This window comes from Urtica dioica, chromosome 6 (assembly GCF_054948205.1).
Source record: "Urtica dioica subsp. dioica isolate 48M chromosome 6, U.dioica_male_clone48M_v1_H2, whole genome shotgun sequence".
Lineage (NCBI taxonomy): Eukaryota > Viridiplantae > Streptophyta > Magnoliopsida > Rosales > Urticaceae > Urtica > Urtica dioica.
The window spans coordinates 5,126,674-5,197,974 of record NC_142761.1 but is presented as its reverse complement, the minus strand read 5'-3'; the positions used below and the strand labels follow the sequence as shown (position 1 = coordinate 5,197,974).

The 71,301-nt window shown below is 38.3% G+C and overlaps 5 protein-coding genes and 1 long non-coding RNA gene across 16 annotated transcripts; 3 read left to right on the top strand and 3 right to left on the bottom strand.

The window, feature by feature from the left end:
* Positions 1–5,628: 5,628 nt before the first annotated feature.
* Positions 5,629–6,162, bottom strand: LOC149393089 (Pre-rRNA-processing protein TSR2, conserved region). Its single transcript, XM_089617898.1, has 3 exons — positions 5,937–6,162; positions 5,760–5,851; positions 5,629–5,679 (listed from the first exon to the last, which is right to left on the bottom strand). Exons 1-3 carry the CDS (start codon positions 6,160–6,162, stop codon positions 5,629–5,631), a joined length of 369 nt encoding a protein of 122 aa, XP_089474024.1.
* Positions 6,163–8,893: 2,731 nt separating this feature from the next.
* Positions 8,894–12,371, top strand: LOI1 (Pentatricopeptide repeat (PPR) superfamily protein). Its single transcript, XM_089616314.1, has 2 exons — positions 8,894–10,656; positions 11,374–12,371. Exons 1-2 carry the CDS (start codon positions 9,083–9,085, stop codon positions 11,837–11,839), a joined length of 2,040 nt encoding a protein of 679 aa, XP_089472440.1. The 5' UTR covers positions 8,894–9,082; the 3' UTR covers positions 11,840–12,371.
* Positions 12,372–16,622: 4,251 nt separating this feature from the next.
* LOC149393087 (Lactoylglutathione lyase / glyoxalase I family protein) lies at positions 16,623–24,268 on the top strand. The gene is made up of 4 exons (XM_089616414.1): positions 16,623–16,758; positions 16,856–17,092; positions 23,711–23,792; positions 23,904–24,268. Exons 1-4 carry the CDS (start codon positions 16,675–16,677, stop codon positions 23,942–23,944), a joined length of 444 nt encoding a protein of 147 aa, XP_089472540.1. The 5' UTR covers positions 16,623–16,674; the 3' UTR covers positions 23,945–24,268.
* Positions 24,269–34,506: 10,238 nt separating this feature from the next.
* LOC149393086 (uncharacterized) lies at positions 34,507–35,617 on the bottom strand. Of its 2 annotated transcripts, XR_016299900.1 has the most exons (5): positions 35,550–35,617; positions 35,296–35,340; positions 34,935–35,006; positions 34,713–34,797; positions 34,507–34,645 (listed from the first exon to the last, which is right to left on the bottom strand). It is a non-coding gene; the product is annotated as an uncharacterized LOC149393086 (long non-coding RNA). The 2 variants fall into 2 exon arrangements; XR_016299899.1 differs by lacking the exon at positions 34,713–34,797.
* A 10,593-nt stretch (positions 35,618–46,210) lies between these two features.
* LOC149393085 (transcription initiation factor TFIID subunit 6-like) lies at positions 46,211–51,751 on the bottom strand. 10 transcript variants are annotated; one of them, XM_089617852.1, is made up of 10 exons: positions 51,527–51,751; positions 51,266–51,413; positions 49,168–49,300; positions 48,482–48,600; positions 48,292–48,388; positions 47,912–47,994; positions 47,492–47,752; positions 46,870–47,056; positions 46,634–46,783; positions 46,211–46,563 (listed from the first exon to the last, which is right to left on the bottom strand). In XM_089617852.1, the coding sequence occupies exons 2-6, from the start codon at positions 51,376–51,378 to the stop codon at positions 47,914–47,916; spliced, it is 543 nt and encodes a 180-aa protein (XP_089473978.1). In that variant the 5' UTR covers positions 51,379–51,413; positions 51,527–51,751; the 3' UTR covers positions 46,211–46,563; positions 46,634–46,783; positions 46,870–47,056; positions 47,492–47,752; positions 47,912–47,913. The 10 variants fall into 10 exon arrangements, 8 of the variants coding, with proteins under 8 accessions (XP_089473978.1, XP_089473976.1, XP_089473973.1 ...); XR_016299922.1 differs by having other exon boundaries at positions 48,292–48,393; positions 48,482–48,605; positions 48,822–49,300; positions 51,266–51,751; XR_016299923.1 differs by having other exon boundaries at positions 48,967–49,300; positions 51,266–51,751.
* A 4,105-nt stretch (positions 51,752–55,856) lies between these two features.
* Positions 55,857–63,368, top strand: LOC149393084 (glyoxylase I 4-like). The gene is made up of 4 exons (XM_089618446.1): positions 55,857–56,045; positions 56,935–57,168; positions 62,759–62,846; positions 63,177–63,368. The coding sequence occupies exons 1-4, from the start codon at positions 55,962–55,964 to the stop codon at positions 63,236–63,238; spliced, it is 468 nt and encodes a 155-aa protein (XP_089474572.1). The 5' UTR covers positions 55,857–55,961; the 3' UTR covers positions 63,239–63,368.
* Positions 63,369–71,301: the final 7,933 nt, after the last annotated feature.

The following is a 71,301-nucleotide window of genomic DNA, read 5'->3' as shown; positions in this document are numbered from 1 at the left end:
GACTACCGATTTAGGAGTTCGGGTCGTGTCGTATTTCTGGGATTGGAATCACGAATTCCAAGGGAGAGGGACAGAGAGAAGAATCGGCCACAGAGAGAGAATGGTCAAAAAATTTCTCTTGTTTTTCGTGTATCACACGTGTGTCTTTTTGTGTTCTCCATGACTCCTATTTATAATGGTAGGATGGAGATATTTTAGGAAGCCATTAGGGTTTCCTTATTCTCCTATATTCTTTCGTATTTTGTAGTTAAGCATGAACCATTGGATATTGACTACAAATTCTTATTTTTCTCTCATCCATCAGATCAGAATCTAAGATATTATATTTTCTTATTTTTCTCCTATATTTAAGGAATCTATATATTTGAGAATAATAAGGACAATATCTTATTTCCTTATTTAATGGAGAGAATATCTAAAAAATTATTATTCTCCTAAATATTAGGAAATTATCCATGAGAGAAAATAAATGACAATTTCTTATTTCCTTATTTAATTGAGAGAAAATATATCAATCATTATTCTCTTCTAGATATTAGGAAATTAATTATGGCAGAGAATAAATGACAATATATTATTTTCTTATTTAATGGAGAGAGAATATCTCAACCATTATTATTCTATTTTTTATTTATTTAGTTACCTGATTTCTTTTCTATAAATCTAGCAACTACTCAAAAAGACAATATTTGGTATTTAAACTCTATAGTAGGTGGCCAACATAGGTGTATAGGGCCTAGGAATTTTTCGAATTTTATAGTGTGAGGCCCAACTTAAAATTCAATTAAATATTTGTTCCAACAATAAATAATTAATTCCACAATTCATATTTAATTCGGCAAATAGACAAATTTTTGAATGAATGCTGCTAAGACAGTTTACAGTTGTGAGATTGTAAACAATAAATCTTATTATTACTTGAGAGTTTTTATTCATTTTTATCAGAGCCGACTCGGAGACTATGGACCTAGTAACAGAAGCTCCTACAAATCTGATTAAAAATAGACAAAAAAAGTCATTTCTCTTATTTAATCGATTCGTCAATCGTTGTGACACTCCACAAAATGAGCCAAGACTGCACTCTTCTTATTACTAGAATTATATTTTATTCATCGTAAAAATTTCAATTGATATAGTCAGTTCATGAGCTTAATTCTCCAGGTTCAACTCGTACCGAGAAAAAGGTCAATTATTCTGTTATACATTTCTTGATACATATGAGCCCTAAGCATCGTTGCTTCCCCATCGAAAGATTCTTTCGTACGTACTTACAATGAAAATGTGCACAGTCAATCGATTCTGTAATCAACCCTTAGTTGAGTGAGCATTGACCTTCTTTCAAGAAGGCTGAATTTCGTATCTGTGAATCACTTTCCGCTCAGTTCATATCATGAATTCCCAAGACATAAGTATTTTTGCATGATAGTAGCAATTAACGAATGAGTCAAAGAACCAGTAATATAACATAGAAGTCCGTGATCACTTCAAGATTTAGATTAAGTCTCGTTGTGACCATCATAGCAACCCTGGTTAGTGTGTCGTAATAGTACTTAAACGACACATCAACAACCAAAGTCTGTCCAGGTCGTACACTTACAAAAAATGTAGAATGCTCCAACCAAGTGATCAACCTTCACTTGTGTTCCACATAAATGATTTTAGATACAACTATCTAGACATTTTTTAATCATCGACCAAGTTTTAGTTCACCGCCCGAACTTAGATGTCCAGCATGTAATTCAGTTTAATACGGAGACTAAGGACGATAGTTATTGATTCTAACTAGAAAACAACTCACCAATCAATAATGCTAATAAAGTAAAATTCTTATTAAATTTAGAAATCATTCATGTTTAACAGCTGTGTCGAGGGAGTTGGCTGTGACGGTCTTGTGGTGGGGAAGAGGGTTGTGACGCCAACGCACGCGGCTGTTCAAATGTGTATTCTTCCAATCCAATAGTGGAAAGAGATGCAAAATCTTCAAATCTAGACTCCCTCTTTATTGCACTTTATTCGACATGAAATGATCTCGGCTCCTCAAATACAAGTAACTTTTGAGGTGGCTATCGTTTGTAATCTTTATTAGCAATGATGAAAAGAGTGTCTCTTATTTGACCACAATTGAATGAGTGGACGGTAAGTGCCCCATCTCCGCGTACAATGCCTCAATGAGATGGTGGTGGCCAAAACCATCTGGAAGCATAAGTACAAACGATGCACCCTTCTTGTATACACATGGTTTAACGCATGTACCACTTTGCTTGATATATATTGAAATTTCACTCATTACCGCATAAAAAGAGTGTAATCGGGATGTTAATTTTCTATTTTAAACATCATGGTCTATTCAGAACCGAAATTTCAATTCGATTTTCGTACCGACAGAATGCCTAGATGTCGGTCGTATATTTTGAATCTACACAGGCCTTTGATACATTATTCACTCATAGTGGGCTTTGTAGAGTTGTGATACGTATGTTTGTGAACAAGCTGCCTATTTTTAATGGATAGTATTTGTCACATATCTTGAATCTATACGAACCTTTAAAACATTATCCATCACGAGTGAGATTTACTAGTTAATTACAAGGATGATTAGCTCTTTTCTTATTTAGTACGTTTTTTAAACTTATCATAAGAATAACGTGTCTAAAATTCTTATCGCGAAAATAATGTTTTTCGAGTTGTAAATAATTAATTTTATTGATATTCAACTTTGTTCCCATCACAATTATCACGTAAAATGCCCGGGTTGGAATGGCCATGGTTATGTTTCATTTAGACTGGTTCGAGATTGGTCCGACCCATTTCGCAATTCGGAACTAAAATGATATGTTGATATTTAATATATTTTTATTATAAATGTTATGTGAAAAAAAATTGTAATAAGAAGACACAAAATATAAATTGGTTTAAACATTAATAAAACCTCAAACACAATATATAAGATCTCGCTTCCATGCTAATCGCCATTAGACCCGTTAACTAATAACTACCGTTAAAGTAAAAACATAGCGCTCGTAAATATAAAATCTCTTGAAACAAAAGATAGACTCAATTAAGGGGATTAACAAAACCCACAAAATTAAAAAAAAAAAAAAAAAAATTAGGTAACTAGTCAATTAAAACGTTTGAAATTGTTATATAGCAAACGGTTCGTAAATCTTAAGTAAATGGCCAAAAAATAACGTAGCCTTATTAGGGTATTTTATGCATTCCTTATTTGCCCCTTACTTTAAATTCGGAATTTCATATTAAAATTTGATTTTTTTTTTCTGTTGAATTTCAAATTTTAATACACGATATTCGATTTTAATTTTTCAAATTAATCCCTACTTTTTGGCAACAAATTTGGGGATTACATGGGATATATTGTTCAGTATCCATATTAAGCTTTCCTATCTTTATCGGTCGGTTATTTTCTCTATCCACATTCGAATTTCAAAACCGTTGTGGTGGTATGGTTTTTTTTTTTTTTTTTTTACCGCAATTGTTGGATTTCAATGGTTTTTATATCTCTGACATTTCGTTGTTGCAAGCTCACAATGGATGGGTTTTCTCTTATGGAATTAGATGTGTTCTTTTTGTTCTTTCTTCTTCGTTTTGCCTTTGTTTTATTATCTTCGGGTTTTTTTTTCCGCCATGGTTGGATTTCAATGGTTTTTATAGCTCTGACATTTCGTTGTTGCAAGCTCACAATGGATGGGTTTTCTCTTATGGAATTAGGTGTGTTCTTTTTGTTATTTCTTCTTCGTTATGCCATTGTTTTATTATCGTCGGTTTTTTTTTTCTTTTTTTTTTTTACCGCCATAGTTGGATTTCAGTGGTTTTTATAGCTCTGACATTTCGTTGTTGCAAGCTCACAATTGATGGATTTTCACTCATGGAATTAGGTGTGTTCTTTTTGTTCTTTCTTCTTCGTTTTGCCTCTGTTTTATTATCTTCTTTTTTTTTTTTTGCAGATTTACAATGGATGTTTCTTTTCTTATGGCGACAATTGTGAGGTTGTACCAGTTGTCGACGCCGATGAGGACTGCTGAATCTGGCGAGGCCGAGGTGGAAGGCTGAGGTGGAGGGCGAAGACTGGCGGATCCGACGATGCCGCCTATGGTCTACCCGGCATATGATTGAGGTAAAGACTGCGGGATCTAATGTGGCAAAGGCAGATGGCTAAGGTGGAGGACTGCGGGATCCTTCAAGACCGAGATAGAGGGCAAGGATTACGAGATCCGACGAGGTCAAGGTCGGATACGGTTTTCCTGGCATAGGTCCATTGAGGAGAGGCACGCCTCCATCGAACGAATGGCGGAGATCGATTACAGATCTTCCCGACATAGGCATATTGAGTCTCTCTAGAGAATTTTGCGTCCTCTGTTTGTAGCTGTAAATGTAAGTAAATAGTTGTAATAAATTGTAAATTGTTGTAAATAATAGTGTAAAAATATCAAATGCAAAAAAATATTCGTAAATTACAAGTTAATAATTGTAAATATATGCAATAATAAAACTCAATAACTATAAATAGTCGTTAATATGCAATGTCAAATTGTCTCAAAATGTTATAAAATCCTTTAAATAATTATATAAAAATAATTACCCTAAATAAAAATAATAATTGAATAGTCGACTGATTCTTTAAATTATGAAAAAAATATTCTTCGGATAACGTGTGTGGTGGATTTTGTTTCCATGTTTATCACAATTACAGAATAAATTTTATTTAATTTTAAATCTGGAGAATTTTTAAGCGGGAATTTTAAGAGGGTATTTTAGTCATATTACGAGTGTAAATACATGGGTGCGACCATTTACCTAAGATTTACGAAACGTTAGCTATAATAATCTGAAATTGAAAATATACTTATATACCTAATGTACCCTTTAAAAATGGTGTGAAATAAATTATGTCTTACCTAGTAAGATGAATCACTCATCAAAATATATAATGTCTTAAAATGAAATATGGTCCAAATTAAGGGATTTAATAGAACCTGCAAAATTTAAAATTTTGCGTGAGACAAATTGTGCCATTACTGCAAAAGTACGTCGTTCATCAAATGTAAAATGATTTAAAACGCAACAACATTTAAAAAAATCGCGCGAAATAAATTGATACGTTACAAAAAAAAATGCATCTCTCATCAAAATAGAAATTTTCTTAATATCAAATATAGTCTTCAATAAAGGGTTTATCAAAACCCTAAAAAATTTAATGTTTACGCGAAATAAGTTGCGCCATTATTGCAAAAATGCATTGCACATCATATATTATTTTCTTAAAATGAAGCATAGTGTCGAGTAAGGGATTTAACAAGACCCTCAAAATTTAGAAATCGTGTGAAATAATTTGTGCCGTTATCCAAAATAAAAATGCATCACTCATCAAAATAGAAAATTTCATAAAATGAAATGTAATCTTAAATAAGGGGTTTAGCAAAACCCCCGCAAAATTTTAAGAAATCGCGCGAAACGAAAATCACGCTCGAAGAAAAGAATTACATAGAAAAACATCAATGAATTCAAATTACAAATCCAAGAAATTGGATTGCAGGGTAACACAAACAACTTTATTTTCACATCTGCTTCACGCTCACGACGAGAGAGAGACTCTGAGGGAGAATTAACTGTCTAATATTTGTGCAAGAACTCATCGTGCAAAATCATCAACTCCTCTGCAACCTGCTTGGATTAATAAATCAATTAATATATAACACATATCTATAATAAATACATAATAATTAAATAAATAAAGTAAATACCTCCTCAATGCTACCATCTTCTATTTCTGTGTTGAAAGTGAGAAGCATACTCTCATGGAGCAAGCTTTCCACGTCTTCGGCGTAAAGCGACGCTGTAGATCAATAATAATAATAATAATAATAATAATTAATGTCACGACCAACAAAACATGTTATAAATAAATAAAGAACACGTACAATGGGATTTAGAGAACCAAGAGAAGATATCATCGGCGAGCTGTTGGGATTTCTGGAGGGAATCTTGGCCGCCCCAGAGATTCTCCACCGCCATTTGGAGGCCTCTCCACCGAGACAGAATCTCAGAGATGTCGTTTTCAAGGGTCTTGATAGAAGTATCAGATTCAGGGGTACTAGTTTTTGTCGTTGCACTAGAGGCAACACCATTATTGTTTTTGGACTCCATGGAATTGAAAACTTCAAAAAAAAAAAAAAAAAAAATCTAATTTCAAGAGGTTGTTGTGAACATATACGAAGAAGAAGAGAGGGGTCAGAAATGTTAGAGAGAGAGAGAGAGAGAGAGAGAGAGAGAGACTAAAAAAATGTGGGTGAGTTGGCTTAAAGGGTCTAATTACTTGGTAAGAACTGTTTTTCACGTTCATTATAACCGTCCGAATTTGGCTTGATCTTAACTTGGAAAATGATTACGTAATTTTGAAAATTTTATTTTGAGCAAGTCCTATCTCGAGTCTCGACCCGCTCAAAAAGCAGAGAGAATGTAATTAAGACATTGTTAATACATTCTAAGTTCGGTTGGTGTTATTCTAGAAGAGATTCCGACATTTTTCCTATATATACGTATATATTATACTGTAATGGAATTTATACTGGAGATATTAATTATTTATTTTTTGTTTCTTTTTGTCAACTATCATGTTTGAAATTATCTTTGGGAAATACGCATATTATTAATATACCCGCGCAGCCGTACCTTTCTAAACCTAAGTACTTTAATTTAATTCATTTTCAAAATAAAATACTTCATAATCACTATTTTGTACCGGATGTCTTGAATAAGTTGTTACGGAAAGCTTAAACAACTTGCTGAATAAAATTTTAACAACTTAAAATATTTTTCCAAACAAAAATATGCTACATATGATCCAACAATAAATAAATAAAAATATAAAGATTAATAGAGGGAGAGGTCCAATCCACCATCCTCCTTTTTAAAGTTTAGCCCAAATTTTATTTTATTAATAAAATAGCTTACAAATTTGGCTAAAAACACTATTCCAAAAATACCCTTCAATATTCACTATATAGTAAATTAAATTAACACTTCTGATAAATAATTTGTTTTACAAATCTATAAATTTTTAGACTTGTTTACGAGAATAAAAAAAAATCAAGACACAAAACTATTCGAACCGAGTTTCTAATAAACGTGCAAAAGAAATTTTTCGATTAAACAATATAAATCGAAAGAATATACGGAATTGGTAACAAAACCAAAATCTGAATAGTAAATTAAATTAACTCTCTGATAAATTAATTTACTATACAAACCTGGAAGTTTTTAGACATAATTACGTGAATCAGAATAAAAATCTAGGGCCAAAACGTTTCGAACTAAGTTTGTAATGGACCTGAAAAAGGAATTTTTTGTTAAGACAATATAAATGTAAAGCAGTATATCAATTTCGTAACAACACTAAAATCGGAATAGTAAATTAAATAAACTCTTATAGTAAATTAATCTATTATGCAAAGCTGAAAATTATCATACTTAATTACGAAAATCAGAAGAAAAAATCCGAAATAGAACATCTCAAAATGATGATGTAATAAGCCTGCAAGAGAAATTTTTTGTTTATGTAGTCTAAATCAAAAGAATTCATGAATTCGGAAATTAAAAGAAAAACGAAAATAAGAAAACAAAGAGATGATGATTTGAAATAATAATGACTGGAGAAAATTGAAAATCAAGTGCATACGGATTTGTTTTAATTGTTGTTTAACCGCGAGAAAAAAATGCAAAACATGGTAAAAAAAATTTAATTTTTACGAACATGAGCATAACGGTATTTATAAAAATATAGAGCTATTTGTTTAATTAATTGAAACTTTGGGAGATGAGCTAGTTGCAATAGTTTAATAATATTATAATTGATAATTTAGTTGTTCACATTAGATTATTTTGGAAAAATATTTCTCATTAATGACATATAAGTGATATTTAATAAAACAATAATGGTAGTCAACCATTTCGATACCTTTTTTTTCTAGTCAAAATGGAGTATCAATGTAAGACACAATCAGCAGTTTACAATAGTATTTTTACTAACATTTGCATTAAAATTTAAAAGGAGCAACTTCACAAGCATAGGTGTAACCTTTCGCTCAATACTTATAATCAACAATTAAAGCATTTGAGGTTGCATTAATCGGGGTATCAGCGGTGACGTGACAGCTTCTTTTTTACTATGAAAAATGTGGGATTTATTGTTTATTACACATCGTTGACGCGCTGATAACACTGTTGATTATTTGTGCTATTAATAAAACATATTACTTTTTATGATTTGTTATTATACCTTATATGTGACTTGTTCTAAACTCATCCTGGCTATCGGACGGTATCGGCACAACCGTGTCCAACAGCGAGCCTTTCCGAGGCAAAACGGCCGGAAAATTTCTGAGCCTTCAAGACGGTACTTCCGTGCTCACGGAACTCGGATTTCCGTCATCCGAGGTTGAGCTTATCGGAAGGACGAGCTTCCAACCTCTGAACCAGGATCGTTAATGGCAGACCAAGTCTTGGCCGTTGGATTTTACATCCAACGGCCCAGACTTAAAAAAAAAAAAAAAAAAAAAATTAACAAACCTGTGCAGGCAAAAAAAAAAAATAATAATAACAAACCTGTGCAGGCGGCTGCAGTCCCAGCCTTCCGTCCTCTTCCTTCGATCCCCTACCATCACTTCCGTCGCTCCACGGAAATCAAGTTGCCATTTCCGTGCCACACGGAACTCGGAATTTCCGTAGACGCCCAGACAGTCTCGGAAGCCCGTCCTTCCGTGTGCTTCCGTACCGAGAAGCCAGGATGATTCTAAACTAGACTAAGTTCCTGTCCAACTAGAACTTAAGTTTGAGTAAAAGATAACAGAAAAAAATAGCAAAAAGAAAAAATAAAGCATAAAAAAAGAAGTTTTTGTAATGTTGCATACACGTATAGAACTCACCATGACCGCGGAGAAATAAAACCCAATCTGAAGTCCGACATTATCTGATTCCTTAGTCCGATCGAAAAACTACAAATTCATGCTTCTTAAACATCAGAATCGCTTTCCCTGAGCCATGACTCAACTCAACCCGGCTCGCTCCAATGCCGTTCCTAACCACGAACTCGCTCGCTCACCTGGTCGACTCAGCCGTGTCAGCCCGCTCGCCACGACTCGGCCGAGTCATCCACGCCCACATCGTCAAAGCCTTCGAGTTCCCTCTCCCGGATTTCCTCTCCAACCACCTAATCAACATGTACGCCAAGCTCGACAGGCCCGACTCGGCCCGACTCGTCCTCTCACTCGCCCCGACTCGCTCCGTGGTGACGTGGACCTCCCTCATCGCTGGGTCCGTACAAAACGGCCGTTTCTCCGCCGCGCTGGCAGACTTCGCCGAAATGCTCCGAGAAAACGTCGTTCCAAACGACTTCACTCTCCCGTGCGCGTTCAAAGCCACGGCCTCCGTTAACTCCCCGTTCGCCGGACGGCAAATCCACGCCGTCGCCGTCAAGCTCGGAGAGATTCACAGCGTCTTCGTCGGTTGCGGAGCGTTTGACATGTACGCGAAGACCGACCTGTGGGACGACGCACGTAAGCTGTTCGACGAAATGCCCGTCAGAAATAACTGTTCCTGGAACGCGTACATATCGAACTCCGTACTTAGAGCGCGTCCCAAGGACGCGCTCTCGAAGTTCGTCGAGTTCGTCTCCACCGGCGGCGAGCCCGACCGGATCGGAATCTGCGCGTTTCTCAACGCCTGTTCCGACACGTCGGACTCGATCCTCGGCCGGCAATGCCACAGCTTCGCGATCATCTCCGGCCTCGGCTTCGACACTGCTGTCTGCAACGGCCTCGTCGACTTCTACGGGAAATGCAACGACGCCGAGTCTTCCGAGAAAGTCTTCGACCGAACCCCATTTCGGAACGACGTGTCGTGGTGCTCGATGATCGCCGCACTGGTCCGAACCGACCGCGACGAGAGGGCTTGCGAAATATTCCTCCGGGCAAGGAGAGAAGGGTTTAAGCCAAACGGGTTCATGATCTCGGCGGTTCTCAGCGCCATCGCGGGCCTATCGGGCCTCGATCTGGGCCGGTCCGTCCACGCCCTCGCGGCCCGTTCCGGCTCCGCCTCGAACGTCTTCGTCGCCGGTTCTCTCGTCGACATGTACGGGAAATGCGGGAACGTCGCAGAAGCCGAGCGAGTCTTCGCTGAAACTCCCGAGAAAAACCCGATCATAACGAACGCGATTCTGAGCGCCCACGCCCACCTCGGCAGCGCCGAGAAAGCCCTCGAGATCTTCGAGTCGATGAAAGACCCGAATCACGTGACTTTCGTGTCCCTTCTCTCGGCCCTTGGCAGAGCCGGGGCGGTGGAAAAAGGGGTCGAGATTTTCGAGTCGATGGAGCGTAAGTATGGGATCGAGCCGGGGCCGGAGCACTATGCGTGTGTGGTCGATCTCATGGGCCGGGCCGGGTTTGTGGGCCGGGCTTACGAGTTTGCTAAGAAGATGCCGTTTCCGGGGACGATCTCGATTTGGGGAGCTCTTCTCGGGGCGTGTAAAATGCATCGGAAGTGCCCGGAGATCGGGAAGATCGCGGCGGAGAATCTCTTCAGGCTTGACCCCAAAGACTCTGGCAATCACGTTCTGCTCTCCAATATGCTTGCTTCTTCCGGCAGGTATAACATTGTCAATTATCTAATTTTGGAGGACAAAGGGAAATAATACTATTGAATTAGCTATGTATATAAATAGAATTATGGAAAGGAAAAAAAAATCATTTAGGGAGAATTTTTATTCAGGAGGGGTATATATTACATAAAATTGATGGGGGGGTATTTGATAAAAATATATAAAATTTTAAACGTAATTTAGGAGTGTGTAAGAATTTTTTTTTTTTTTACAAATAAGGTGAATATAAAAAATCATATCATTTTAGGCTAAAAAACAAAAAAATTTAAAATTCAGGGGCATATACTCCATGGTCTCAACCTGCCTCTAATAAAACAAAATATGAAAAATAGTAAATTCAATTTAACAATTCGTAAGAAGGATGAAAGAAAAAACATCATCTAAGTTGGCGAATAGGAAAAATCCATATACATTTTAGACAAGAAAAAAAAAAATAATAATACTACATTCAGTGGCTCTCATAGAGCCCAGTCCTTGAGGAGGAACGAATTAGCATAGTGTAACACTTAGTTTCCAAGTCTCTTGAAATCCTAAATTATGTTACATTTCCTATAGTTTAATCTACAAACTATTGTCACATAATATAATTTTTTATTTTTAAATTGATCCATAACCTGCTGTGTCTCTTGAACATAGTTACTCTTTAACTCACAACAAATCAACCAAATACAAAACACTGAAAATGTTCAATCAATGAATCACAGATGGGAAGAGGCTAATGTAGTGAGGAAGGGAATGAAAGAGGTCGGGATAAAGAAAAACGCGGGGTACAGCTGGATATCGGTGAAGAACACGGTCCACGCTTTCCAGGCCAAAGACGGGTCCCACGAGAGGAACGCGGAGATCCGAGCGAAGCTGTCGGAGCTGCGGAGGGCCGCGGAGGGGGCGGGCCACGTCCCCGACACGGGCTTCGCTCTGTTTGACGTGTCGGAGGAAGAAAAGGCGTCGGAGCTTTGGGAGCATAGCGAGAAGATCGCTCTCGCTTTTGGCCTCGTTTCGCTCCCTCCCTCGGCCCCCGTTCGCATCACCAAGAACCTCCGAATCTGCGGGGATTGCCACGTCGTCATGAAGCTCGTCTCGGGAATCCTTCAGAGGGAAATCGTCGTCAGGGATAACAATAGGTTTCACCGGTTTAAAGATGGTGTTTGCTCTTGCAATGATTATTGGTGACGAAACAATCGAAACTTGGGGGTTTTTAAGCTCTAATTTGTTTTGTCAATCCAATTATTCAATACTAAATAGTTCAAGGATCAATTAGGAAAATAACAAACTTAAACGTTTGATATTGCTAAATAGCCAAAGTTTGGTAAATCTTAGGTAAATAGCCATTTTCATGTATTTACGGACGTAAACCTTAGATAAATAGTCACCCCCATATATTAGGTCACGTCATTATTTACGGTTATTTACCTAAGATTTATCAAACGTTGGCTATTTAGCAATGTCAAACGTTTAAGTTGGTTATTTTCCTAATTTTCTGATAGTTTAATTTGATTTGTTGTATAGCAAGGAATAATTAATTCAAAGCAAGGAAGTTTGTGGAGGTAGGATTGAATTAGTTCAAACTTGTTTAGCGTCAAGCGTTGCAGAAGAAAAGTTCTCGATTACGAAAGGCTATTCTTGGCATTTATTATTTTGACGTAAATATTTTTTATTATTCGAGAATGAAACGGTTTGGAAAATTTCAATTATCCGAAATGAATTTCTAGACATGCAGATTTACAAACTAATATATAGAAAGTTTTTTGCAATAGAACTCACGGAGTGAATGTGAGGATACTTTGGTTTTCCTCTTTGGGGTGAACGAACTAGTTAACTTCAAATAAATGCCACTTTTGAACTCGTCAACAATAGGCAACTTATACGTTATAGGGGGAATAAATGAGGATATTTTCAACTGATTACACTGGAAAAGACAGAATAAATATACACAACTTTCGATAATAAAGTCTCAATGTTGGTGGTGATTTCAAAGTCGTACCAGCTTGAACTAACAGGCGAGAATGACGAACTGAAGAGAAGACGAACTGAAACGACGAGCTGAACTTCGACAATAACTTTTTTTTCTTAAGGACTGAAGTAAGATTAGTTGATTTTTAGTGTCTGGATGTAGTTGTACTATTAGAGTTTTGTCGAGAGACCAAATAAGGAGTTTAGTTTCAATGAATAAATTTCGATTGTACAGATTCGTCCGTAATTTTTTATGCTAATGTTGAGGAGCCGTTAATCTGTTCGAGTTTTAACGTGCTCAACTTTTTTCTCCAAAATGTGTACAAGTATATTATCATTTTTGCTTCTACTGTGATTAAGAAGTTAATTACTGGGTAGTCCGTAGACCTTAAACGAAACTTTTATTCGATGATAGTTGTTGAAAAAACCCCTAAGATTCAAGCCAGGAAACCAAAAATTGACTTAAGGCACACACGCATAATTAGCGTGTGACACAAGAAATGATGAACAAACGAATAAACGAGAAGAACAAAACTAATTTTATCCTAGTTCAGATTCAAATTGAATCCTAATCCAGTTAGGGATGAGATTCCCTATTTTTGCTTCCACTATACTCGATCGAAGATTACACGAAGAACACTCGAACAAACCGTCAAGACTTTCCGAGAACAAACACTCTAGATCACCAAACTCTTGCTTGTGATTCTCAGTGTCTCTCTCTCTCTCTCTCTCTCTCTCTCCACTCTAATCTCATGAACATACAGTTGAAAATGAATTACCTTGACTAACGCAAGCGATTACAAGATATTTAAAGACAATCCGGTGCTGACGTGTCGCGCAAACTTCCCCTCGGCAGTTATAACTAACTTCTGCAGACGATGCTAATGCAGACATGTCGATGCTGATGTGGCATTGCACCATTCTTCACAATAGTGACGAATTATTACTACCTCCGGTCTTAATTAGGGATGGCAATTTGACCCGTTACCCGCGTTCCGGCCCGTTACCCGATTTATTTGGGTCGGGTAATACCCATTCTTTTTGGGTAAACGGGTAATACCCGTTAAGGTTTTAACGGGTCAGGGGACGGGTAACAGAATAGTCATCCCGTACCCGGTTACCCGGGACCCGACCCGTTAACTTTTAAATATTTAAAAAGATAATAAATTTTTATAAGTTGCAATGAAGATGATAGCGTTGCAATGAAGATGACCAAATTTACAATGAAGATGATCAATTTGCAATGAAGACTTCTTTTGTATTTTGTATTTCTTTATTTTGAATTTTAATGTTCTTTATATTGTAATAGATCTTTGATATTTTTCATTTAAATTTTATTATTTTTAAACTTTATATTGTTGATGAATTTTTATTTTATAAACGGGTAAGCGGGTCTACCCGACCCGCTACTTTTTTTTTTAACCGGGTAAACGGGTAACGGGTCCAATATTTTTAACCCGCTTACCCGGCGGGTATCCCCGTTACCCGGCCCGTCTCAAAATCCGGGTAAACGGGTCCGGGTAACGGGTAAAAAATTATAACGGGTACGGGTAACGGAATAGGTGTACCCGGCTTTACCCGTACCCGTTGCCATCCCTAGTCTTAATGTGCCTTATTCTTATTCCTACCTATAAGAAATTTGTATCAATAATTCAATATATGTTAGATATTCAATCTCTTATCAGAATTTGCCTAAAATAATAATAAAGAACATTATCCTATATAACTAATTGGGGGTGCATTATTACTGTAGTTTCTACAGTATTTATATTGTCCACTAAAAAAATCTTAAACTTCGTGTAAGCTCATTATTACATTATTGCCATTATTTCTTTCGTCCACCTACGCATGTTGTTTTTTTTATTTTTTTATTATTATTTTTTTTTGTCTTATGCATTTTTATTATTTTTATTTTGTTCCTTTTTAAATATATTATTTTGTGGTATTTTCTTTCACAAGACATAAATTACCAATATTAAACAAAAAAAAATTATTTTACAATCAAACTTTGAAAATCGACGATGAGTAAAGAATTTACATACTTTTGCAAACAAAATACATAAAAGTAAGTACTGTTATGTTTTTACTGAAAGACACTTAATTAGAGATGAAAACTTTAGTTAAATGCATAATAAATTTATTATTTAATCAAAATTAGTCAATTAAATTCAGCCGAGTATGATACCAGATTTTTTTTAAAGGTAATAATGTGATATAGGTGATTTTAATATTAAGTTGACCAAAATTATTTCCATCTAATAATTGTGTTCATAGCTACATATAAATATTTGTTATAAGCTTATTAATTTATTAACAAGTCACTAACTAATTTAAAACATACTCAGTAGTTAAGATTAATTTGAGTTCAAAAATATATGCAATAATAATTTTTTTTGCTTGAATATTAAAAAATCGGTTTATCTAAGTTAACCTTCCAAAATGATTATCGAAATCGTTAGCTAATTTTTTTTAATTAAAAAATTCAAATTAACAAAACTGGCACCTATACACATAATAGTATAATCGCTACCAAAAAAACAAAAAAAAAAACTAAGTACGCTACTAATATTTATACTGAGATACCAACTACCAAATGAGTAGTTTTACCTACAAATATTTACGAAGATAATGTTTACCGAAGACTATTTTATAAAATAATACAATTGAAAATAATATTTATCAGTTTTTCAAATAGTAAGTATTTATAAATAATGACCCTAGACATTAGACAAGATCCAAATAAACAATATGCAAATAGAAATATTGAAGAGTTTATCAATAGACATATTTTTAATTAAATAAATACTAAATTGTGACGACATGTCTGTGATTTTTTTAGACTAAAAAAGCTATATACTGTCTACATACTCTTTTGGTACCGGGAAGCGGTTTATAAGTAGATACGATATATACCAACTATATATTCATCATTTGTCATTATGGAGCGTAATAACAACTCCTATCTAATTTAATAAAAAAATTTAAGCGCCGGAAAATTTGAAATTTTAACGTTTCAATGATTTGACTATTTTGATAGTGTCTATATTTATAATTGAACAATTATAATATCCTTTTTGAGAAATATACACACAAATCATTATATCATAAATAGTGACTAAGAGTTTTATTTTTTGGTAGAGTGTCTATATTTATAATTGAACAATTATAATATATTTTTTCAGAAATATACACACAAATCATTATATCATAAATAGTGACTAAGAGTTTTATTTTGTTTATATAAAGGTCAATGTCTGTAGGTTGCCCTTAATCCAATTTGATGAACATGTTTAGGCTATACTCCAAGATAATCCTATCTTAATACCTTATAGTGTGTTATATAATTTTATTTTTCTGTCTTAACTGAATGTCTACCCATTGCCAAAAATTTCATATAAATTATGTATGTAATTGTATTTTTCCTTTGACATGTTGTTTGAATGGATTAATTTATCATATCGAGTTACTGATGGTATTATATGTTAAAACAAATATATTTAGATATATGATAAATAAATAAATAAAAAGGTATTGTATTAGTTCGGACACTAAATTTTAATATTTTTGGAAATTCAAATCGTCATTTATCATACTAATGCTAGCTATATTGATTCAATTTACGATATAAAAGTTTAGACAATTTAACTATCAAAAGTAAAACTCTTCTCAAGGCAATTTAGCTAAATTTTTTTGTTGCCTTGACATGTGTATATGTATTAATATCGTAATGTTTTTATTGTAAACCTCTTTTATACGTAGATAACTGGATATAAAAGTTACAGCTAATTTTTTATGTGCGTTATCATTTTATTATTTATTTAATTTATTTACTGTGAAAAAGATGAACTCCCGTAGCAACGCGCGGGTATTTTTACTCGTCTTATTCTAAAAGTGAATATATAACAAAACTGTAAAACCAACCGACAAAAAACCCACGTGTTTGGATAGATAGAAAGCAACAAAACAGACGCGAAAAAAATATCTTTATATATTTTCAAATCAAATCTGTTAAAAAAAAAAAAAAAAAAAAAAGGGAGACACAAGAGTCATAAACGATGTCGATTGCGAAAGTAGTTGCGGTGAGCCACATCGCCAGAGAGTCATCGGACATCACGAGACTCGCCCAGTTTTACAAAGAGGTTTTTACTTCAATTATCGCTATACCGAAACTAAACAAAGTCGTTATATATCTTTGTAAATAATATGATCCATTTATTTTCTGCGTGTGGTTTGAAGATATTTGGGTTTGAGGAGATGGAAGAGAAGGCGAGATTCGGGGATTTCAAGGTGATATGGCTTAACCTTCCAACGGCGTCGTTTCAGCTCCATTTGATCGAGAGGAATCCGGCGACGAAGCTTCCAGAAGGTCCCTGGAGTGCCACGTCAGCTGTGGCCGACCCGACCCATTTACCCAGAGGCCATCACATCGCCTTCTCCGTCTCCAATTTCGACTCCATTCTCCACAAACTCAAGGCAACAAACTCTTCTTTTTAACTCTTTTAAGTTATTATTTGTTTGAATGTTTTTTGTAGGGCATAGCTGAAAAATATTCAAACTAAAATGAGTAATTAGAGGAAGAACAAAGAAGGAAGAAGGAAAACTGTGAACCAAAACCTTGTTCGATTGCGGAATTAAAAAAACTTGCAAAGACGAGAATCACCAAGACAAGCGAAGAATCAAACACACACACACAAACACCAACGATTTACCCAGGTTCGATCAAATGATCTACTCCTGCCTTCTCCACTATGCCAAGATCGATTACAGGAAATACAAAGTGTTTGTTGTCCTTGAATCACACCAATTGATCGACTTGAATCTCGACCAATTCCTCTCAATTCACTCGTGTTTCCCACGCCTAATTCTATCGTGTTTCCCTACCCAACTTGTTTGTTACATTACCGTTATACAGTGTTATAGAGCCTGCCTTTTATAAACCAAGGCATAATAACTCTATTTACAAAAGAGCCACCGTTAACTAACTCAACAAACCAATAAAACTAAAACGAGTCTGAAAACAATCCTCACAATCTCCACCTTGATTTCATGACTCAAACTCAGCTAGTGGAGGTCTTCATTCTTCAGTTGTTCTTCACCAGTTTGATCAGCTCCAAGCAATGATCAAACTTCTCCCACGGAACTGCCTTGGTCAACATATCAGCTGGATTGTCTTCAGTTCCAATCTTCTGAATGCTTACCAAGCCCTCACTCACCACATCACGAACAAAGTGCAGCCTCACGTCGATGTGCTTTGAGCGCTCGTGAAATACCTGATGTTTTGACAGATGAATGGCTCCTTGGCTGTCACAAAACACAGTTATTTTTTCTTGTTTCAAACCCAATTCTGCCAGAACACCTCTCATCCACAACGCCTCTTTAACAGCTTCTGTTACAGCCATAAACTCGGCCTCAGTTGTGGACAATGTCACCACCTTTTGCAGACATGCCTTCCAACTAACTGCAGTTCCAAACACTGTGAAAGTATACCCCGTTTGTGACTTTCTCGTGTCCACACTACCTGCATAGTCGGAGTCCACAAAACCAGTAGCCACTTCACTATCTGACTCAGCTCCACCATAGCTTAGACCCCTGGTCAGCGAACCCTTCACATACCTCAGCACCCACTTCACAGCTTTCCAATGTTCTTTGCCCGGATTTGCCATGAACCTGCTGATCACACTCACAGCATGCGCCAAATCTGGCCTTGTGCACACCATGGCGTACATCAAACATCCCACTGCAGATGAGTAAGGGATAGAGCTCATCTCCTCTTTCTCCTCTGCTGTTTCTGGCTGCTGTTCTGAGCTAAGCCTGAAATGACTTGCAAGAGGGGTCAAGACTGTCTTACAGTCACTCATGCCAAACCTGTCAATAACCTTGGTCAAGTACTGAGTTTGGCAAAGAAAAAGACTTCCCTTTTTCCTGTCTCGCTGAATCTCCATCCCAAGTATTTTCTGAGCTGGCCCCAAGTCTTTCATTTCAAAGGCCTTGTTTAACTGCTTCTTCAAGATTTCTATCTCAGTCCTGTCTTGACATGCAATCAACATATCATCCACGTACAAGAGCAAGTATATCAAGCACTCGGACTTCAGCTCCTTAGTGTACACACACCAGTCATAGTTTGATCTTGTGAAACCATTTTTCAACATGAAATCATCAAATTTCATGTACCACTGGCGTGGTGACTGTTTAAGACCATAGAGAGATCTCTGTAGCAAACAAACTTTCTGATCCTTGTCACCAACTACAAAACCCTCAGGTTGTCTCATGTATATGACCTCGTCCAAGTCACCGTGTAAAAAGGCTGTTTTGACGTCTAGTTGCTCTAACTCCAAATTTTTTTGAGCTACTAGAGACAAAATAATTCTGATGGATCTGTGTTTCACAACTGGTGAATATATCTCATTAAAATCTATTCCCTCTTGTTGTGTAAAACCCTTTGCCACTAACCTGGCCTTGTACCTGGGTTTTTCCACATTTCCAATCCCCTCTTTCTTCTTAAACACCCATTTGGAACCAACTAACCTCTGGTTCTTTGGTCTGTCAACCAGCCTCCAGGTGTTGTTTTTGTCCAAGGATGTGATCTCTTCTTCCATAGCACTGAACCAAAGATCACTTTCCTTTGACCTCATTGCCTCTTGGTAAGATCTTGGCTCTGTCTCTTCAGTGATATCTTCTGCAACATTAAAGGCAAAAGCAACAAGATCTTCAAAACCATACCTGACCGGGGCTTTGGCCACTCTTCTTTGTCTGTCTCTCACAAGAGTGTAGTCCTGCTCAGCCTCAGCAACAGGTTCAACATTATCTTCTGGTAGCTCTGATTGACTTCTGCTGGACTCTCCAAGCTCCACCTCAACTCTCATGTCTCTTGATCCCTCAGAGTTTTCTGAGACTTGTTTCTGTTGACCATCAGTTTTCTTGAATGGAAATTCACTTTCATTGAAAGTCACATCTCTGGAAATCAGGGACTTTTTGTGTCCATCTTCCAAGCACCACAGCTTGAAGCCTTTAACCCCTTCAGGGTAACCTATGAACACACATTTCAGAGCTCTTGCTTCAAGCTTCTCCTGTTTCACATGAGCGTATGCTGAGCAACCAAAGACTCTGAGCAGGCTGTAATCAACTGGACTTTCTGACCAGATCTGCATTGGAGTTTTGCACTCAATGGCTGTTGAAGGGCACCTGTTGATCAAATAGCATGCAGTTTGCACTGCCTCTGCCCAGAAGGTTTTTGGTAGTCCTGCTTGAATGAGCATACACCTTACACGTTCCAAAATGGTTCTGTTATATCTCTCAGCCAAACCATTTTGCTGTGGAGTTCCAGGAACAGTGTGATGCTTTGAAATCCCTGAGTCTTTGCACAATTTCAGGAAATCTTTGTCAAGATATTCCAGGCCATTGTCAGTCCTGAGTCTCTTGACTTTTCTGCCAGTCTGATTCTCAACCAAGATTTTCCAATCTGTAAAGGCCTTTAGAGCCTCATTCTTGTGTGTCAAGAAATACACCCACACACGCCTTGAGAAATCATCTATTAGGGTCATGAAGTATCTCTTCCCGCCATGTGATTTAGTCTTGGTTGGACCCCATAGATCGGAGTGTATGTAGTCAAGAATCCCCTGAGTCCTGTGTACTGACCTGCCAAATTTGACCCTGCTGGCTTTTCCCAGAACACAGTTTTCACAGAAGCCTATTTTCCCAACCAAATCTTTTCCAAAACAGCCCTGTTTCTTCAATTCTGATAAGCCAACTTCACTCACATGCCCTAGTCTTTGATGCCACAGGGTTGTCTTATCTAAAGCAGACTCAGAAATACAAGCAGACAATTTTACAGTTTCTCCAACTAGAGTGTACAAGCCATTTGTTAGGGATCCTTTCAGAACAACAAGAGATCCTTTAGACACCCTAAGGACTCCATTCTCAGACTTAAAAGAATAACCAAGTTTGTCAAGGTAGCCTAGAGAGATTAAATTTCTCTTAAGTTCTGGCACATACCTTACTTCAGTCATTAGCCTTTCTTGTCCATCAAACATTCTGATCCTCACACTACCTTTGCCTTCTACCTTGCAAGCCTTGTTGTTTCCCAGAAGAACAACCCCCCTGGTCTTCTCATCAAGGACCTCAAAGCAAGACTTGTCTGGTGTCATATGGAACGTACAGCCACTGTCCATTATCCACTCCAGGCTTGGGTTTCTTTCAGTGACAGCTAGGACCTCTGCACTCTCATAGCCTGTGTCTGAGCTTTCATATCCCTGTTCTGCCACCGAGGCATGTCCTTTGGACTTGTCTTTGTTGCTTGCTTTCTTCTCAGGGCAGTCTCTCTTGAAGTGTCCCTCTTTGTGACAGTTGAAACACTTAAAGACTTTGGAATCTTTACTGTTTTCATTGTCTTTCGATGGAGTTTTAGACTTGTTCTTGGACTTGTGTTTTCCTTTCTGGTTATCTCTTTTCTCAGATCTCCCACGTGCCATAAGTCCTTCAGCTATCTCCGAGGCCTTATTCTCGATAGCCTTTGATTTCAGTGCAGCAAGAACCTCTTCAAGACTCAGAGATTCCCTTGCATACTTCATCGTTTCAACGAAGTTCTGATAACTCTTTGGAAGAGAATTGAGGATCATGACGGCTTGGTCCTCATCCTCCACCTTCACGCCGATATTCTCTAGGTCAATGATTATCTTGGCAAAGTCATCAAGATAGTCGTCGACTGGTTTGTCCTCGCCCATCATGAACCCAAACAAACGTCCTTTCAGAAAAATCCTGTTTGTAAGGGTCTTCGTCATGTAGAGACTCTCCAGCTTTAGCCAAATCCCAGCAGCAGTCTTTTCTTTGGCTACTTCTCTCAGGACCTTGTCTCCTAAGTGCAAGACGATCGTGCTGTAGGCGAGTTCTTGGAGATCGGCTTTTTCTTCGGCGGTCATGGTGCTCGGCAAATCGGATTCCTTCGACAAAGCCTTCACGACCTTCATCTGAACAAGAATCGCCCTCATTCTTTGCCTCCACAGCGCGAAATCGCCTTTCCCGTCGAATCGTTCGATTTCAACTTTCGCGAAACCCATCTCTGCAACTTGATGGCTCTGATACCAATTGTGAACCAAAACCTTGTTCGATTGCGGAATTAAAAAAACTTGCAAAGACGAGAATCACCAAGACAAGCGAAGAATCAAACACACACACACAAACACCAACGATTTACCCAGGTTCGATCAAATGATCTACTCCTGCCTTCTCCACTATGCCAAGATCGATTACAGGAAATACAAAGTGTTTGTTGTCCTTGAATCACACCAATTGATCGACTTGAATCTCGACCAATTCCTCTCAATTCACTCGTGTTTCCCACGCCTAATTCTATCGTGTTTCCCTACCCAACTTGTTTGTTACATTACCGTTATACAGTGTTATAGAGCCTGCCTTTTATAAACCAAGGCATAATAACTCTATTTACAAAAGAGCCACCGTTAACTAACTCAACAAACCAATAAAACTAAAACGAGTCTGAAAACAATCCTCACAAAAACAACAATGATCAGAAAAAATTTAGTTAATTCAACTACTTAACTCCGAATAAAGAAGTTCCCTAGCAGGATTTGGAAACCAAGAAAAGGATCCCAATTAGATTACGGATATCTTTACCCAGCCGAAACAAAGTCTCTCGTTGATTCTATTCAATTCTCGGGTTAGCTACAAGACCATGCAACTCTAGAGAAGTGACACTCCGAAAAGTTATCGCCTTGGGCTTTCTGGAACAATGTCGCAAGCGATAATTAAAGGCGGATATTTCTTCTTTTGGATGGAAAAAAATTGATCCGTTGACATACATTTCCACACTATCGTATCTTCGTAAGGGCTTGGGAGGAATAGGATCTCAGTGGCGGTTTCCATGGAGATCAGAAACCTCTAGCCCTGTTGGGTCGTCTTGGAGGCTTCGAGTCGAGTTGATCCACGAGTTGTTATGAAACAGCCTTGTTCTTTCTCTGCAAGTACCTTGCAGTGCAAGCAACAGATCAAATAATACGCAATATACAAGAATTGAAGAAAATATTAAAAGATACACCGGATTTATCCTTGAGACAACTTTCAATCGTCAAAGTTACAATGAAATGTTTTTCTTTCGTGTTTTATCGAACTCTATTTGTCACAATATCTCATATAATAGTTACGACTCAGTACATTAGTTAGATTACATTCAAATCCTATTTATATACGTTCAACGGCGCTGACGTGTAACGCAAGTGATGTGTATGATCCAACAACCGTTTTCTGTAGAGCTAGTTTTAAAGCCGAGAACTTATCTCCCACCATCTGATCTTTGATGATTGAAATACACTTGTACAATTATGAGGGAAAGTAGGCTTCATTCATAACCCAAAAAATAGGAGGGGAATAACATTGGAATCCGTATTGAATTGTTTGGATGCATGGAAAATAAAAAGAAAAGAAAAATATGAGGGAAAGTAGGAGAATAAATGTTCAACTAAAGGGTGGATTCTAAGTTGTACGAAAAATTGGGTGGAGAAAAGAATCCATCCAAATTTATGATGCGTGGCTCGTGTTTGCCTATTTTTTCGTTTTCCACTCCTTACCTTTTTCATTTTCCATGACTCCGAAACAGAACATAGAATTTTTTTATTTCTTTTTCCTAGTGTTTTCTTTTTTGCCCCCTAATTAATGATCCAACCCAATTTCTATAGGAGCGTCTTGTTAATATCCTAGAGCAATCTGATCCCGAGGCCCCTGTAGTTGCTCTAAGGTTGACAAATGCCATAACACTAAATATAACATTGTCATTGGCCTTGTCCGACAGTTGTCTCATTTGGAGCTCGGTAGAGATGACCCTCCACAATCGGGGCTGCAATTTCTAGAAAAGCAAAATACTCACTTTTTGTGACATTCCTTCGCTTTCTCCACTTAACGAGAATCAGCTCGGCAAAATTTAAGTATATCATCAGCGACACCAGGGCTAAAGAAAAATAATGCAAATATGCAAACGAAATGAAAAAAGAAAAAAAAAGATCGTATCAACTTGAGAAAAGCTCTAGGCTTATGTTATTTTTACTATCTATCGTTCATGAGAGGAATAATGGTTGATTTCAGGAAAAGGATATCGAGGTTTTTTCCAGTTCTATACCCCTTCCTGACCGGAAAGTCAAGCAAATATTCTTCTTTGATCCCGATGGTGATTCTCTCTCTCTCTCTCTCTCTCTCTCTCTCTCTCTCTCTCTCTCTCATATGTATCCAATTATAATTTATCTGGTATAGTGTGACATTTGTTGATTAATGCTTGCAGGTAATGGCCTAGAGATAGCAAGCGAGGAGACACCACAATAATGAAAACCAGGGGATAGTACGTTGGCTTACCGTCTTTTCTGCTTATAAAGTTCCAAATAAATATGGGTGTAATAATATGAATTAATTCCGTTTTTACCCCCTGGACTCGTACCCCGATTTCATTTTACCCCCTGGACTCGGGATTGTTGCAGAACTCATCTCAGAACTTAGACACGTGTTACAAGTTGGCACTTCCGTCAGTATTTGGACGTTAAGTTTAACATTTTGATGACGTGACAATATTTTCTATTATTCTAAATACTTTTAATATTAAAATATTATTATCAGATTAAATAATTAAATAATTTCTATTATTCTCTCTCTCTCTCTCTCTCTCTCTCTCTCTCTCTCTCTCTCTCTCTCCTTTCTTCTTCTTCTTCTTCTTCTTTTCTTCTCTGCATTTTTTTTTCTGGTTCAGCGTGGTTGTGTTTCCTGCTTCACATTCATGAAGAATATTATTTAATTTGGTTCTCTCAGTCTCTTTGGTTTTCTCTCTCTCTCTCTCTTTCTCTCAGTCGGAGCTCCGAGATTTCTCTCCAATGGCGTCTCTCTCTAACACACACGAACACTCTGCACCGACTCCTGGAAAAAACCACGTTCCTCGGCACAAACCCGAAACCCTCACCGAGAGGATTAGAATTATCGCCGGAGTACTCCAATTCAAGTATCTCTAGTTTTCGGAGGACAGAACATGCCTTTTCGGGAAGAGCCGAAACCTGAACACCGGAGAAGTAGCCGGGGTAGAGCTCTGAGGGCATCAAAAAAAGGAGTTATCTTTTTACCTGCAAGGACCTCAACAAGCTCAACAAACTCCTCGAGAAGCTCAGACTTCAAAATCCAGCGACACTCTTTCCTCAAGACCTCCTTCGCGGATCCGCCGAAGATCTCCGTGAGAGAGAATCCGAGCTCGTCGAGCTTCCCGATCACCGCCGCGAATCCCCTGACCTCTCCGCCGCGAACGAGCTTCGAAAGTCCTTTCTCGGCGAACTCCGACCTCAGCGCGGCGGAGAGGCGCGAGGCGTCGGCGCCGGAGACGATCAGGCTCTCGAGGATCATCGCGAAGTCCTCGAGCTTCCCGTCGCGGGCGAGCCTGAGCGCGAAATCGGCGAAATAGCGGAGGCGAGACTTCGAAGACGAAGAGGAAGAGTCGAACCTGAGTGTGGAGAGAGGCGGCGATCTGGAAGCCACGGCGGAGAGAGAGGAGGATGAGGAGAGCTTGGCGGACTTGGAGGAAGATCGGCAATGGCGGTTAGGGCTAGGGCTAGGGTTAGGGTTTGGAGAGGGAGAAATGGAAGGAGAAGAGGAAGAGGAAGAGGAGACGAGAAGTACGAAATCTCTCATTTCTCTGCCAACCGTTTGTGATGTTTGAGAAGGACTTCTGATTTGTGACTACGTGGAGGAGCAGAGAAGAAAAGAAGAAGAAGAAGAAGAAGAAAGGAGATAGAGAGAGAATAATAGAAATTATGGTACGAGTCCAGGGGGTAAAAACGGAATTAATCCTAATAATATTTGAAAAAGAAAAAAGAAAACTCTAGGAGAAAGATGAGACCCTTTCTATGACTTAGGGGACTGCTATGGTGCCAGTTTTATTTGAATTATAGTAATAAATAAATAAAAAAACTTAGTTCTTTGCTTCATATGGCAGAGCATTGATCCTTCCCGAATCATCAAACGGTTTATATTATTAAATATTACCAAATTCAAATGAAAGTGACTTCAAATATTCATATCATGGTGCGACTTGGGGGCAGCATGAGCCACTTGTTCTTCGCGGACGATACGCTTCTCTTCTGCCGAGCCACACTGCGCAACGTCTCTACGATTGGCAACATCATCGATATCTATTCTTCAGCACGAGCCAAATTATTAATTTTCAAAAGTCAACCATTGGGTGGGTATTAGTAGCATCTCTACTCCAGTGCAGTACCTAGGCTTGCAGCGGTTCGTCCAAGATACAATCTTTCGAGGCCGTCCGCAATAGAGTTTGGTCGAGACTCGCGGCGTGGAAGGGTCGACTATTTTTCTCAAGTGGGTCGGGAAACACTCATCAAAGCAGCGGCTCTAGCTCTCCCGGCGTACACGATGAGCGTATTCCGACTTCCGGAGGGGCCTCAGCGGTTTTGATGGGTTAGCGATGCGTCGAAGCGGAAAATGCATTGGAACCGGAGGGACAAATTATGTCTTCCTAAGCATCAAGGTAGGCTCGGTTGATGCCAAAGCAAGGATGGCGGCTCCTCTCCTCCCCCACGTCCTTGGCAGCCCATGTCCTAAAACAGAGCTTTGCACAGATGGACTAGGATACTTTGTGATAATATTGTATTGGTCACAACCTTGCTTAAACTGCGAGTATACAAAACGTTACAGATTCGTAAAATGAATGTTGACGAAAAAGTTATTATAAATTAAGGTAACTGTAAAATTCTCTTGAGATTTATCGGGCATTGGAAGCTAGTTGAATTTCGTCCACTACGTCTAGTACACTCGGTATGGACGCTACTCATTTAAATGGGCTTGGAAGTTGTTTTATTTTAACCTTGGAGGTTGAGATATTTTATGAATGAAATATTCCAAAATACAAAAATATACCAATTATGATTCTACTTGATTTTAGGAATCAAATTATTATTATTATTATTATTATTATTATTATTATTATATATATATATATATATATATATATATATATATATATAAGCAAAACTCGATTTTACTATTCAGTAACTCAGATATTTTTCTTAAAATTTTCCAAGAATACCTATTTCAGTTTTAAAATTACATAAATAACTGTATAACAAAATTCCATAAACGACTTTAAAAAACGAAAAATTTCATAAACACCTCTAAAAAGCGAAAATTCCATAAACGACCCTAAAAATGAAAATTATCTAAACTAACTTTAAAATGATAAAAATTACTAGCCGGCTAATAATTTTATAATTCAAATTACTTATGATCAGTACAATTATTGAAAACTAATGAACATATAAGTAATGATGTTGGTTAATCATAATTTTTGTATTGCTAAAAGAAAAATTGTGTTCATAATTACTGTTATGCGAGATTTTTCCATGTCCAAAAAACATGAAAGCCCAACCCAAAAACAAAGAAGCACATCGAGCCCAGTCCAAGAAACAAAGCGGAAAACTCGAAGACTTGACAGAAGGGCATGAAGCAACCCGCTCTTATCTCAACAAGCGGGGCTCGCTTGAAGCAATCCGCTTCCATCCCGACAAGCGGCTCGCTCGAACCACCCCGCTCCCGCCTCGACAAGCGGCTCGCTCGAAGCAACCCGCTTCCGCCTCGACAAACGGCCCGCTCGAAGCAACCCGCTCCCGTCTCGACTAGGGGCTCGCTCGAAGCAACCCGCTCCCGTCTCGACAAGTGGGGCTCGTCCGAAGCTTTCAGGCTGGATCAATCTCGAAGTACCCAGGCTGGGTCGACCCCGAAGCTACCAGGCTGGATCGATGTCGAAGCACCCAGGCTGGGTCAATCTCGAAGTACCCAGACTGGGTCGATCCCGAATCTACCAGGCGGGATCGATGTCGAAGTACCCAGGCTGGGCCAATCTCGAAGTACCCAGGCTAGGTCGATATCGAAATACCTAGGCTGGGTCGATCATGAAGTATCCAGGTTGGACCAATCTCGAAGTATCCAAGTTGGGTCGATCCCGAATCTACCAGGCTAGGTCGATCCCGAAGTATCTAGGTTGGACCAATCTCGAAGTACCTAGGTTGGGTCGATCCCGAATCTACCAGGCTGGGTCGATCCCGAAGCTACCAGGCTGGATCGATGTCGAAGTACCCAGGCTAGGTCAATCTCGAAGTACCCAGGCCGGATCGATCTCGAAGCATCCGGGCTGGATCGGTCTCGAAGTACCCAGGCCGGAGCAATCTCGAAACATCCAAGCCGGATCGTCCCCGAAGCGTCCACGCTTGATCGATCTCGAAGTACCCAGGCCGGAGCGATCTCGAAACACCCAGGCCGGACCGACCCCGAAATATCCAAGCTGGATCGAGCCCCATTCCCATCTTGCAAAGGCGGCCTCGCCCGACCCCCCATCCTCATCTCGCAAAGGGGGCCTCGCCCGACCCCCCTTTCCCATCTCACAAAGGGGGCCTCGCCCGACCCCCCATTCTCATTTCGCAAAGGGGGCCTCGCCCGACCCCCCTTCCAATTTCACAAATGGGGCCTCGCCCGACCCCCCCATTCTCATTTCGCAAAGGGGGCCTCGCCTGACTCCCCTTCCCATTTCGCAAAGGGGGCCTCCCCCGACCCCCCATTCTCATTTCGCAAAGGGGGCCTCGCCCGACCCCCTTTTCCCATCTCACAAAGGGGGCCTCGCCCGACCCCCAGGCGAGCTCGACCTCCAGGCAGGCTCGACCTCCAGGCAGGCTCGGCCTCCAGACGAGCTCGGCCTCCAGGCGAGCTCGACCTCCAGGCAGGCCCGACCTCCAGGCAGGCTCGACCTCCAGGCGAGCTCGACCTCCAGGCAGGCCCGATCTCCAAGCCAGGCGAGCTCGACCTCCAGGCAGGCTCGACCTCCAGGCGAGCTCGACCTCCAGGCAGGCTTGATCTCCAGGCCAGGCTCGACCTCCAGTCAGGCTCGCCCTCCAGGTCAGGCTCGACCTCCAGGCAGGCTCGACCTCCAGTCAGGCTCGATCTCAGGCCAGGCTCGACCTCCAACCAGGCTCGACCTCCAGCCAGGCTCGCCCTCCAGGCCAGGCTCGACCTCCAGGCAGGCTCGACCTCCAGGCGAGCTCGACCTCCAAGCAGGCTCGATCTCCAGGCCAGGCTCGACCTCCAGCCAGGCTCGCCCTTCAGGCCAGGGTCGACCTCCAGCCAGGGTCGACCTCCAGGCCAGACTCGACCTCCAGCCAGGGTCGACCTCCAGGCCAGGCTCGACCTCCAGGCGAGCTCGACCGAACCCCTTTCTCATTTCGTAAAAGAGGACTCGCCCGAACCTCTATTTCCATTTCGTAAAAGAGGACTCGCCCGAACCTCTATTTCCATCTCGTAAAAGAGGACTCGCCCGAACCTCTATTTCCATTTCGTAAAAGAGGACTCGCCCGAACCTCTATTTCCATTTCGTAAAAGAGGCCTCGCCCGATCCCATCTCGTAGAGGAGGCCTCGCCCAAACCCCTCATTTTCATTTCGTAAAAGAGGCTTCGCCCGAACCCCTCTTTTTCATTTCGTAAAAGAGGCTTCGCCCGAACCCCTCTTTTTCATTTCGTAAAAGAGGCCTCGCCCGAACCCCCTTTCCCACTTCGCAAAAGGGGCCTCGCCCGATCCCCCTTTTTCCATCTCGCAAAGGGGGCCTCGCCCGACCCCTTTCCCCTTCTCCATCTCGCAAAAGGGGCCTCGCCCGAACCCCCCTTCTCATTTTCAGAAAGTGGGCCTCGCCCGAACCCCTTCACTCATACCGTACTCCTGCCCTAACTCTCACCACCTCACTATAAATACCTGAGAGAAACACTTATCAAAGGTTTTCTTTTTCTCTCTCTAACTAGAATATATAAAATTCTCTACTCAGCTATTTCTCTCTCTAAAAACACATTTGAGACCGAAATCAAGAACAAAGAGGATCAAAGCCACTTCACACATTCTTTTTCACACAAAAAAGAGGAACAATCTACTTCCATTCTCTCTAGAGTGGGAGAAGAGAAGCTTACTCTCTCTCTAAACCCAAGGCTCCAAGCCAAATTATATTCCCTCTACAAGAGTGTCCAAGATCTTGAGAAATCAATTCTCAAGTTCTTCACTTGATAAGAGGAATATTCCATAACTAATCTCACAGATTCGAAGACACGTGGCCAAGTCCGCTCACGTCACGTGTCCGTAAGTGTTAATCCAAAAAACGGCTTAACAATTACAACTTACTATTTCTAATTTTTTTTTATATCTTAGTTATTATTTAATTAAAATATTTAAATATATATTAAAAAGTGGTAAAAAAAATACTAACTTTTATGTATGACAAGTGACAATCAACAATTGCAAACCGTTAACATTATTATCTAAATTAAAATTTATCAAACCTCTCGGGCAAACCGGGGCATATTGCTTGTATATATATAAAAGGGAACCCGAAATCACTGTTCATTCAGTGTAAATTCACTGTTGAGCAAACCTTTCAAATGTCAGTTTTGTTCTTCGAATTATTAATATTTACAAGTCTGCCACTATAATAAATACTCAAAAACAAATAAAATTACGTCACCACTGTAATAAATAATTTACTTGACAATTTTGCCCTGAGAATGCTATTAAATTACATATTTAACATCCTATATTTTTCCATACATATCCAGAAATTCTAAACATTTTAAACTCAAATATCTGGAATGATGACGTCAGCGACAATGGAAAGTTATCAACGAGAAGACACTTTTATTAGCAACTACTTTAACATTCCTTACTATATATGTGTGTGTGTGTATATATATATATATATATATATATATATATATATCTATTTAATACTTAGAAGTCACAATGACAGTTTACTGTTCATAAGAGAAGCCAATTATAATCTTCCATGTCATTATTTTGTCCAATCAAATTGATTCACCTGGGCCCAGCTCCCTGGCCCACACGCAGAAAATCCCTGAAGCCTTAGCTCTAACACGCGCGTAATTCATCTTCTGCGCGCATGTGAGACGAGCAGTGAGACGAGCAGACGAACTGAGACGAGCTGACGAACTGAGACGAGCTGACAAAGTGAGGGTGAGACGAGCTAACAAACTGAGGGTGAGACGAGGTGACGAACTGAGGGTGAGACGAGCTGACGAACTAGAGGTCGAGCTCGCCTGGGGGGTCGAGCCTGGCTGGAGGGCGAGCCTGGCCTAGAGGTTGAGCTCGCCCCGGGGGTCGAGATCGCCTGGGGGTCGAGATCGTTGGGGGGTCGAGATCGCCCGAGGGTCGAGATCGCTCGGAAGTCAAGATCGCCTGGAGGTCGAGCTCGCCCGTTGGTCGAGCTCGCCTTGAGGGTCGAACTCGCCTGGGGTGTCGAGCTTGGCTGGGGGTCGAGATCGCCCGGGGGTCGAGATCGCCTGGAGGTCGAGCTCGCCCGGGGGTCGAACACGCCTGGGGGGTCGAGCTTGGCTGGAGGGCGAGCCTGGCCTGGAGGTCGAGATCGCCTGGAGGTCGAGCTCGCCTGGAAGTTAACCCTACCTGGGAGGTCGAGCTCGCCTGGAGGTCGAGCTCGCCTAGAGGTCGAGCTCGCCTGGAGGTTAAGCCTGGGGGGTCGAGCTCGGCTGGAGGTCGAGCCTGCCTAGAGGTCGAGCTCGCCTGGAGGTCGAGCTCGCTCGGGTGTCGAGATCGCCTGGAGGTCGAGATCGCCTAGAGGTCGAGCTCGCCTGGAGGTTAACCCTGCCTGGGAGGTCGAGCCTGGATTGGAAGTTAACCTTGCCTCGGAGGTCGAGATCGCGTGGAGGTCGAGCACGCCCAGGGGTCGATCTCGGGTCGAGCCTGGCCTGGAGGTCGAGCCTGGCTGGAGATCGAGCCTTCCTGGAGGTCGAGCTCGCCTGGGGGGTCGAGCCTGGCCTAGAGGTCGAGCCTTCATGGAGGCCGAACCTTCCTGGAAGTCGAGCTCGTCTGGAGGTAAAGCTCCCTGGGGGTAGAGCTCCCTGGAGGTCGAGCTCGCCTGGCGGCCGAGCCTGCCTGGAGGTCGAGCTCGCCTAAGGGGTCGATCTCCCTGGAGGTCGAGCTTGCCTGGAGGTCGAGCTCGCCTAGAGGTTGAGCTCGCCTGGGGGTAGAGCTCCCTGGAGGTCGAGCTCGCCTGGGGGGTCGAGCCTGCCTGGAGGTCGAGCTCGCCTAGGGGGTCGAGCCCCCTGGAGTTCGAGCTTGCCTGGAGGTCGAGCTCGCCTGGGGGTAGAGCTCCCTGAAGGGTCGAGATCCCCCGGAGGGGTCGAGCTCGCCTGGAGGTCGAGCTCGTCTGGAGGTTAACCCTGCCTGGGAGGTCGAGCTCGCCTAGAGGTCGAGCTCGCCTGGAGGGTCGAGCTCGCCTGGGGGTCCAGCTCGCCTGAGGGTCGAGCTCGCCTAGGGGGTTGAGCTCGCCTGGGGGATCGAGCCTGGCTGGAGGGCGAGCCTGGTATGGAGCTCGACCCTGTCTGTAGGTCGAGCTACCCTGGGGGTCGAGCTCGCCTGGGGGTCGAGCTCGCCTGGGGGGTCGAGTTCGCTTGGGGGGTCGAGCCCGCCTGTAGGTCGAGCCTGCCTGGAGGTCGAGCTCGCCTGGAGGTCGAGCTCGCCTGGAGGGTCGAGCTCACCTGGGGGGTCGAGCTCGCCTGGAGGTCGAGCTCGCCTGGAGGTTAACCCTGCCTGGGAGGTCGAGATCGCCTGGAGGTCGAGCTCGCCTGGGGGTCGATCTCGGGTCGAGCCTTTCCTGGAAGTCGAGCTCGCCTGGAGGTCGAGTTCGCCTGGAGGTCGAGCTCGCCTGGGGGGTCGAGTTCGCCTGGGGGGTCGAGCTCGCCTGGGGGGTCGAGTTCACCGCGGGGTCCAGCTTGCCTGGGGGGGTCGAGCTCCCTGGAGGTCGAACTCGCCTGGAGGTTAACCCTGCCTGGGAGGTCGAGCTCGCATGTGGGTCGATCTCGGGTCGAGCCTGGCCTGTAAGGCGAGCCTGGCTGGAGATCGAGCCTTCCTGGAGGTCGAGCTCGCCTGGAGGTCGAGCCTAGCCTGGAGGTCGAGCTCGCCTGAGGGGTCGAGTTCGCCTGGGGGGTCGAGCTCGCCTGGGGGTCGAGTTTGCCTGGAGGGTCGAGCTTGCCTGGGGGGGTCGAGCTCCCTGGAGGTTGAGCTCGCCTAGAGGTCGGGCCTTCATGGAGGCCGAGCTCGCCTGGAGGCCGAGCTTGCCTGGGAGGTCGAACTCTCTGTAGGTCGAGCCTTCATGGAGGCCGAGCTCGCCTGGAGGTTGAGCTCGCCTGGGGGTAGAGCTCCCTGGAGGTCGAGCTCGCCTGGAGGCCGAGCTCGCCTGGAGGGTCGAGCTCGCCTGGGGGGTCGAGCTTGTCTGGGGGTCGAGCTCGCCTGGGGAGTCTAGCCTGGCTGGAGGGCGAGCCTGGCCTGGAGCTCGACCTTGGCTGGAAGTCGAGCTCGCCTGGGGGTCGAGCTCGCCTGGGGGGTCGAGTTCGCCTAGGGGGTCGAGCCTTCCTGGAGGTCGAGCCCGCCTAGAGGTCGAGCGTGCCTAGAGGTCGAGCTCGCCTAGAGGTCGAGCGTGCCTAGAGGTCGAGCTCGCCTAGAGGTCGAGCTTGCCTGGAGGGTCGAGCTCGCCTGGGGGGTCGAGCTCGCCTGGGGGGTCGAGCTCGCCTGGAGGTCGAGCTAGCCTGGAGGTTAAACCTGCCTGGGAGGTTGAGATCGCCTGGAGGTCGAGCTCGCCTGATGGTCGATCTCGGGTCGAGCCTGGCCTGGAGGGCGAGACTGGCTGGAGATCGAGCCTTCCTGGAAGTCGAGCTCGCTTGGAGGTCGAGATCGCCTGGAGGTCGAGCTCGCCTGGGGGGTCGCGTTCGCCTCGGGGGTCGAGCTCGCCTGGGGGGTCGAGTTCGCCTGGGGGGTCCAGCTTGCCTGAGGGGGTCGAGCTCCCTGGAAGTCGAGCTCGCCTGGAGGTTAACCCTGCCTGGGAGGTCGAGCTCGCCTGGGGGTCGATCTCGGGTCTAGCCTGGCCTGGAAGGCGAGCCTGGCTGGAGATCGAGATTTCCTGGAGGTCGAGCTCGCCTGGAGGTCGAGCCTGGCCTGGAGGTCGAGCTCGCCTGGGGGGTCGAGTTCGCCTGGGGGTCAAGCTCGCCTGGTGGGTCGAGTTCGCCTGGTGGGTCGAGCTTGCCTGGGGTGGTCGAGCTCCCTGGAGGTTGAGCTCGCCTGGAGGTCGGGCCTTCATGGAGGTCGAGCTCGCCTGGAGGTTGAGCTCGCCTGGAGGCCGAGCTTGCCTGGGAGGTCGAACTCCCTGGAGGTCGAGCCTTCATGGAGGCCGAGCTCGCCTGGAGGTCGAGCTCGCCTGGAGGTTGAGCTCGCCTGGGGGTAGAGCTCCCTGGAGGTCGAGCTCGCCTGGAGACCGAGCCTGCCTGGAGGTTGAGCTCGCCTAGGGGGTCGAGCTCCCTGGAGGTCGAGCTTGCCTGGAGGTCGAGCTCGCCTGGAGGTTGAGCTCGCCTGGGGATAGAGCTTCCTGGAGGTCGAGCTCGCCTGGGGGGTCGAGCTTGCGACGTGTCTCGCCTGGTTTTTATGATTTGGCGGAGTATATTGGTCTCGAGCCTGCCTGGAGGTCGAGCTCGCCTGGAGGTCGAGCTCGCCCGGGGGGTCGAACTCGCCTGGAGGGTCGAGATCGCCCGGGGGGGTCGAGCTCGCCTGGAGGTCGAGCTCGTCTGGATGTTAACCGTGCCTGGGAGGTCGAGCTCACATGGAGGGTCGAACTCGCCTGGAGGGTCGAGATCGCCTGGAGGTCGAGCTGGCCTGGAGGTTGAGATCGTGGAGGTCGAGCTTGCCTGGGGGTCGATCTCGGGTCGAGCCTGGCCTGGAGGTAACCATTAATACTTAGTTAAACAGGTGCGTTAGCACGTGGTACAATCTAGTATATATATATATATATATATATATATATATATATATATATATATATATCCATACATACATATAGGTATAGCTACTCCATATATTCAATCTTTCATGAAAATTTACTTTCTTTCTCTCTCATTCTCTCTCTTTTCATCTCCCTCCCTCTCAACCTGTAAAATAAAAATTAGATGCTGAATTTCTAAAAAGTTTCTAATATATAGAATTACAAACACACACCAATTTTTGTTGAAAGACCAGCACCAGTTATAACAATCTTGATCAGCGATGATCTAAGAGAAATTGGGCTCTTTGAAGCGATTCGCTAAGATGAAGCCAAATTTCATAACATTTGGTAACATTGTCTCAAACTACTTTTCTTTCTCTTTGAGTTACAGCTAAAAAGAGTTCAAGGATTTCAAATAAAATTAGACGATAAAGAGAGTAAAGAAAGCGCTTTACTTCTATGTTGAAGATGACGATTTCGCCGACCCGTATCGGATCGTTGCTCATGTGTACGAACAAAATGTCACTCTGCACATAATTAAAACAACTTACAACAAAACAACGAAAAGAAAAAAAAAGAGTTTTACAATCAACAATTAATAAAGAAAAGGGCTTTTGAGCAGAGAGGTCAAACAACCGATGAGCAAAATATTTGTATGAGCAAGATTTCAACAAAATACAATTAACTAAGACGGCAAAAAAAAAAACCTAAATTATTATTTTTCACAACACATCATTAATTAATTCATAAACAAGAAAACCCAAATTACCAGAATGAAATTACAGACGATACAATAATGAATAATAAAGGGATTACCCTTGCAAAACCAGGTTCCATGCTATCCTCCTCTATTCTGCAGATCTGTGAGCATAATTAACAAAAAAAAAAATCAGTTGTTCAGTTTAACGGAATGATTTTCTCTAATGAAATTGCAACAAATGAAATTGGGAATCGTATTGTCTGTCTCAGACTCTTTGGAAATCTCTGGATATTTGTTTAGCCAATTTTCAGAAAATTTTAAATTTCCTCTTGATTTTCGAGTAAAGAAATAAGAAAAATTGGAGATTTACCTTAGGATGGCGTTAGATCAAACGTTGAGTTTCTCCCTTATTTTTCTTCTCTCTCATTTGTCTCTCCCAGTGAAGAATTAGGAAAGAGGAGATTCAGAGAGAGAGAAGGAGATCAGAGTTTGTTGTGAATGAGTTTGAGAAATTCTCATTAATTGTTTCTGAGATCTGTTGATCGTATTTGTATATCGTTACATTGTTGACTAGTCTAACAATAATTAGTTGACTAAAGTGACGTGTACATAGCACTCTCTAACAGCCTGGTAACAGACTGGAGGCAAGCACGTGTTTGCACGTGGCACACATCCTTTAGCCTTCATACACCCCCGTGAGCTGGACGATCCTCTGTTCTGAGATGTAGTCGCCGGCTGAGCTCAAGAAAACGAGCTTCAGGCAGTGCCTTTGTGAAAAGATCTGCAAGCTGTTCCTCCGTTGGGATGTAACGCACATCAATTGTTTTGTTGGAGACCAGGTCGCGAACAAAATGGATGTCCACCTCGATGTGCTTAGTTCGTGCGTGAAACACAGGGTTGGATGCGAGAGATCCAGCACCTTGATTGTCGCACCAGACCACCGTCGTCGGCGAATCAAGAGGAACGTCTAGCTCACTCAAGAGCGACCGTAGCCACATGACTTCAGTGGAGACTTGAGCTAGAGCTCGGTATTCGGACTCTGTACTCGATCTGGATACGACCTTTTGCTTACAAGCAGACCACACGGCGAGATTTCCACCGAAGAAGCAAACGTAGCCGGTGGTGGAGCGTCGATCGTCGAGACAGCTCGCATAGTCGGCGTCGGCGAAGGCTTCAAGGACTACCCGAGTTGCAGGGCGAAACATCAGGCCATGGTTGAGCGTGCCTTTAACAAACCGAAGAACGCGTTTACACGCTTTCCAGTGAGTCTCAGTCGGAGCTTGGAGGAATTGACTGAGCTTATTGACGGCGAAGGACAGATCTGTGACGACCCGACTTTTCGGACCGTCTTACTTAACTTACTTTTTAAACCTTAGAAAATTCTTTAGAAAACTTGGAGGAATTTTTTTTTTTTTTTTTAAACACATCGAATCAAGGTGAACTAAAATTTTGAAGATCTTAAAAAGAAACAAAAGCATTAAAGAAACATATAGATTGCATTTCAAAATATCTTGAGAAGTACTTAACGAAAACATAAAATATGAGATACCGATTTTAAACCAAAGATAGTAGCAAAGTAAAACGTAATCCATAAAATAACTTTCAATGAACTAGAAAACCGTAACTTGTAGCGGAAAACATATTTCTTAATAAAGAAAACAAAACCATCAAATTTATTTCTTAATAACTTATAGCGGAAGACTTATTTCGTGAATGGAAACCATGACCCGCCCTCTCGCTATCGACGCCGCTAGTCCACCCTACTCAGTTCTTCGCGAGTTGTTTACCTACAACACAGACGCATAATTTTTTTCGAAAAGATGAGCTTACGCTCAGCGAGAATAATATAAAGCTCACAAAATAAAGTAATGCAATGCATGAACCGTTTATTAGTATTTTGAAACTACTCGGTAACTTGATCTTTCTTTTCTTGATTCTATCAACTTTTAGTTCGGGGTGCCCCTAGGGTAGTCGTACCAATTTCAGTGTACACTTTAGATACGAAGACGTGGGGGTTATAAAGTCCCACACTTCGCTCTATCTTTTAAACTTATTAGGGCCTCGGCCCGAGAAATTTCTCCATTAGAGCCTCGGCCCGGGAAACTTCTCCTTAATACCTCTCGAGGCGATACGACTCCCTTGCTTATCTCTATCTTTTCACTTTTAAGATAACATTACATACTGATATGACATGTACATAAAAACTTTCAAACATATGCTCATACAATACATGACTAAAAAAAATATAAACCATGTACATTCTAAAAAATCTACTTTAACTTAACGCTGCATAGTTGACCAAACATAAATCCAACTACTACAATAAATCACACTATCAAATAAAGAAAAACCTACTCCAACATATAAACCTTTAAACAAACCATAACATGAATCACAAAACATCATATTTAATTTTGAACTAATCTGTGTTGTAGTGAGATTATTCTCACCTGGATATCGGGAGTTACGATCGTAGATCGTCGAAGGAATTGTACGCTATAAGAGAATTGGAACCTAATCGGAATAAAAGACTATTGGGATCAGCTGGGAAAAGTATTCAAGACATATTTTAGGTTCTGGAAATTTTCAGAAACGAGATTAGACGCGAAATTACTAAAATACCCTTGGCTATTAGGGTTTCGGGGAAAAAAACTAACATTCTGGAAAATTCTGGAAAAATTCTAGAAAATCTGAAATAATATTTTAAAAATAAAACTCTGAATCGACAAAGTCAGAATTAGTTTTTAAATTTGAGAAAAGACAAAAATAACGAAATACTAAAATATTAGGATTTACTTTGGAAAAATCCTGATCTGCACAATGAATTTGTAACGCTTGTAAAATAGATCAAAGTGATCCAAAAATTATGAAATTAATTTTTTTGAATAGATGACATACATAAATAAACGTTACAAGAAGAGTTGCATTAAAACAATTAACGTAACTGAATTGGTAAGCGTCTAAATATTGATTTTGAAAATTTGTCAAAACTGTAAAACTGGTACGCGCACTGATCGGACTTTAATCAGAAAATATTCTATATTTTATAAAAATATTTTTCGATTAAGGATTTAGATAGAGGACATCTAAACCTAACTTTTCCAAAAAGAATCGATGCAAAATCACGATTTTTGAAACCACGGTAAGCGTATGAAAATTAGGTTTTGATAAAATCTGAACCAGAAACCATGTTGCTCAAGAAAAAAAAATAAAAATAAACCATACAATAGAAGGTGCACGATTCTACCTTGATTAGGATGAACAGAAACCGCTTCCTAAAGCTTTAGAAATTAGATAAAAAGAATCTAAGAGAATTTGGTGGCTAGGGTTTTTTTTTTTTTTTTGTGTGGGAGAAGAGATATAGAACAGGGGATATGGAAAAATTTGAGCGTGGAGAAGGAAGGGAAAAAGATTCAGCGCATCATAACTATTTATAGTGGCTCTTGCAAAAACCCTAACAATTAAAGATATTTACGTATATAAATATATATATATTAATCAACGCTTTACTGAAAAGAAGGGAGAATCGTTCAAAACAAAATCAATTTATTATTATGTGATATATATATGTATATATATCATGTACATATATAAACGATATATATATCTACGTATATACTACAAGAAAAACTCTCAGGAAGGTACCAGGATACATGTATACACATATGTATATGTTCATAGGTGAACATTAGTTAACACTCTCTAAATTATTTATAAAGCATCACATGCGCTGATATATATTTATATATATATATATTACTTATTTATATATATATATATATATATATATATATATATTACGGAATATGTATATACATATTTTGTAATCTAAAAATATATTAATTTTGTACGTGTATATTCTAACTGATTCTTTCTCCCTTTTTATTATTATTTTTTTCTTTTCTTAACAGATTACAATAATATATCTCTTCCCTTATACATATCTATGAAAAAAAAAATCTAATATATATATATATATATATATATATATATATATATATATATATATATAAACAATCACTGTACTATGCGTCACATATGCATGTATAAATAATAATAATAATAACTAAAGTTTTGTATACATATTTACCCACCAATTATACTAAAACACACATCCTACGTAAGCACACACTTTAAACTTGAAATTTTATATATGATTATGAAATATCTAAAAAAAATTTAATAAGCTAGTTTTCGGGGTTTCACAAGATCCGGGCGTGTGAGAGTCAGATATTGAAGACCCCCAACAAGACTTCTGTACAGCGTCGGGCTTTGACATGGTTCACTACCATCAGCTGCAGAGAACGACTTGGAGGACACCATCGGGGTTGGGTATGGCTTCGAGTCCACGAGATTGGCTTTGACAAGAAGATCGTAGGCGTATTTCGACTGAGAAAGCTTGAGGCCGCTCGAAGTTCGTGAGGATTCAAACCCAAGGAAATGGCTGGACGAGCCTAGAGAACCCAGGGATTTCAAACTGAAGGCAGAGTTGAGGTTGGAAATAACCTTGAGAATGTGACTTTGACTATTCCCGGTGATGAGGATATCATCGACGTAGACCAAGAGGAACAGAGAGACACCTCCATTGTTGAAGAAGAAGAGGGATGTATCACATTTGCTGTTCACAAAGCCCCAATTGACCAGATATTCACGTAGTTTATCATACCAAGCCCTCGGAGCTTGCTTAAGTCCGTACAAGGCTTTAATGAGTTTGCAGACGTGTTGAGGCTTGGTTGAGTCGACGAACCCCGTTGGCTGACGCATGTAGACAGTTTCCTGTAGATCACCGTTTAGGAAGGCGTTGTTGACATCGATCTGTTGAATATCCCAGCCTCGTGTTACCGCTAAAGTGATGATAATTCTCACAGTAGGTTGTTTGATTACGGGGCTGAACGTCTCAAAGTAATCAACGCCGGGTGTTTGCTGAAATCCCTTCGCAATGAGTCGGGCTTTGAACCTGCTTATAGCACCATCAGGCTTGTACTTTGTTCGAAATACCCATCTGTTGTCCACAAGAGACATGTCCGATGTGTGAGGAACCAGACGCCAAGTGTTGTTTGCTGCTAGCGCTGATAATTCCTCGACCATGGCATTCTTCCAGTGAGGGTCTGCGATGGCTTCAACTACAGTGTAGGGCTCAGGTGTAGTGACATGGTTTAAGAGACCAAAGTGATCAGGTAGTGTTTTTGGTTTGAAGGTATTGACTCTGGCTCTTGTAGTCATTTGATGGGATGAATTTGTTGCAGGTCTGAACATTTGTGGTATTTGAGATGGGATTGGGTTATTATGGCCGTGGGAAATTACTATTTGATTATCTGCAGGGTCAGGACTTGGAGTGGGTGAATGTCTTGGGCTATTTGGGGAGTTGGGTGGGTTGTTTTGTGTGGCAGATGGTGATGGTGATGTGTCTAGGCTGTTATCTGATGGATAATGTGGTGTATTGTGGGATGGCAGAGAAATAGGACATTCATTTATGGGAATTTGAGTTGGTGTTTGGTTATGGTATGGAAAGCCATTTTGAAAGGGATAACACTGCTCGTTGAAGGTCACACTTCTAGCAGTATACATTTTTCCAGAAGAGTGTAAGCACTTGTAACCCTTATGTGTGTCACTGTAACCAATAAACACGCATAAGTCTGATCTAAAATCAAGTTTGTTTTTGTTATATGCCCGCAGGTGAGGGAAGCAAGCAACTCCAAAGACTTTTAGAAGAGTGGGGTCAAATTTCTGGTTAAAGACTAATTGGTATGGGGATTTGAATCCAAGTACTGAACTAGGGAGTCTATTCAGTAGAAAACAAGCTGTAGAGAACGCATACCACCAATAGTTTGTAGGCATATGACTTTCTGCAAGAAGTGTCAATCCAAGCTCGACGATGTGTCGGTGTTTCCGCTCCACTCTTCCATTTTGTGGGTGCGTGTGAGGACACAGATGTCTGGTCATTACACCAAGTTGCTTTAGGAGTGGCAGTAGTGCTCTAAACTCTCCTCCCGAGTCGGTTTGGAGGCACTTTAATTTAGTGTTGAAGAAGCGTTCAACATGAGCTTTGAACACAGCAAATGCACTCTTGGCTTCGTCCTTGCTCTTTAGAGGATAGATCCACGTGAACCGAGTGTTGTCGTCAACGAACGCGACATAATACTTGAATCCATCGATGGACGGTGATGGTGAAGGCCACCAAAGATCTGCATAGACCATGTCTAGTGGCGAAGAAGCATGATATGTTGACCTGGGATAGTTTAGATGACAAGACTTTCCAATGTGGCAGGCATCATAGAACTCAACTTCTTTAACAGTGCAATTTTTTACATCCAACTGTTTGATTACATGTGCCAACACTTTGGAGCACGGATGCCCAAACCGTCTATGCCAAATAGTACTAGAATTATTGGCTTTATTGTTGCAGGTAAGATTACAGGATTTAGTAATTGAATCTGCAAGTATTGAATCCTTGATAGTGTTGCTGGTAGTTGATACACTAAAGGCAGTCTTGATGTCATCATCCTTTCCTTTAAGCTTTGACAGATCTAGCATGTACAAATCATCCTTGAGTACCCCTGTTAGAAGAACCTGCCTCGTCATTTTGTCCTTGATCACACAACCATCACAGAAAAACTCAGCAACCACATTGTTATCCTTCGTGAACTTAGAAACACTAACCAGGTTTTTAGTGATTCTAGGTACATGAAGAATATTTTTGAGGATCAATGATTTAGGTTGAGTGTTTATGTGTGATTCTCCGGTGTGAATAATGGGAATAGAATTACCATCGCCTACAATCAACTTGCCTTTCCCTTTGTAATTCTCTGAGATTGCCAAGTGATTGAGGTTTGACGTGATGTGATTCGTGGCACCACTATCAATGTACCAAGACTGGTCATCTGGCATTTCCTCAGAGGCAATGAGAGCTGTGGATTGAGGCTGAGTGGTGTTAGTGGAGCCAGGAGTAGATTGGTATTGTTGATCAAACCTGAACCAACACGACAATGCAAGATGACTGGATCTGTTGCAGATCTGGCAAATCACGCGATTTCCACGACCACCGCGACCTCGTGCTCCTCGTCCACGTCCTCCTCGATTAACTTGATTTCCACGACCTCCACGACCGCCATTGTTACGATTCTCTGACAAGTTTGCAGAGGCTTGTGACAGATCTGCTGTTAGTACCGCATTTTGTTGCTCGAGGCGTGTTTCGTGACATTGGAGGATGAACTGAGCTTCGGCGAGTGACACGAAGTCAGGTCTGGAGGTGAGCATAGCGACTACCGAGTTGTAGTCGGCGTCGAGACCGCCAAGAACATATAGAAGGAGTTCTTCGTCGGTGACGAGCTGATCAGCTGCGGCGAGATTGTCTGCCACCATGCGAATCTTCATTATGAAGTCGTTGATTGACAGCGATCCTTTCTTCATCGTCTGTAGCTGAACTCTGAGTTGAAGTAGACGCATTTTTCCACTTCCGGCGAAGACCTGGATCAAGGTTGACCAGATCTGATGAGAATTAGCGCACCTGGCGATGTGTCCGAGCATAGACACAGAGACGGAGGACATAAGCCATGACATAATGGCTTGATCGGTGCGATGCCATATTCCATAGTCAGGATTGATTCTGACTCTGATCGACGCGATTGTTTGCAGATCGGAGCTCAGACCGCCGGTTGCCATTGATTCCGATCCGGAGCTATCAGCGAGCTCAACGAATTTCGGAGGACACGGCTTAGATCCATCGATGAAACCTTCTAGATCATGTGCTCTTATGGCTGCAAGGACCTGAGATTTCCAGAAAAAAAAAGTTGTCTCGATCGAGCTTCAATGTCGTCGGAACAAGATTTGCTGCGAACGGAAAGACGCTAGCCTGGATCGGTTGAGTAGCCATTGACGTTTGTCGAGTGGCTCTGATACCAAGTGAAGAATTAGGAAAGAGGAGATTCAGAGAGAGAGAAGAAGATCAGAGTTTGTTGTGAATGAGTTTGAGAAATTCTCATTAATTGTTTCTGAGATCTGTTGATCGTATTTGTATATCGTTACATTGTTGACTAGTCTAACAATAATTAGTTGACTAAAGTGACGTGTACATAGCACTCTCTAACAGCCTGGTAACAGACTGGAGGCAAGCACGTGTTTGCACGTGGCACACATCCTTTAGCCTTCATACTCCCTCCGTCTTTACGTTTGTATTTTTTTGTTTTGAACAATGACGGTGGTGGAAAAAAATAATTAAAAGAAAGAGATTCAAAAGAGACTGTATAGTGTATATGGCCACGTAGTTGCTAATGTGTCCACTCCTTTCTCACTTACCCACTAAAATTTACACTTATCTATTTACAGTGTTTTAAAATAAAAACATGATAATTTTTTTTATTCATAGAACAATATAAAAAAACTAATCAAATAATTCATAATTTATAAAATAAGAATATCAATTTAACATTAACATTGTTTTGTTTCAAATATATATCTTAAATTCTTAATCTATGTGCACAACTTACTATCACAAAATACAAAGATCATCTATATCCTTCCCCGCCGCAAGTCGCGGGCTTCATCCCGGCTATTGGAAGGAAATGGAAATTCCATTTCCAATAAGCTACCTTCCATTGCTTATTGGAAATGGTATTTCCATTAGTTATTTTGGTGCCTTCCAATACTTATTGGAAATATAATTTCCGTTAAGCTTAATGGAAATCCATATTTCCATTAATTTCCGATAAGGAATTAAAAAAAATAAAAAAAACAAATTTAAATGGTAAATAAAAGGGATTAAACTTTTAAAATTTTAAAAGAATGTACTAATATGTAAATTGAATTTCATCTTTATTAATAACTTTTTAAAGATATAGTATATTAGAAATGTTTATTTTTCTTCTCTAAAAGTGTTTTTTCTCCTAATGTATTAGAAATCTCACATCAAAAGTGAATAAAAACTAAAATATCAAAATAAATTATAAAATCTTACATTAGTCACTGTATAAACTAATGTTTTTTCATGTTTATTAATAACTTATTTGTTACCAACAAAATAAAAACATTACATATCAAATTTCATATCAAAATAAAAACATATTAAAGTAGTTTTTTTTTTTAAACGTGGACATTACCACGGAGGTTTTATTCATAGGCCTCACTTATGGCAAATGAATACCGTGGTTTCACAATGAGAAAAAAAAAAAATTAAAGACAAGATGATATTTAATTTACATATTTGTACCTTCTTTTAAATTTTTAACAGTTTAGTCCCTTTCATTTACCATTTAAATTTGATTATTTATTTATTTTTAATTACTTAATGGAAGTAAATGGAAATATGGAATTCCATTAAGCTTAACAGAAATTCCACTTCCATTAAGCAATCTTCCGCCCCTGCCACTTCCGTCAGTCACGCGGAACACGGAATTCCGTGAGGCACAAGCATGACCTGGAATTCCATCCTTCCGTTAAGTTCCACCCCGTGAAGATATCGCTTGTAAACAATAAAGTGGTGGAAACTGTTTTTATTTAAACATTGGAAGGTTGATAAATTTTATGAATAAAATATTTTAAAATACCAAAATATACCAATTATGATTCTACTTGATTCTATGAATCAAATAAAAATAATAAAATGGTTGAGATTTTTCAATCCATCTAAGGTTCTGGAAAAGCTATATGTAGGGGTCTCTGTTGAAGAGAAATTTCGACCATTAATGCCAAATTGACTCTAGAATTTTCGCCCACCTTTATCTCTCTCTCTGAAATATTTATTCGAAAATATTCCCCTTCTCATAAACGTGTTTTATTCTTCAACGAACCTCTCGATGATTCAATTAAATCAAACAATGAGTTAGTCCACCCTATTCATCCTCGTCGTCCATCTTGTGAACGGCTTGGAAAATTGCGGTGTCGGTTCAAAGAAGAAGAAGAAGGAGGAGTTGTGCAAGGAATCAAGAAGAATTGCAAGAATCCTCATACGTCCAGACCAAGAGCAAGTCAATGATCACGAAGAACACGTTAAGAACAGTGAAACTGACATAAAAAAATTCCATTAAGTGTTACTATGTTCGTTTGATAATTAATATAATTAAAAAAAAAATCCAAAAAGCATTCCTACAAATATTACAACGTGTTATAGCTCAAATTACAAATTCTAATATTATTATTCAAAATCAATTATTTGAGTGAATATATATTTCTGTATGGATAATCTTTGTATTTTATTATGTCATCACAAACACAAGGTGAAAAGAAAAATTACATCAAGGATTTTTCAAAAAGTTGTACACTATCGTTTGAAATGCAAATTTGATCATCTTAATACATAATGTTATAATTGAATTTTAGAGTTTAGTTGTATTTTTTTTTTCCGAATATGGTTTCTAGTTCTTTTAAATTACTAGACTTGCAAAAATTTATAAATTTATGCTATAATTTTAAATTATAAACAATTATGAATATTCAAATTTTCATTTCATTAGATAAGAAAAAGTATAAGTCAATTAGGGTTATTAAAATAAATTAGAAGAATATGCTAATATTTTTATATAAAGAAAAAGGTAGGAGTAGAAATAATAAATTGGGAAGACGCGTCCCCAACATATTATATATGTAATATACATTCAATATGTCCCGCTTGTTGCAGTAGAATAATTGATATATTTTAATCTGGAAGAAAAAAATATCTGGAGACATTTTTTCTTTCTGTTTTTTAAAAAATTCACTGTTTATTGAACAGTGATTTGAGTGTATAGGAAAGTGTCCTTTGCTTTATATATAATAATAATAATAATAATAATAATAATAATAATAATATATCGATTTTTTATGTCTTATGATTTTGTTTAGTTTAAGCTAAATATAAATAATTAAAATAAACAAACAAATAAATTATAAATCACAACGTACTAGTCTGAAACACGTGTTTCGCACGTGGTGTTTGTAGTTGTAATCAGTAAATAATTAAAATATGTATGATTTAATTTACTAAGTTTTTCTTCAAAGCATGAAGTTATAAATGAATATTAAGATATCAAATATTTCAATCATACATAATATTTAGGCAGTTTAATTTTTGAGAGACTCATAATAATTGCAAACATTTCAAGGAAATGTATAGTCAATGACATACTTTAAAAAAAAAAAAAAAATTGACATAAGTAAATAAAAAGCCAAAAATTTGGTGTCTTTATAGAGAAATAGAAGGAAGGAAAAATTAACAAACCAAAAAGTTTAAAAGTAACTTAAGAATGCATGTTTTACTCAAATTTTTTGCTTTTTGTTAGAGGTTGATGCTGTTGGAGAGTGATCTTCCTCTGTCTTTTGGACCGTGTCTTGTTGGTCTTGATCATCGCCAGTGTGTGCAAAACTAAGCTCGGTCAGCTTGTAAACTTGATTGACAGTGATAACAAGCTGACCTGATAACACAAGATTGTTTTAGCACATACCCGAACAAAAACAAGTAGTATCACTATCTAGTTTTCTTACTTCTAAATATCTTTGAGGTCAGCTGGGATTTCTGAGATGTTCAGAACGGAACCGTTTTCATGAATCATCTTGTTCTTGATAGCAGGGGACCAAAGGTCCATCTAAGTCAAGTCATGAAGCAGATGTTTGTTCACCGCAACAAATTCACCACTGACACATAGTAGTGAACATACAAGTTCAGAACCAAGGAGATCGGCTTTAAAATATAGACTACACAGCATGCATATAACTCAAACCTCGACACTATGAAGCTGTAGATGTTGGAAGTATATGGCTCAAAGCATACACTGTTTCTCAGAATTTGGCTGGTTGAAGCAGTGGGCATCGGAGCCACAAGAAATGAATTTCTAATTCAATTTGCACTGACCATTTCCCTAAGAGCCTTCCAATCCCATAGAACCGAAGGTACTACATCCCACATGTCTGGATGAAGAAAATCAATGTTAATTAATATAATTATAAAATAATAAAAATCACTTCAATTTGATCAAGCAAGCCCCTTTATTCAAACACAGGCTTTTGCATGAGCTTTAAAAATAAAATAAAAATCCTTGCATGCTCAATAATTAGCTTCAATTTGATAAACTCATTTTCAAACACTGATGTTTCTGTGAACTAAAAGTAACATGAGAGTTACAACAAAATATATGTTTCAATTTGATAAAGCAAGCCACTGAAATTCCATGAGCTTGCAAAAAGAAAAAAGAAAAGGAAAAATACAATGCTCAATAATTAGTTAGCTTCAAATTAATCAAGTAAACCTCTTTATCAAAGATCTAGTAACTTCCAAAGTACAGATCTTCTCAATCTGGCAATAGATCAATAGCGAAATGAACATTTAAGTTTGGAAGTACATACCGTTGATGCAGAGAAGCTCGTGAACGCCCTTGGATTTCAACTCCGCATCTTTCTTGATGAATCCTGGAACGTGCTTCAAACTGTGTAATCAGACAGTAAATTCAAGCATCTTTGAATCGCCGGAGCCGTCCCTCTCGCGCCGTACGGCTCCGTCTTGTTCCCCCGGTACGCGTACACTCCAATGGTGATTAGCTCGGTAGAAAGCTTGCTCGGTCGTATAAGCAATGGTGATTAAACAACCAAGGGCAGGATTGAATGAATCTGAAACAAATAAGGATCAGAAAAACGGGCTGAGTAGTTAAAACTTTTCTTGTAGGGCTGTCAATTTTGGTCCTAATTTTTTTATAATAGACTTCACAAAATTCTTAGATACACAGAACATCAAATAACATGAGGGCACTACAGCTATTAAAGAGCTACCTTTAGCAGCAAAGGACAAAAAAAAACCAACGAACGTTCCGTGGCATCTTTCCGAGAAGCTCCATCATTAGAGCCAAGTGATCCTGAAAAGTAAATATGTCATTGGATCACAGAGTGCCTTGTAAACATCGAGCAGAATCTAAAAGGCAACGCCAAAGCAAGCATACAAATCGTACATATCACCCACCAGGGCCAATGGATCAAGAACAATTCACATTCAAGATTCAAATGGAATGTTCTATTCTACCATCCACGAATTTCATTTTAGTCCGAACACAAAATCTTGTAATAAAATTATCTACATGAAACATTTTAATTTGCACAATTATGATGGCAGAGCTGAATTTCAAGAAAAAAAATCCTAATAAATTGTTTCAGACCTTGATGTACACATTTTGAATGAAGAGTTGCACGACGCCGAGGTGGTAAGGGAAGAGAGCCTTCCAAGTCCCGTCGTTATCCAGCAAAGGACAGAAGCTGATCTTCAAAACCTCAAGAGAATTCGGGTCAGCGAGAGAGCAAACTTCCTATTGTTGTATAAGAATGAAGTCTCCAACAATAAGTATATACCTGAAGTGAGGAATCGGCGAGAGAGCCTTCCAAGTCCCGTCGGAGGTGACAACGAAGAGAGCGGAATTGGGCGGCCGAGATTCTCCGGAAGCGTCGTCGCCAGATAATTGAAGTACTTTCTGATCTAGAAGGCATAGTAGCAATGTTAAGGCAAGAATTTTACAAATCCAATCAAGCGATATAAATCTGTAAATTGTAAACATCATCCATAAAACACATGATTTCAAAAATTGCAAGTTGGATAAATTTGGAGAAAAATGTACAAAAACAGGTTGAAAAATTCTGGAAGATTATCACGGGAGAATAATTTTCAACTCCATAATCAGGAAAAAAAAATTACAAATTTAGACAAGGTAAATGTGAAAGGTTTTTTTCTTCAAGTTGTGTTTCTATAACTCGAGATCCCAATGAAGAGGTAGTATAAATCTGCCTAATTTAAGATCTCTGTAACGAATCTGCTGCAAAATAATTAATTATATATTTACCCGTACACTTCATTTTCTTCCCTTTTCCATCTTCTCAATGTGCTTTACTCTACTTTTACCTAAATTATCTTAATGCTGATCAATGCCAAAAGGAGCAAGTACATGCATTTCACAAAAAAGAGTTTACTAATAGAAAAGTTCAGATAATAAAACAGAACCAATATCAACTTGGTTTATCAATCTTATGAAATCATATAATACGACATTAGGTCCCAAGGCTGCTAGCCCTTGAATTGCACCATAGTGTTGAGTCAATGCTCGCTTCGGGTCCAAAAATGCGTTTAGCAGAGTTTTTGTAAGACGCGTCTGAAGCGTATTATAAAGATGACCAAATCTGCAAAAGATTAAAAACTTGACATGCCATTGTGAGAAAATACATACCCCTATAGAAAATGTAAGGTCCAATATCTGCTTAAGAAAGATTGGGTGGGTCATAATGGACCATGTTTTAGATGTAATCTACGCCAATTGTTTCTTCAATAAACTTTTTCAATGACTTGAACCCAAAATTTCCTCTTTGGTATTGAACCACTGAGCAAACATTTCTTGTCAAAATATGTCAATTTGAATAATAAAAAATACTCTCCGAATAGATTTACAATAACAAAACATGATATAAGTTTGTCAATAGAAAAAGATTATTGTTTAAAAAAAGGGTTATATAGCTAAATAGCCTCCTAAAAATATACAGTTTTGGCTTTAGCCAACATTTGGTTAATTTTGTGTTAATAGCCAGGCGAATTTATTTACATAGTTAAAAATACCAATATATCCTCACAATTGTTCCCGCCCGTTCCCCTATCGAAAATAAAATCAATTAAAGCAAATCTTTGGATAATAACTGCCGCGTATTTCAAGGGCCTTCATTACGCTGTAATTAATACCGAATATACACGCAATATTCTCTCTCATTCAAACACAAATTCAAAAACAAAATCCCAAAAAAAAAAAAAAACCAGCTCTGGTTTCATCCCCAACGTGATCGGCTCGATGTACACGACGCACATCCCGATCATCGCCCCGAAGATCAGCGTCGCGGCCTACTTCAACAAGAGACACACGGAGCGGAACCAGAAGACCTCGAACTCCATAACCGTCCAGGGCGTGGTGGATCCGAGAGGAGTCTTCACCGACATCTGCATCGGATGGCCGGATCCATGGCCGACGATCAAGTCCTCGAGAAATCCGCTCTCCACCAGCGAGCCTCCTCCGACGGACTCCTCAGGGGAGTCTGGATCGCCGGCGGCTCGGGCTTCCCTCTCGCCGACTGGATCCTCGTCCCTTACACGCAGCAGAACCTGACTTGGACTCAACACGCCTTCAACGAGAAGATCGCCGAAATCCAAAGCTCGGCTCGCGGAGCCTTTGCGAGGCTCAAAGGACGGTGGTCGTGCCTTCACGAGGACAATGACGCTTAAGGCTTTTTGCTTTTTTTTTTTCTTTTTCTTGTATATATGGGATTAAAAGGGATTGGGGATTTGCAAGTGCTTGCTTATTTATTTGTGTAAATAGATAGCCTATTTACAGTATGTTCGTGTAAATAGAAATCATATTTACAGTATATTCGTGTAAATACGAAGCTTATTTACAGTATATTCACTGTAAATACAAAGCCTATTTGCAGTGTATTCGTGTAAATAAACTGAAAAATTCTGGAAATATTTTGAGCACGAAAATTCTGGAAATTATGACAATTAATGGCTGATTTCTTTCAAAATCTGCTCAAAATTCAAAATTCAAATTTCAAATTTGAAAACTTCCCTATTCGGTTTCAATATTTAATTCGAATTTTTTTAAAAAAATGCCTAATTAAAATAGCATAAGGACAAAAAGGTAAAACTAATTCAATTAATAAGCTGCCACGTAAGCAAGATGACTATTTACGGGAAATTAACGAAAGGTTGGCTAAAACCAAATTGCTAGTGTTTTAGATGGCTAAACAGCTAATTATTTGTTAAAAAAAAGGATTGTTGAATTATATGTAATTAGGCTTTTACAGCCATGTTAATAGAAAAGATTTTTGTTTTTAAAAAGGTTGTTGAATTATAAAAGGTCGGGGGTAATCCTATTACTTGATTCATAAGCACGATGTATCCCTCAAATAAGAGCTGGAAGTACAAATCAAAAGAACAAAGCACCTTCAAAAGTTTTTTTATTTTTACAAATTTAATTCAGCACTTGATTTTTTAAACAATGACCCCTACCTCATTCAGACAAGCTTCCTATTAAATTTAACAAAAGTAGACACAATATTTGTTGAGGTCGAAGCTTTAATTCATTTTCCATCAGAGTTTCTTACCTCTTGCATATTGTAGCAACCAGGTTAGTCGTGAAGTCTCTCAGTTCCCAATGGTTTTCTGCAAATCTATTTCCCAACCATTTTGCAACAAGGCAAGTCACCACAGAGGGCATCAACTGATGTAAATGGAAAGGAGAATAAATAAAATCTACCAAGGGACAAAAGAAATTCATAAAAATCAATCGCTGGTGAGCCATAATTCGATCATTGAAGAAAAAAAAAACAAGTCGGGCTGGAATTATAGAGAGAAAAAAAAAAGACCTAGATGGGAATCAGTTCATGAGTCAATCGCCTGTCTTTTGCGGCGGTTTGACTGATCTCAGTCGCCGGCGTTGCCGCGCCGTTGGAGTTGAAGTTTGATCGCTGTCGAGAAAGTTCTCGAGCTTCGGTCCTCCGGTGGTGGTGGTGATGGTTGAAGTCCTGTCAATCGCCAAGGCTGTCGAACGCTTTTGATTTTCTCTATAAAGCATTGGCAGTATGTACTATCTATAAAAGAGCATCTTTGTAGGGATTTGCTTGTAAATATAAAAAATGTTTAGCTAATTGCTTAATCATTGTTTTGCATATTGGCTATTGATTTAGCTAAGCAAATTAGCTAATTTAAGTTAGTTGCTTAACTATTTAGCTCTAGAAAAATATATGTGGCAAAAATAATATTCAGCTAAGCAATACATTTAGCTAAACCATTAAAGATGCTCTAACGCTTCCAGGACGTATTTGGGAAAAAAGACGTCCAATAAATGTCCAATTTATTGGCCATCATTTATTAATAAATGACTTCACCTGGTTAAGAAGGGAGTATTTAATAATGACGTGTCACATTAGAATTGACTAAAAATGACGTGTCACATTATAATTAGTTAAAAATGATTATGAATAATCTATAATAATTTTACATTCTGACTTATTATATTATATATATATATATATATATATATATATATATATATATATAAACAACTACGAACATATTTATTAACTGATAGTGTATATACTTCTGTAATTACATATAACTCACTATTATTTCATTTAAACTCCCTATTATTATTTGTAACATGAAATTTGTACAATTAATTATAATAATAATAAAAAAAGGAAAACTATTGACTATGAGTTAATTTTAATTTATCTACTTGATTATGTATTGAGTAAACTATAATAAATATATGAATTTTACATATTATTTTTTAATCTCTTAGATCATCTCTAACTCTAACACCAAATTTAATGTTAAAATCACACTATTTTTGCGTGTTTTAAGCACCAAATTCTTTTTCGATTCCAACCACAATATCAAATTTCACAGTAAAATAATATTCTCATCATTATATTATTAAACTAAATAATATTTTTATTAATAAATACTTTAATAAATACTTATAATTCTTACATTCTCTTAATTAAGTGATTAAAATTATTTCGTACTATCCAATATTTTACAAAAACTTAAAATGTAATAAATTAATTATTTTCTTAATAAAAGAATTTTAAAAAAATATGCCGTGTGATACATATAATCACACCAAATATAATATGATATTGTATCACACGTAGCATATGGCGTGTGATTGGAGAAAAAACAAATCAACGTTATATTTAGTGTTATGGCATTTGATTTGAGCTGCCCTTAAACTTCTATAATATAATTAATAGTTTATGAGTTAATATACTACACAACTCGTATATACTACACAACTCTAATATCGAATAAGTCACGTGATTGTAGATTTTCTCACATGCACTAAGAAACCCCTCTATAGCTATATTCTTACCTTCTGCGTTATAGCTATTTTCTCACGTGAGTGTTATATATATATATATATATATATATATATATATATATATATATATATATATATATCTTTCGTTTTGACAACTCGTAAGTAGTCAGTGCATGTACTTAGCTATATTCCTTTTTTTTTTTGGTAGCATTCAGTTTGACCAAATTTGATTTGCTTGGTTAAAAGATAAGATTTGAGTGTTTTTTGTGAAATTTCCTTATGTAATTACAAGTAATCGCTCACGTATCACAGTTGTAAGAACAAGTCGACTTAATGAAAATTAATCTTAACCAAGATATAAACAAACAAGTAACAAAGTGAACTCAAGACTAATAAGAACAAGTCGACTTCATGAACTCAAGACTAATAAAAGTGATAACTAACTAAGAGGACTAATTAAAACGTTAGTAAATAGATATGAGAAAAATAAGGGCATTGACTTCACAAACTTTTCCCAATGTTAGTGAATTAGACAAACGAAGAATTCTTCTACAGATTTCCTCCACGTTGTAGTTGGTCCAAGTGAAAATTGCCATTGGGCTGTTCGAGAAGTTTAACTAAAGAATACTGAGATTTTTCAAATTATAAGGTAACATATATTTCTATAATGTTTTTCATATTCATAAATTAATTCAGGCTTCGTATTTCTTGAGAGTAATCTTGGTATTCGTGACAATACTGTCACGAAATCCTGTATTTCGTGACAGTATTTTCCCAAAATTCCGTGTTTAGTGATAATTATGTCACGAATACGACAATTTCATGACAATATTGTCATGAAAACCAAGATTTCATTATAGTATTCTTTTAATGATAATTAACACATTTGTACTCTATCTCGTAGGCATTTTGTAGGTATCACTCAAAGCACATTTGTTTTGTTGAGAACAGACAAAAAAGTCAACCACAAGCAACATCAACATCGATTAGCGACATTGTCAAACACAAATTTTACGATCTAAGTGCACATATCTGTCGCTCAAAAGAAATTGTTAGTTTCATGCAAACAAAGGTGGGAATGATTGATTATACAAAAAAGCACAGAGGGCAAAAAAGAAGACATTAGCGTCGTTATACGGTAACGTTGATGAGTCTTATGCCTCTCTGCCTACTCTAAGATCTTATAGGCTGCCTATTTTGGGTAACATGGATTCGCCTCTTCTGTCTGGTTGATATTCATGAAGGATTGGTATTAGTTCTTTAACTAATATCATTATGGATCCTCTAACAACTGGAAAAATGACTCGTAATTTTTTCAACAAAATACAATCTTGTTTTTTTATATATGAATCTTATATAACTATTAAAGAAAAAAAATAATTATTAAAATCTAATTGATTTGAGAAATATAGCAAATATTTTAAGGTTTTTAGTAAATAACTGAAGGTGTAAGATTTTATTTTAGCAAAATAGCTAAAATTTGATATTTCCATTAAAAAAATTTGACACATGTAAAAATGATATAAAATTTATAACTAATTAGACCACTTTAAGAGTGTGAATTTCATTCTTGCCAAGGTTTCAGAAAAATTTAACAAAATAGTCAAACGGATAAGTGACATATTTATTAATATTCTATTTCATGATTCTATAATCGGTTGAAAAAGAGTTTAAATTAATATTCTATTTTTTTTTTAGAAATATTAATTATTTTGAAATCTAATTTTCTGGAAGTAGATATTAACGTCTCTCTCTCTCTCTCTCTCTCTCTCTCTCTCTCTCTCTCTCTCTCTCTCTCTCTCTCTCTCTCTCTCTCTCTCTCTCTCTCTCTCTCTCTCTCTCTCTCTCGGAGTGTCCACACTGAAATTGTTTTGGTGTGCCTGATAGTTCACAACACTATATATTTGTTCTAGATTTTTTTTTAATTAACGTTAGGCTTCTGTGGTTTTCTAGATTTTTTCTTCTGAATTTTGTGATGTTAATCACAGTACATTTTTGTTAATAAACTTTAATGTTTTGTTGAATTTCTATGATATTCGAGTTTTTTTTTTTCATCAGAGTTGTGCATACAGATTCGTTAATTAATGTTAGTTAATAGGTGTTGGTTTTCTATAGTTTTTCAGGTCTTTTATTCTTTAGAATCATGTATGGCTCATCACATTTAATTTTCTTTTCTATTGGAGTGAAACGTTTTTTATTTATTTAATTCATTGCTTGTATTAAGGAAATAGTTACTTAATTTGTAGGATTGTAATTATCATGCTTTCTTTTTTTAATTTCTGAAAATAAATAGTTATGAGTATTTGGGTAAAAAAAAAAGGCTAGTGGTAGTTAATAACATGCCACGACTATTTAATAACGTTTTAATGTGACTAATTTGCTATAGTGCCCATAAAATATTTACCCATATATAGATTTATATACATGGACAAAATATTCATTACACTTATTACTTGCGAGTTTTTTTTTTTTTTTTTTAAACATTATTTAAGTACCTTTTCTAATTTTATACAAACTTTTGCTATTCTATAAATTTGTTTCAGTTTGCTACTTATTTACAATACCCTATAAGTAATTATAAATAAAAATAATCATATTTAATTACTTGATTAACTTGATAAGAATTTATTAGTCAATAAAATTAAGATGTATTACTTAGTTGATTAAATTCTGATTTATTTAACTAATTAATAGTCTGTGATTTTATTTGTCAGGAATCTATAGATCTGTTATAGATTGATTTGAATATATTGTGATCGGACTTACATCTAGATCTAGTTTTATTATTTAAAGCTTAGATCTAATATGTAAAATAAATAAAAAAATATAAAAATCTTGTAAGGCAATCACGAGCTTACTACTATCGAATCCCAACACCTATCTACATTTTGTAGATCGAATAAATAACCATGCATTTCCAGCTATATATGGTCAGGAATAGCATTCTCTAGAAAGAAGAAGAAGAAGAAAAAAAAATGCCAATCGCCAATGTAATAGGGGTTAGCCACGTCGCTAGAGAGACTTCCGACATTAGACGACTCATTGAGTTCTACAACGAGGTTCTTCTTCATCTCCTAAATTATGTTAATGCTTTTCTTTCAGTATTTTTTATTTATTTATTTTACTTTGTAATAAATTCTTTCAGCACTTAATAAGATGTATAGTTGTATAAATTCTTTGGCTCCAGATAAATGCTCATTCAAATTTTACTTTTATGGATATAATTATATATAACTTCTCCACTAATTTAAGTATAGAAATAATAATACAAGAAAACACACACACAAACACCTGTACAGGCCCGGTCCTAAAACTTGTCATGAGACCTAAAGCAAATTTATTTTTATATGCCTTTTTTTAATGTTTATTTAGATTATTTAGTATATTTAAGTCTAAAAAATATATATTTTAGGCCTAAAATATATTAGATTTAGGTCATTTTTTACATGATTTAGACTTTTATTTAGTGGGGGCCTAAAGCAATTGCTTGACCACCCTAGAGGTCAAGCCGGGCCTGCACCTGTATATACATAGTGTATATATGTATATAATTTTTTGGTGTGTATTGTTAAAATACATGTCAGCTGAATATATTTGAAGTTAATGATATTAAATTAGGTCTCAACCGTGGTACCTAGGATAACCTAGTGGTAATTCCACACCACCTCTTGTGTGGAGGCCGTGGGTTCAATCCCCACTACAGCAAAGCTGCCTTAAAAAAAATTAGGTCTCAACCGAATGCACAGTTTGATGAATCAAAAGTCACACTTAAAGACATATGTTCTTATCGTCGAGTCATAACTTGTCTGTAAGCTGTTTTATTTTCTTCTTCGTATTCTAATATATTTTCTTACCTAAATGTACGCATTTTCTGCGAATATATTTTTTGAAATCCTTATCACTTTCATCAAAAGCAGTTTCATTTTGTATACATTTGATTATGGTCAGATATTTGGATTCGAGGAAGCGGACATGGACGGAATAATAATCCGAAGTAAAACGAAGATAGTATGGTTAAACCATCCATCATCAGGGTTTCAATTCCACTTCATCGAACGATATCCACCGGTGACGCCGAGTCCAGAAAATCCACTGCGTAGCACTGTAGCAGGGCTCGACCCGCGATCACACCACATCAGCTTCTCCGTCTCCAATTTCGACTCCGCCGTTGAGAAACTCAAGGTAAATAATGTATACCCTACCAAATAAATTAGTTATCACAAAGTCTACGTCTTTTTTTTCTCTTCCAAAACATAGATCTAATAGACCATGCCTGAAAGGCTGAATTAGGTAAGCTGAGGCTAAGGGGGCATATTAATTTTTTAGTAAATGATATTTTGTATTATTTATTTTCAAAATATTTTGATAGATTTTCAATTTTCATCACCATATAATTAAGTTATAATAATCATAACTTTAATAAATTAAATAATTATCTACTCTCTCTCATCGACGAACCTCTAAAAATGCATAACATTTCATGATTTAGATTACCATTTTTCAATAGATTGTAAGCATTAGCTTGAATAATCCTAAATAACCAAGTTTTTAGAAATAAGTGATTTTCACATATTGTTAGAGAGTGAGAAAGACTACCTCGATCCATGATGAGAGCGAAGATACCAGTGGTTGAATCACTGCAACTGATTTTTCTCTCTTGATCCTTTTGGACTTGAAAGACTTCTGATGATGGCATAAGAAAACTACGTAATGGGTTGAGAGATGACCAATCTTAGGGTTTGTTTTTATGTTGACCCACCATTTGGGTATATAGTGAAATTACATTTGTTGGAATTGATCTAGGGTTTAAGAAAAGTTTAACGCTTCAGTAAGCGGCGGAATTTTAAAAAATTTCTTTTGACAAGTAAAACGTTTTTACTAACCTAGACAAAGAGCAAACACATGTAAATAAAAGCTAATATGAGCATTAAAGATTACTAACCTTTTTAGAAGCTTGAACGTTGAGAAGCTTTTGGAAGGTTGCAACGTTCGTCTCTCCTCGCAGCACGTCTCTCTTCTTTCCTCGGGAACTCGAGCAACCACGAAAGTTTCTATCACATGAATCACTCGAGAAAGAAAGGAATTAGTGTATGGGCACTTTTAAACACGACGACTCGAGAACAAGTCTTCAAGTCGAAGAGCTAAAACCACTAGGTCAAATGTGGACCTAGGTGCCAAAACAAAAACCGAAAATAACTAGAGAGGATCGGCCACAAGGTCTAGAGAGAGAAGCTCTCAATCTCGAACTTATGTGGGATGAGAAAACAATGAGAATGAGGCCTCTATTTATAGGGGAGGGATTACCTTCAATAAGGTAGTTTCCTTTTCTCTATTGAATATCACATATTCATGAGCAAATCCCTTGTTTCCTCTTTCTCACTTGGACTTCCATAACCTTCTAGAAAGGCTTGGATTTGTTTCCTCTTTTACTTCTTGTTCTCTCCTTGGCCGAATTCAATTATGCTTCTAGAAGCAAATTTGTTTCCTCTTTTTCTTTTGGCAAGTATCTTCATACATTAATGCACAAAATAATTTCCTCTTTCTCTACATGGTATGCACGAAATTTTGAGTCTAGAACATGCTTCTAGATGTTTCTTTATTTGTTCATGACAATATAAGAAAAGCCCATTAAGAATTTTCTCATAAAATTCCATGAAATGAAATTAATCCTCAAGGCCCAATTACACTAATATGGCCGTGTGGTTTTAACTTCATTTGTCATCATATGACAATGTCAAAAAATTTATTGACATTCATTTCGTCCTATGTCCAAAAAGACAAAAATACCATTTAGACAATTTTCGCAAAACTTGTCTCGTTCTTGTTTTAACTTAACTTCTAGTTTAACTATTCCTATTCGATATGATTTGTGACAGTGACCTCATGGATCCAAATGAACAAAGCTTGAGCTAAATACTTGGACTCAAAAGTTGACAAACCTTTTCCTAGTTTAGCTTAATGTCAACTGACTCCACTAAAGAGTTGACACTGAAAATCTCTCGGTTCAAATGAATTTATTTTCTACTCAAGAATTCAACCTAATTGTAATGAGTGGATCCAGAGAATATTATCAATGTTTACCCTTCATGAATATCATCAGCTAGTCGGGATTTACAAAATTACCATTTTACCTTTCTAGCTGTTATTTCCTCAACTCATTTGTCGCTTGTGAATAAGTTAGAAACAATGTATTGACGAGGAGCTAACAAGTCACATTGTTTCATCCAAAAGAGTCAAGACTCAATTTGGACACTGGCCAGTTCATTTATTCACATTACAAGGAACAAAGCATGAGTTGATATACATTGCATTTCAGCAATCTTGTACATAAATTCCATATGTATGAGAACTTCACAAAGTTACTCATGACATCTTCATAACTTAGTACTTCACCAATAGGTCGTGTTCGGAATCACATAGTGAGTTCGAACTCTGACTTTCTCAAATGAGAATACGTAAGCTATGAAATGGCATGTCTCATTTCAGGATTAAGGTAAGCACGATGCAATTCATACGTAGTGACTTCAAGACATAAGAGGTTAAATGGTTTGTTCTTATTTTGTCTCTAGAAGTGCACTGGTCAATTCAGTACCTTCGGAAGATACCTAGAAGAACTATAGAGTCTCCAACTCTCAATGTCCCATAATCAGACATCATAGATTCTCCTAACAATCGTACTGAGGTCAATAGTCCTTTGACCCTTAGATTGCGAATATATCGTTTTAAGCAAACTACGAAGAGTTTGTTCATGCAAATCTACATTTGTCTCTTCGTAAGTTGTTAAATTTGTTTATGGACTAAAGACTAAGGTTTTATCATAAAGCTTCAAACAGACAAGGAAGAATAAATGAACGTTTCAACTTTTCATTAATGAATAAGCAATTACAATCAAGAGTCTTCGTGAGACTATATTACATCAGATGTACACAAATAGACACTACTACTCTTCTTGTGGGCACCATTGACAACAATATTTTATTTATTAACCAGTAGGATTTAATATGAATATATATATATATATATATATATATATATATATATATATATATATTAAACTCATTGATTGGGACAATTGGGCCACATGTATGTAGGCATAATGGAATAAAGTCCAAAATTCTCCCACTTGGTCAATGTATCATTAGCTATCATATGATTTAATATTAAATATAATTACGCATAATATAAGATAAATTTATCATAATATCAGTTACATCATAAAGTCGCTATCAAGAATGAAAACTAATAAGGAGCATGGCGGTTGTACGTCAATATGTCGACATGGTCCCTTCCATACATCACAATACTAGCTTCATACTTAACATGACACAAAATAAGGTATTCATAGCGGTCTAACAATAATGTCTTTGTCAGAAACAAAACGAATCTTGATTATATAATGCATTCATGTATATACTAATCATAAGAAACAAGATTCATGACTTTATATAAGAAACAAAATAAATGAGCTCATAGTGTCAATCACATAAAACTTAAATAACATCAAGGATAACATCCAAGGATCCGCATTCTTGACATGATCAGTAAATGCCTTAAGGGGCAATCCTTTCGTTAGTGGATCTGCAACCATAAGTTTTGTGCTAATGTGCTCGATTGACACCTTTTGTTCCTGAACTTTTGCTTTAACCACAAAGTATTTCAATTACATATGCTTAGCACCCTTAGAATTGTTGTCGTTTTTAGAAAAGAAGACTGATGCATAATTATCACAGTAAATTTTCAGTGGCTTGACAATAGTGTCGATAATTCCAAGTCCTGAAATAAAGTTATGCAGCCATAAATTATGAACTGTGGCCTCAAAGAATACTACAAATTCAACTTCCATAGTGGATGCAACAATGACAGTATGTTTTTCACCTTTCATGAAATCACTCACTCGGCTAAAAGGAACGAATGGCCGAAAGTTAATTTTATGCAATTCACACATACGACAAAGTTTGAATCTGAATATCCAATCACCTTGAGGTGATTAGATCTCTTATAAGTGAGCATATGATCATTCGTTCCTTCCCGATACCATAGTACTTTCTTTGCAGCTTTCTAATGATCTATTCATGTATTACTTTGATACATATGCCCAATATTCCGACAGCAAAACTGATGTCTGGCCTGGTACAAGTTTGCACGTACATCAAGCTTCCAACAACAGGTGCATAAGGAATTTATCTCCCATATGAATTGGAACGAAACTTGAAAAGCATTTATCCATCTTGAATCTCTCTAGAACTTTATTAATATATGTTTTCTGATACAATCTCAACCATCCTTGTGATTTATCACAAGGTGTCTCTATCTCATATCCTTCATTTCAAAGTTCTTAGAGAGAGAAACTCATTGGTTTGATGTAATAAACCAAGATCATTAGTAGCAAGCAAGATATCGTCAACATACAAAACCAATATAATAAACTTACTCCCAATGATCTTTAGATATATACATCGATCAACGATATTTTCATTCAATCTAAAAGATGTGATGGTATCGTTGAATTTGAGATACCATTACCGAGAAGCTTGTTAAGCCCGTATATTGACTTCTTCAATTTACACATCATGTGTTTCTTTTCGTCAACCGCAAAACCTTTAGGTGTATCCATGAACATTCTTCATCTAAATTCACATTCTGGTTTTTAGATATATTTGATGGAGCTCTTAATCAAAATGATCTACCATAGCCATAACGATCTTCAATGATACCTTTTTAGAGACAAGTGAAAAATATCTCTTTATAGTCAACACCATCATTCTGAGTAAAACCTTTGGTAACGAGTCTAGCTTTGTGTCTTTCGATATTGTCATTTGAGTCGCGCTTCGTCTTGAAGACCCACTTACACCCGACTCTTTTACAGCCTTCAGGCAATTCAACAATGTCCCAAATTTTGTTATAATCCATTGATTTTAGCTCTCTTTCCATGCCGTTTAACCACTTAGTAGAACTCTCACTTTCTATGTCTTGTGAAAATGAAACTGAATTATTATCAATTCCTAAGTTGTATTACGACTCTTATAGATAAACCACATAATTATCGAAAAATAACGGATCTGTGTTCTCTTACAGATATTCTTAATGCGATTTATTGTAGTGCTTCTATGATAGGTTCATTTGGTATAACATCATTTAGTAGTGCTTGGTCGTTAATTTATTGTTCTTGCAAATCATTATCATGGTCAACAAGAACAAAAACTTGAGAAGAAGATAGAGACAGAGGTACTTGCACTCTATCTTCTTTATAAACTTCCACATTACGTGGTTCCAAACTCCCACTACCTTCACAATTTTCAATGAACTAATGATTTTCAGTTTTGACAATTCCTGTACTATGGTTAGGACAATAAAATCGATATCCTTTAGATTTTTCTAGATAACCATTGAAGAAACCACTGATTGTTCTTAAGTCAAGTTTCTTTTCATATGGATTATAAATTCTTACTTCCATTAGACAACCTCAAACGTGCAGGTGCGCCTTAAGCTGAGTTTCCTTCCGTCCAAATTTCAAAACGTGTCTTAGGAACTGACTTACTAGGAACCATATTTAACGAATATACAATAGTCTTTAAAGCAATGCATCCACAATGATTTGGGTAAAGACGAATCTCCTAACATACTTCTAACCGTATCCATTAAAGTACAATTACACATTTTCGCAACACCATTTTGTTGCAGTGTTCATGGCATATTTTATTTATTTTATACCCCACGCATTTGTATTTTTATATAATGCGTAATGCCTTTTTATTGAAATTGATTTGAGTAGGAAAAAGGAATTAAGACCTCTGTTTGGACTTCTGAACGAGACCACGGAAATGACATTGTCAAACAAGCTTTCTTCTCTGATCCGGATGGTAAGCGTGCATTTTTTTTTAAATGATCATGTGCTTGCATTTATTATATTCATACACACATGTATATGTATATATATTAAATTGAAATTTAATGTTTGCTGTATATTGAGATACCGCCCCTTAGGCCCTAACTAAATATTAGCCTAATAACGAAAAGCGGACATATGATCTCTATAATTCTTCTGAGATGCATTAAGAAAATATATAATAATTATAGCATTATAGCGTCTACATGGATATCGGCGTTTCATTTTACTAAATTAATTAACAAGTAATGATCAGGGCATATATTTTGCCAATATAAGCCACGACTAACATTTTTTTTTTCAGGAAATTTGCTGGAGATTACCAATGATCGTGAAGTGGAGTCTGAATCCGCAAAAGAAAAATAAAGTATTTTGAAGTGTATTATGCTTTCATTTTCGTGAAAAATAAAATGCTTGAAATAATTATGTGTGACTAGACAAAAGGCTCTAGGGGGTGACGGGTGAGCACTCCAAAGTCGAAAACGAAAAAGATGAGTTCAAGTTAAAATATATATATATATATATATATATTAATTAATAAAAAAATTAAATAACTAAACAATTAAAACATTTGAGATTGATATATAGTCAACGTTTCGTAAATCTTAGATAAATATCCACAAATATGATTAAGCATTCCTGGTTTACCCTTTCACTAAAATAAAATGATATGATATTTACGTTAATTTACGTGGTAAATACATAAACGTGATTATTTATATAAAATTTACGAAACATTAATTATATAGTAATGTGAAATTGTAAATATGATTATTTATGCAATGGACCATTAATTAATAACTGACTTTGAGTTGCAATTTCATTGCATAAAGCTATATATTTTCTTAAGCTAGGTATGCAATAAATACAACTAAATTCGCAGTCTTTTTAACATATTTATGAGGAAAGTTTGTGTCACTTTTGTTTTGCAATATTAATCCCCCATAATTAGACTCCAAACATTGGTCAGCAAATAGGTATCAGTTGGGGTAAAAATAAGATATATCCTAAATTCTTAAAATCGGAGAATTTATTATTCAATAATACATCAAAGATAAATATAAAGTGACATATTTTATAGAATTGTTATGTTTTAAAATTATTATTGATAAAAAAAATTATAAAATATAAATTTACACTCTATGTAGATCTACATTCTGTAATTTTCTAATCATAATTTATATATATAGGGATCTAAAAAGAAAAAAACACGAATATCTTTAGGGTTACATTGTGAAGTTATTATACAATAATACATCAAAGATAAATATATAGAGGCAAGATACTGAAAATTTAAAGATTAAAATACCCTTGCATCATATTAATAATAACTACGCTAACATCTCCCCGCAAACTTACGAAGCTACAACGATAAACACTGAGAGTTTGTAAGACAAAAAGAAAAACAAACGGTAACGAAGTCGAGTAAGCAAGTATTTGTGATATCTCTAAATGAGAATTCAAAACAATATAAATCTTCAAACAACCAAACAATTAATGTGGAAAATCTCCAAAATCAATGCGAAATCCTCAAACAACTAATCTGAAACCGAATATGGAGGAGGATCGGAAGAAGGAGGAGGAAGAAACGAAGATATTGGCCTTCACGAACAATCACCAAACGTTGAATCTCCAAAACCAACCAAACAACCAATCCAAAATCTCCAAAAATGATGTGATAACACCAAACAAACACCCAAACACTCACTTCAAATATCCACTACCAAATAACCAATGCAAAATCACCAAACAAACACCTAAACAACTAATGTGAAGTATCCAATTATAAAATTTCTAAGTTTTGATAAATAAAAAATGGAATTGGTGAAAAAGCTTGTTCTCTGAAATGAGAAAATCAGAGTAAAACAATTTTATTCGATCTCACCATAACAAAACACAATGCTAGCTTGTATACATCTGTTAAAATACTAAGCAAAATGACAGATCGTTTGTAAACCAAAGATATTACTAAAAGCTATTAAACGACAAACAAAAACTAAACAACATACAAGAGAAATGAAATAGAACAAGTATTCTGAGACACAGACTTTGACTTTTCTAATGTTCCAATAAACCCCCTATATGGACTTTCTTAAAAGTTGATCTTGGACAGCAAAACATGAAACGTATAGTTGGTGAAGATGAAGACAACAACTTGTTGAAAATAGAAAAAAAATCTACTTGTGGCTATGTGCAACAACCCCGGATTACTTCTGCCGAAGAACTCATAACAAATCCAAAAACACCATTCAGTTGAGCTCATCATCGCATCCATCATCCATTTGGGATCGGCGTGTCAAGAACAGGTCTCTCGTCGTCTGAAAAGCCTTTCTCCGATAATCATGTCCCTGACACTAGTACAAGTATAGGCTTCGGATGCGACGAAAGTCGCATCTGATAGTCCAAATGTCGGATCCGATAATATATCGGATGCGACTTTGTCGAATCTGAAAAGTTGTAGCTGAAAGTTTCGGATGCGACATATCGCATCCAATAGTCTAACCGCCATATTTTCAAATGCAATATGTCGCATCCAATACCCTTCCCGTCATATGATATGGCGGGAATATAAGGTTTTCGGATGCGACATGTCGCATCTAATAGTCTTCCTGCCATATTATCAGATGCGACTTGTCGCATCCAATACTATATATATATATATATATATATATATATATATATATTAAATATTTATAATAAATTAAAATTTAATTAAATAAATAATAATATAAACAATATATTAGTAAATAAATAAATAATAGAAATGTAAACGGAAAATCAAAATCTTATAAATTTGACTAGTACAAACATTAATTATAGTTTTGTTTGTTCGCTAATATCAAATATACTAATTTCTACTCGTCGGGATCACGGCTCTCTGTATACCACTCAACAATGGAAGCTCTTCCTCGAGATCTGCCTGGGGATCCGCCTCGAGATCCGTCGCTGCCACTAGGACGCCCTCGCTAGAACTCCACAGAAGTTGGCGTCATTGCAACCGATGGGGGTGTAGTCTGAGGCTGCGGTGTTGTGGGGGACGAATGAGCATGCTGAGCCAGTGACATCGCTAAGAGCGTTTGCTGCATCTGAGCTTGTTGTGCCAAAAGTTGGGCCTGCAACTCGCTAACGGCTGGATCGGTTCGACCCCGAGACGACGAACCTGATAAGCTTCCATCCTGAGCTCGAGCCATGAGCAAATGAGATCTTGGGATCACAGGATCAAACCCGACATTCCAATCTCGGCGGATTCCGAGAACATAACTCATCGCATACGCTTCCGCGTCATCGATTCTTACCACTTCCCCTCGCTCCTCCGTTTTCCGCAATATATCAGCAACTTGAGCCGTGATTTGATCCTTTACACATGTGATAAACCAAAAAATTATGATTAATATCAAATAATATATATTAAGTTATTATCAGTAATAATTAACACAAATAACTTACAAATTGGGTCTTAGCGAAGGGAGTCGTCCATTTGCCTTTGGCATCTTGGTGCTTTTCCTCCAAAGTCCCTAGTGCGGATGCCAACGTCTCATCTTCTCTCCTCTGCAAGTGCTCATCAAAATAAGACTAATGTCTGCTCTGCAAATAAATATTATGAAATTAACGACTTACGTTCTTCCGACGATGAGCATAATAAGGTATCGACACTTGTCTCGACTTCGTCTTCTTCTCTGCATTTTTTTTGTTGCGTCCAGATTTTACCTGCGATAAATAAATTGAGTTAATTTGATTGGATAGGAGAAAAAAAAATTATTGCATAACTCATATTACCCTATGCTTCGATGTGTCGAACGCATCTACCGCCTTTAACCAAACGTCCTCCTTATAACCCGTTGGCAGGTTGACTCGGGCAAGATCTTTACTCCTGCAACATGTGATGAAGAACCACCTCGATAATTTCGAAATTTGGCCGCGTCGCAACTTCTTTGCCTCGCGAATGATAGCCATGTCAATTTCCCGTCGATGGCAATCTGCTGATACTCTCTCACTAGTCACATGATTTTCTTCATGGGCAAGAACAACACGCTCGCCGTGATGGTGCCATACAGTGTAACCCGGGTAAACCCTTTTCCAAGAGGTGATGCCTTACGACCCCGATGTCGTGTCATCTCACATTGTTGCAATACTTGCAAGGACAAAGATATTTGCCGTTTCGGTTCGGTCGTCTGCTTGCAAGGCAGATAAATTCATTAACCTCCGTTTTATACTGCAAGCTCAACCTCTCGTTCTCGGTAACTCAATCTCTACTCGGATTTGACATTGATTTCACTGAACGGGGAGGACAAAGACAGTTATTATTTTAACCTTGAAATTCGATATTACTACATGACCGAGAGCGAATTTATAAGAATGTGAGAGAGATTGTAAAAGGTATGTTGTTTTTTTTAAAGTGGATTGAAGAAATTGTGGGAAAAAATACTCGAGTGCCTAAAAAATTACTAAAACAAAAAAAAAAATCAGCCAAATTCTCTCTACCAAAGAACGATGATCGGTCACAACTTTCACCACAACCCCTTTCATAAAACCATTATTTTCAAGAAAAAAGGTATGGTGAAATGTTGTCATATCAGCGTTGCTTGTTAGAGAGAATCTGACCGAGTTATACCATTTCCAGTGGATTTCGAGACTAATTGGTTCGAAACTCTACCGAAATTTTGGCAGAGTTTCTCCTATAATATTGATAAACCAAAAACCTGCAAACTAATTTAAAAACATATAAAATCCATCCATAAACTATCTTATTAATTACCTAAGACCTAAACCGAGCCTCCGTGGCTCGGTCATAACATTTATCAATGAAAAATTGAAATAAACAAAATAAAATTAAACATATAACATTTTAACTTAAATTTGCGTATTCAATTTCATTAAACTAAACTAAACTAACATATTACAATATCAATTACATTAGCAATCAATTTTAAAATAAATTTTAATTCAAATTAAATAAATCAATTACATTTACAAACTAACTAACTAATTAATTACAATTTTTTCTTGTTTAAAGTTAAAATTTCATGTTAAATCAACTAAACAAGCTAATTTCGAATTCATTAACTAATTATAAAAAAACAACCTAAACATGTAATGATTGAAATAATTACAATGTCTAGCTGACAATTTAATTACAATTAATCTAAATTAATCATGTCAAAAATTTCAACATTTCAAAAACTATCAAAACATGTCACAAAAAAATTACAATTTCTAAACTAAACTAATAAAATTATTAAACTTAAATTACTAATTAAATAAACCAAACTACTAAACATGTGAAACTATCAAATTATAAACTTAAATTAAAAATTAAAACTAATTTAAACTACTAAGTACTAACACATATACATATATATATATATATATAAAAAAAAGAAAAAAACTAACCTGTAGTGTGAAGCTTGGAAGAGGCAGCAGCGAGCGAAGCTTGGCGTTGCGTCAGCGGCTGTGTCCTCGACGTCGGGTCGGAGCTCAGATGCTTGTTTGGATTCTAGATAGTGAAGGGTTTTTTTGGATATTGTGGCATGTTTTTGTGATTGCTTGTGCTCGTGGCTCGTCGAAGATTCCGGTAGTGGCTCCATCGAAGGCTCGGTCGGAGCAGATCTAATGAGCTAGAGATAGAGAGTATTGTGAGAGATGGGGTATTGTGAGAGAGACAGAGAGAGACAGAGAGGTAGAAAATCTGAGAGTGAGATAGAGAACCTGTCGGAGATGGCATGGCGGCGGCGCTCTAACGAGAGACAGAGAAGCACGGCGGTGAAGAAGAGAGAGGCACGGCAGCTTAGAGCATTTTTCCGATGGGTTTCAGAGGAGAGAAAGAGGTGAAAGGCGGTGGGGTTTTTCGGGTTTATGTGGTTTTGTGGTGGAACGGAGAGTGAGAGAGAGGCGGAGAGAAAGAGAGCAGATACTAGTGAGAGATAGAAGTTTTTTTGGGAGTTTTTCGGCTGAGAACAGAATGAAGATGAAGAAGAGAAGATTTGAGTTTAATAGAAAACCCTAACTATCGGATGCGACATCATGTCGCACAGTTTGGCTTTCTGATGCGACATGTCGCCTCCGATAAACTTTCAGATGTGTCATGTCGCATCTGAAAGTGTTAAATAAAAAATTTAAATGATTTGCCACGTCAGATAACTGACCAAAAATGAGGGGGAAATAAGACCCGCTCAAACTTTTGGGACTTTCGGATGTGACATGTCACAACCAAAAGTTTTAAAACTATCGGATTCGACAAGTCGCACCCGATACCACTTAATATCAGCGAGATTTTTTTTTTTATCAATATGAAGCACTGTCGCATCCGATGTCTGTTTAGATGCGGCATTTGGATGCGGCATGTCGCATCTGATATCTATTTGCATCATATAGTGTATTTTGTAGTAGTGTGAATGCAACGAATTCCCGCGCTCTCTTCATTGCAGTGGCGCTAATCCCATCCCGAGCTCACGGCTCCAGACCGCAGTTAAACAATAAAAAATATTCTGGACATAAGGGTTCGGGAGTGAGATCGTCAGACTGATATCAATAGTGGATCGCCGTGGTTCCACAGGCGAGGTAGGAGGAGGAGCGGAGGATCTTGATGGCATTGACGCGGTGGGACTTGTCGGAGAGGGATTTTGGAGGGAGAGGTTCCATGGCACAGAAAGATTGTGGCATGCGACGGTTTCGGCCCTGGATGTGGGGTCGTCAATCTTTCTTGATCATCTTCATCGAGCAGCTGAGAGATCAAGGCTTTCCTAAGATAGTAAAGATCCGTCTGAACTTCAAGATTGGAAAGTTGTCTCGATCCTTCACTGGATCGAGAGAATGGAACGTCATCTCAAATCTTCACTGCATCAAGAGATTGAGCTCTCCGTCGATGGAACTCTTGATTCCGCCATGGAAGCACGGGAAAGGAATCAGAATGTGCAACCGAGAAATGAGAGAGAGAGAGAGAGAGAGAGAGAGAGAGAAAGAGAGAAAGAGAGAGATAAACCTAGAATCGATTTGATATTTTGCAGCGTTGTCAATCTTGAATCGTCTTTGAAGAGACGATGAAGAAGAAACGAATCTCAAAATTGGGGGCGAAACGAAGACCTAATCTTGGAGAATCTTGTTGAAAATCGCTCTGAACTATACGATGCGTCTTCTTCGATGAAGCATCTTCCGTCATTGAAGTGATGGAGAGAAGAACTTGAAATCGAGAAGAAGAGATGCAAAATCATCAGAATTCTCATAGAATCTTGCAGAAAGTTTTCTCTTATACCATTGAATTTCTAGGTTTTGATATAAATAAATCGATTTGGGGAAGAAGCTTTGTGCTCTAAAATGAGAGTATCATTGTGAAAACGTTTTATTCGATCTCATCAAAAGAAAACACGATACCATCTTATATACAGTTGTGAAAAGACTAAGCAAAACGTCAGACTTTTTGGAAACAAAACAAAAAAAACTACTAAAAGCTATTAAACGACACTTAAACAAAAACTAAAACAACATTCAAGGGAAATGAAACAAAACAAGTATTCTGAGATACAGACGTTGACTTTTCTAATGTTCCAATATCAATTGAGCCATGTGAAATCTTCAAGTAGACATACAGAAAAACCCAATACAAAATACAAAACAACCCACTGCAAAATACTCAATACAAAAGTGTTGGAATAATGTGTGTTTATTGATATTAAAGAGAATTTAATATCAATTTATTGGCTCATTTGTGGAAAATATTTGAGTGGGGTCTACACATCGAAACTAAAAAGTTTTGACTGATTCTTATTCCTCATTGCGAGAGGTATAAGATCGGTTATTTATTTGCCAAAATAGGAGCTAGGGTGAATGAGAAATTGATGTTCAAAGTATGTTGAAAAACATAAAAAAAATTATGAAGGAAAGTGAATGTCTTGTGGTGTAATTTTTGGACCATTTTTTTCTTCATTAATTTATTAAAAACATTTTGTATGTTTTACATTGGGTTGTTAATGTGCATAATGGTGGTTACCATGCACCAATAGGCTGAACGTTTTTTTTTACGTTTGTAACTCCATACTTTAGCACCATTACGGGGTAATGATTTTATGTCCAAAACCATTCGTAAAATTAGCCTATAAAAGGTTGGTGGTGTTCTCATTCGGAGAAGGAGTTCATGTGCTGAGACATGTACTTTTGACCAAGAAAAATACTTCTATTCTTCTCCTCAATATTCTCGGTGTTGGTGGTAATTTTCTGGCATACGTTCAAGTTTTTCAGAGTTGAACATGATGGTACTTTGTTCAACTCGTACGCCGTTGTATCCTGGTAGGCGGTTGCTCGGGTTTTCCAACACTCGGTGGAAGTGCAATAACGCTTTAAGGAAATTTTCCAACAAGCTTCGACATGTTCTCCATTTCCCTTCCTCTACTAATTTTTTGGTGATATCGGAAGGTTTATTTATTTTAATTAGTTTC

Excerpts from the sequence above, each read along its gene's own strand:
- LOC149393089 (XM_089617898.1), bottom strand. The coding sequence starts at position 6,162 with ATGGAGTCCAAAAACAATAATGGTGTTGCCTCTAGTGCAACGACAAAA. Across the intron at positions 5,852-5,936 it reads TTGGTTCTCTAAATCCCATT|CGTCGCTTTACGCCGAAGAC; the intron begins GTACGTGTTCTT and ends ATTGATCTACAG. Across the intron at positions 5,680-5,759 it reads AAGATGGTAGCATTGAGGAG|GTTGCAGAGGAGTTGATGAT; the intron begins GTATTTACTTTA and ends TAATCCAAGCAG.
- LOC149393085 (XM_089617847.1), bottom strand. The coding sequence starts at position 51,462 with ATGGCTCACCAGCGATTGATTTTTATGAATTTCTTTTGTCCCTTGGTA. Across the intron at positions 48,601-49,167 it reads CAGCCTTGGGACCTAATGTC|AAAGTACTTCAATTATCTGG; the intron begins GTATTATATGAT and ends CTTCTAGATCAG. Across the intron at positions 47,995-48,291 it reads TTCAAAATGTGTACATCAAG|GATCACTTGGCTCTAATGAT; the intron begins GTCTGAAACAAT and ends TTTACTTTTCAG.
- LOI1 (XM_089616314.1), top strand. The coding sequence starts at position 9,083 with ATGCCGTTCCTAACCACGAACTCGCTCGCTCACCTGGTCGACTCAGCC. Across the intron at positions 10,657-11,373 it reads ATGCTTGCTTCTTCCGGCAG|ATGGGAAGAGGCTAATGTAG; the intron begins GTATAACATTGT and ends AATGAATCACAG.
- LOC149393087 (XM_089616414.1), top strand. The coding sequence starts at position 16,675 with ATGTCGATTGCGAAAGTAGTTGCGGTGAGCCACATCGCCAGAGAGTCA. Across the intron at positions 17,093-23,710 it reads CCATTCTCCACAAACTCAAG|GAAAAGGATATCGAGGTTTT; the intron begins GCAACAAACTCT and ends GGTTGATTTCAG. Across the intron at positions 23,793-23,903 it reads ATTCTTCTTTGATCCCGATG|GTAATGGCCTAGAGATAGCA; the intron begins GTGATTCTCTCT and ends TAATGCTTGCAG.
- LOC149393084 (XM_089618446.1), top strand. The coding sequence starts at position 55,962 with ATGCCAATCGCCAATGTAATAGGGGTTAGCCACGTCGCTAGAGAGACT. Across the intron at positions 57,169-62,758 it reads CCGCCGTTGAGAAACTCAAG|GAAAAAGGAATTAAGACCTC; the intron begins GTAAATAATGTA and ends TGATTTGAGTAG. Across the intron at positions 62,847-63,176 it reads TTTCTTCTCTGATCCGGATG|GAAATTTGCTGGAGATTACC; the intron begins GTAAGCGTGCAT and ends TTTTTTTTTCAG.